Genomic DNA, 71853 nt, shown 5'->3' on the forward strand with positions numbered 1-71853 from the left:
CTTCACATTTCCACCTGCCTCCCTCTCATTCACACACATGTATTCCGTCTTGTCTCTACTGACCTTCATTCCTCTCCTCTCCAGTGCAAACCTCCACCTCTCCAGATTCTCTTCCACCTGCTCTCTACTCTCACCACAGATTACAATGTCATCTGCAAACATCATGGTCCATGGAGCCTCCTGCCTGACCTCATCTGTCAACCTGTCCATCACCATTGCAAACAAGAAGGGGCTCAAATCTGATCCCTGATGTAACCCTACCTTCAACTTGAAACCATTTGTCACTCCAACTGCACACCTCACCACTGTCTCACTATCCTCATACATGTCCTGCACCACCCTAACATACTTTTCAGCTACACCTGACTTCCTCATACAGTACCACAGTTCCTCTCTTGGCACCCTATCATATGCCTTCTCTAGATCCACAAAGACACAATGTAGCTCCTTCTGACCTTCTCTGTACTTCTCTACCAACAATCTCAATGCAAAAATTGCATCTGTGGTACTCTTTCTGGCCATGAAACCAAACTGCTGCTCACTGATCTGAACCTCTTGCCTTAGCCTTGCTTCAGCAACTCTTTCCCTTACCTTAATGGTGTGGCTCATCAACTTTATACCTCTGTAGTTACTGCAGCTCTGCACATCACCCTTGTTCTTAAAAATGGGGACCAGTACATCTCCACTCATCAGGCATCCTCTAGTCTATATCAAGGTGCTGGAAAGGAGACTCTGACTGATAGTTGAACACCAGATTGAGTAGGAAAAAAGCGGATTCTGTTCCTGCGATGGAACAATGGATCAGCTTTTCACCCTCTCACAGATTGTTGAGGGGGCATGGCCAACCCAGTCTACATGTGTTTTGTTGACTTGGAGAAGGCTTATGACTGTGTTCCTCGATATATCTTGTGGGAGGTCTTCTGTCCTCTGGGAATCTATCTGGTCCTCTTGGAACATGGGGTGTCAGATTTACTACTCCGGGCCATCCAATCTCTGTACTCTCAGAGTGAGAGCTGTGTTTGCAAATTTGCCATTAAGTCAGATTCTTTCATTGTTAGTGTTGGACTCCAGCAGAGTTGTGCCTTGTCTCCACTCCTTGTTATGATGTTCATGGACAGGGTGCTGAGGCATAGTTGAGATCAGGGGGGAATTATGTATGGAGGCCAGAAGGTCGCGTCTCTGCTATTTGCAGATGATGTTATTTTTTTGGCTGGATCACTTGGATACCTCCAGCGCTAACTGGAGCGGTTTGCAGCTGAATGTGAAGCTGTTGGTATGTGAATCAGCACCTTCAGTTCTAAAGTCCATGGTCATAGCCCTGAAAAGAATGGTGTGCCCACTCCAGGTAAGGGGAAAGGACTTGCTGCAGGTGGAAGAGTTTAAATATCTTGGGGTCTTGTTCACTAGTGATGGGAACAGGGATCATGAAGATGCTGCAGCAGCTCGGCTCATCTTCAATCTGCCCAAGTTTAGCCACGTCACCCCACTGCTGCGCTCCCTTCACTGGCTTCCTGTAGCTGCACGCATCAGATTTAAAACCCTAATTCTTGCCTACAAAGCCAGAAATGGACCAGCCCCTACATACTTGATGGCAATGGTGAAATCTCGAACTGTACCACGAGCCTTTGGGATGAACTGGAATGTTGACTGTGAGTCAAATCTTCCAACATCAGTGCCTGACTCACAGATGCTCTTTTAACTGAAGAGAAACAAACTTCCACAGACAAATTCTCAGACATATGTCTGATTTCTCTAGTTTTTCCTACCTCTTCTTGGATGTTTGTTCTTCTAAATTTGGTTGACTCCTGTGTTTTGATTTCTTGGTTTCTTGGTCTTGCAATACCCATGAGTCATTGATAAAGTTCTGTGGGCATTTGGATCCCATTTGAGGAAACTCTGCTTTGCCACAGTGTTCTTAAAACAAATCATTAAACAACAATAAAGTAGTTTAGTATAGGATAACTTTTCCTTTGATTTCTTTAAATGTGAAGAATCTTGCAGATGGAGGAATTGATATTGTTTCACTCAATAAATTGGAAAACATTGCAGAGTAGTTTGTGGACTCTGACCAGGCCAAAACCATCAGTAAGACCAATTGTCTTTTAGGCTTGGGCCACCACTCATTGTTTCTTTTGGTGGTATGTAATATTTAATTTTAGCAGAGTATGTTGACCACGGGGATAGGCTCCAGCACCCCCTGCGACCCTGAGGGAGAAGCGGCTTAGAAAATGGATGGATGTTGTTTTAAGAGTTCTGATTCAACCAAATGTTGCCTGCATATTGTTCTACATAACTGTTCCTGCTGCTTTCTGGTCATCCCTCAGCCTCTTTTATTGACTGTTGGCTTCTCTCTTACATTACTTAACTTTAATCTGAAAGCATGTGATGGAAAATCCAGGTCCAGAATATAAATATATCCATCCATCCATCATCATTGACCGCTAGTCCAGACAGGTTCGCGGTACCAGTTGCGAGAGCAGAGAATCCCAGATGACCCGGTCCCTCGCAACTTCCTCCAGCTAATTCCCGGGGACCCCAAACCACGCCCAGGCCAACTTGGAGACATAATCCCTCCAGCGGGTTCTAGGACGACCCTGGGGTCTTGTCCTGGTAGGCCGTGCCTGGACCAAACCCACCGGGAGGAGTCCAGGGGGCATCTGGATCAGCATCTGGATCACCTCAGCTGGCTCCTCTCAATGCAGAGGAGTAGAGGCTCTACTCTTAGCTCCTTCCGGATGACCGAGCTCCTCATTCTATTGCATAGCTTGTAGCCCGCCACCCAACGAAGAAAGCTCATTTCCGTCGCTTGTACTCGTGATTTTGTTCTTTCGGTCATTACCCACAGCTCAAGACCATAGGTGAGGGTTGGGATGTAGATCGCCTTTTGGCTCAACTCCCTCTTTACCACTACAGTCCGGTACAGTGACCGCTTTACTGCTGCCGCCTGTCACAACCTACGGCCGATCTTACGATCCATCTTCCTGTCACTCGTGAACAAGACCCCAAGATACTGAAACTCCTCCACCTGGGGCAGGTCCTTTCCCCTTACCTGGAGTGGGCATGCCATCCTTTTCCGGGCTAAGACCATGGACTCAGGATTTGGAGGTGCTGATCCGCATACCAACCACTTCACACTCAGCTGCAAACCGCTCCAGCGAGCGCTGGAGTCATCCATGTGCTTCTGCCAAAAGAACAACATCATCTGCAAATAGCAGAGACGCCACCCTCCGGCCTCCACACATAATTCCCCCCTGACCCCAGCTACGCCCTGACACTCTGTCCATGAATATCACGAACAAGAGTGGAGACAGAGCACAACCCTGGTGGAGTCCAACGCTAACACTGAAAGAGTCTGACTTAATGGCGAGTATATGGAGACAGCTCTCACTCCGGGAGTACAGAGATTGGATAGCCTGGAGTAGTAGCCCCGGCACCCCATACTCCCAGAGGACCTCCCACAAGATATCTCGAGAAACACGGTCATAAGCCTTCTCCAAGTCCACAAAACACATGTAGACTGGGTTGGGAAACTCCCATGCCTCCTCAACAATCTGTGAGAGGGTGAAAAGCTGATCCATTGTTCCACGGCCGGGACGGAATCCACATTGTTCCTCCTCAATCTTTCAACTATCAGTTGTAGTCTCCTTTCCAGCACCTTTGCACAGACTTTCCCAGGGAGGCTGAGCAGTGTGATACCCCTATAATTGGCAAACACCCTCCAGTGCCCCTTTTTTAAAAATAGGGACCACCACCCCTTTTTTGCCTGTCGGTACCTATCTGCTGAATCGGGAGTTCTTCGGGCCAATCAGTCCCTAAAGGCCTCTTTCTTCAGCTTCACGGCCTCCCTCACCACCGGTGTCCACCAGGAGGTTCTTGGGTTACTGTCCGAACAGGCACCCACAAGCTTTTGGCCACAGCTATGCCTGGAAGCTTCCACAATGGAGGTTTTGAACAGGGTCCATTCAGACTCCATGTCCCCTACCTCCTCCGGGACGTGAGAAAAGCTCTCCCGGTGGTGGGAGTTGAAATCATTCCGAACAGGGGCCTCTGAAAGTCTTTCCCAGCACACCCTCACTATTCGCTTGGGACTACCGGATCTGACCATCAGTCTTCCCTGCCATCTGATCCAACTCACCACTAGATGGTGATCAGTTGACAGCTCAGCACCTCTCTTCACCCTAGTCTCCAGAACATATGGTCCCAAGTCAGATGAAACGACAACAAAGTCGATCATTGACCTTTGATCCAAGGAGCTCTGGTACCATGCACATTTATGAACATACTTGTGTTCGAACTTGGTGTTCATTATGGACAATCCACGCCTGGCACAGAAGTCCAATAACAATTTACCATTCGGGTTTAGATCGGGCAGGCCGTTCTTCCCAATCACGCCTCTCCAGGTCTCCCAGTCTTTGCCAATGTGAGCATTGAAGTCTCCCAGTAGGACTATGGAGTCTGTAGGTGGGACCCTTTCCAGAACCCCGCCCACTCGCTCCAAGAAGGCTGAATACTCTGACCTGTTGTTTGGTGCATAAGCACAGACAACAGTCAAAGTTATCCTCTCTGTGACTTTAATTCGCATTGAGGCGACCTTCTCGTCCACCGGGACAAACTCCAACTGCATGGTCACCAGCACCGCCCGGCACCTCTCACCCTGTGCAACCCCTGAGTAGGAGAGAGACCAACCCCTATCCAGGAGTTTGATTCCAGAACTGACACTGTGGGTTGAGGTGAGCCCAACTATATCTAGTTGGTACCTCTCAACCTCCTGCACAAGTTCCGGCTCCTTCCCCCCCAGTGAGGTTACATTCCATGTACCAAGAGCTAGTTTCTGCTGCAGGGGCCTAGGCGACCTAGGGCCTCCCCGCAATCTCCTCCTGCCAATATGGCACTGCACCGCTCTCCCATGCTGGACCTTGCGGGTGGTGGGCACACATGGCCTCCCCACGTTCCCTATTTGGGCTGAGCACGGCCCTATTACGTGGGCTGCCTGGCCACCAGGCGATCGCCGTGGAACGCTACCCCCAGGCCTGGCTCCGGGTACATGATTTTTTGTGCACGATATGCATGGAGAAACTTTGGATCGTGTTAGTCTGGGTCTTCACTCCAGACCTGTTCGCCCTGGGAGACCCTACCTAGGAGCATATTGCTCCCAACGACTTAGCTCTGAAAATCCCTAGACCACACAAGCCCTTCCACCATGACAAGGCCCCGATCCAGGAAGGGATATAAATATATATATATATATATATGTGACCCTCCCTATTGGGTGTTCGTCTGCCCTGGTCAGTGATGGACACCGGATTGGGATGATGCAGTTTTTATTAGCCAGTAATGAGTATGGCAACCACAGTATAAGTTTCTGTTCATACCTCGGTCAGCGTACAACACGGCAGCATGCAACCATTCTACTGCCTGAGACTACAGTAGTCTAGATACATCTCCACAATAAATCAATGACAAGACATATAATTCGTGAAAATAATACAATTACCTTTACAAATTGCTACGATCGTATAGTGGTAGAAGTGCTTGTGTTTCTATATTATATTCAGTTTTTTTAAAAGATTTATACAAGTCTACATTTTACATTCACATCAGGGTCAATTGTCACAGTATCAATATGAACTATATTTTACAGCTACATCATCCCTTTTTAAATTAGAGCAACAAAAAGGTAAAATATGAAATAGTGCCATCTGGCGGCGAACACAAAATATGGCACCCAACCCACATGGTGAACTAAAAATAAGCTAGTTAAACCAGCTAGCATTGCTGTGCTCATTCATAGCATGAAAATACATAACACGAATAGAACATACCTGTAATGAGTATGGCAACCACAGTATAAGTTTCTGTTCATACCTCGGTCAGCGTACAACTAAGGAAACAGGCTATTGTTAGCACAGTTCAGTTCAGGTTTAGCTTCGAATTTATAACTCTTTAAATAAAGCATCTTGGAAGAGCCCAACTAAGTATACTGGTCGCTGTGACATGTTTTTCACCACAATAGGGACAAAAGTCGAGCACTACAACGCTTTACATAGCTTTTGCAGTTTTGCTGAGCTGAACATACAAGGCTGTACTCACCACGGCAGCATGCAACCATTCTACTGCCGAAACTGCACCGAATCACCTATATATACAGAAACTGTAATACGCTGACCAACCAGCAGGTGGTGCCAAAACCCATTTAGCAGGAATTTCATAACATAACATTAATACAACTATTGTACACCGTTACATACACCCCCCTGAAATTCTGCTAAAATGGGAAGGCAGTATGTAGTACAAGGAAGAAATAAGACATGAAATGGAAAAGAAAAAAAAAACGTGTCTAGAGCACTGGTGCGGAAACGTCAACAATAAATTATCTTCTCTAAGAAGTGTGTGAGCATGGGATGGTACCAGGTCCCACACTCATCACAGACAAAAAGAGATGCCATTTACACCTCACACAGACTCGCACTACTTTGCTCACCAGGCCATACCGGGAAAAAGAATAAACAAAAATTTAATTTACAAGGCCATAAGGTTCCAGTCCATAAACAAAGTACAGAAACTAACCCAAGCAAAAGAGCTAGATGACTAGGGCACGTCTAAAAAAACCAAGAACAGAGCCCATAACTGGTGAAGCATTATCCACAATTCTCTGGTCTGACATTTCACAGATAAGCCTTTGTGTTGGTCTGATGGTTCTCCCAAATCTAGAGGAAACTGAAATTGCTCGGCTGCTCTGAGGCTGTGTGCAAACCACTCCACCTGATCTATCTCTGACAGTGCCCATAGGCTCACTACATGCGACAGAGTGCGTAACACCTAAATGTGTGCTGTGAACTGGGCCCTGAGATGTGCCATTGTCTGACTGTGTACCGTTCTGATTTGCAGAGTCTTTATGACTATCAGTCGACACTTCCCCTGGCAGCAAGTCGTGTCCCAAGTCATCAAATGAGCCATCAACACAACCATCTGGAGTGTTGTCATTGTCCAGTTGGTCATTTTCAGGTGACTGCATGAGCCAAACCATGGTGCGGGCATGAGAGTCTTCTTTACTGCGCACTAGAACAGTGTCTGAAACACCGTCATCTGACTGTGAAACAACAGAGGAAAATTGGCTCCCATTCTGCTCATCTGGGATCAAAAAGTCAACAGGCAGCAACAAGTTCCTATGCACAACTTTCTCTCTGCCCGTATAGATGTCTTTGATTCGGTAGACATTGATTTTGGACCTTACTGACACAACATCAAACGGAGTCGAATCCCACTTGTCGGAGATCTTCTTCTTCCCTTTTTCGCCCCGATTAGCCAACAACACTCGGTCACCCACAGCCAAAGGTGAGCCCTTAATTTTGCGGTTGTAAAGTTTGGCATGGCGATCCTGTTCACCGAGAGCATGCTTCCGAGCGATTTGCGCAGCTTCTGACAAATCCCTCCTCAGATGCTGAACAAACTCATGGTGGCTCACAACACGATCATTTTCAAGAACATGTTGGAACATGACATCGATAGGTAGACGAGGAACTCGCCCAAACATCAGAAAAAAAGGAGCAAACCCTGTCGTCTCATGGACCGTGCAATTATAACAGAACGTCAATGTTTGCAGCATCTGGGGCCATTTGGACTTGCATTTGGCAGGAAGCGCTCTTATCATGCTTCCAAGAGTCCTGTTGAAGCGCTCAGTGATCCCATTGCCCATGGGGTGGTATGGAGTCGTGTGGGATTTATGCACACCTGCCATCTCAAGCAGATCCTTAATGAGCCTGCTCTCAAAATTGGCTCCTTGATCTGAATGGATTCTTTTGGGGAATCCATAAACACAGAAAAAGTCGTTCCACAAGCGACGAGCAACTTGCTTGGCTGACTGGTTTCTACAAGGGAAAGCATGTGACATTTTCGAAAAATGATCAGTGACGACAAGAACATCGATGGTTTTTTTGTCACTCAACTCTGCAGTCCAAAAGTCGATGCATACCAGTTCCATTGGTTCTGAGGTATGAATGTTTTCCAGAGGGGCACGAGCATCTGGTTCAGGGGTCTTTCCGAATATGCATCTTTTACAGTGCTTCACATAATACATGACATCTGTATTCATGCCTGTCCAGAAGAACCTTTCACTGACGAGAGAGAGTGTTCTTGCACAACCCTGATGACCAGCTGCATCATGCACACCATGGAGAACTTGCTTTTTCAGGGAACCTGGGATGACAAATTGGAAGACGTTTCTGTTTAGACGATGATGCCTCTTTACTCTGTACAGTATGCCATTCCTGATCTTCAGTTTCTTCCAGTGCCTAAGAAGTCTAAGTACACAAGCAGATTCTGTCCCTCTCTCACGTGCAGTAGGTTTCCTGCGTCTCTGCACATAATATAGCACTCTGCTGACTGTAGCATCTTGCTCTTGCAAGTTCAGCAATTGACTGTGTGGGATGACTATGGACGGATCTTCCTGGGGTAGCTGGAGTGACGCAGGACTAATACAGGACAGTTGGGAAACACCACCATTGCAATGAGCGTCCAGAACCGCTGATACCTCTTCAGCACTAATAGAGCCACCAGAAGGGTGGAGGGGATCTTGCACCAAGGCTGGATCACCCTCCGTTGTAGCTTGGCTCTCAACAACTAAGCAGTTGGTAGTGAGGCGGAAAGCATCTCGTACAGTACCTCTGCCAACTCCATTGACCTCCTCCAAAAGAGATGTGTAGGGCTCTTTCCAGAGACGATGGCATATGCAGGACTGGACAAATGGCTCACGGCTTAAAGCATCAGCAACAGTATTTTTGGTCCCTGGAACATACTTCAAGTCAAAATCATAAGCTGCGAGTTTGGCCACCCATCTTTGTTCACATGCGTCTAACTTGGGCTTTGTTAGAACATAAGTTAAAGGGTTGTTGTCAGACCATGCAATGAAATGCTTCCCTTTTAACCAGTGGCTGAATTTTTCACAAATAGCCCACTTCAAAGCTAAAAATTCTAGCTTGTGAGCTGGGTAGTTCAATTGGGACCTGGACAACGTTTTGCTGGCAAAAGCCACAGGTCTTGCAACTGTTTCACCAGGCGGAACCTGAGAAAGAACCGCACCAATCCCATCAAAGGATGCATCAACAGCCAGAATGAAAGGCTCGTTGAAATCGGGGTGGGCTAAGGTGACACTGTGCATGAGATCATGCTTCAGGGTGTCAAAAGCAATTTGACACTCTGAAGTCCAGTCACCCGGTGAAAGCTTTGCAGGAGCAACAGTCTTCCTCATGCGAAGTTTCTTCCCTCTATGGGCTATGCCCTGAATTTTCTGGTCTGAAGTCAGTTTGAAAAGGGGTTTGGCCTTGGCTGAGCAATCTTCAATGAAATGTTGGTAGTAAAGGACCATGCCCAAGAAGGACCTAATTTTCTTCTTTGATGGTGTAACACTGTCACTTTCCATCAGATCAGATTTCTGTACACGACCAATGGCTTCCACCTTCCCAGGATCTGTCTGAACGCCTGACTCACAAATGACATGGCCAAGAAATCTTACAGATTTCTTCAGAAAGTTGCACTTTTTTGGTGCCAACTTGAGGTTGTGGTTCTTGAGGCGAGAGAAGACCATCTCCAAACGCTCCAAAGCCAGGTGTTCCGTAGGTGCAAAAACCATCAGGTCATCCAAATAGCATAGAACACTGGTAAAATTCTTATCTCCAAAAATAGCTAACATCATTCTCATGAATGTCGCTGGGCTGTTCGACAGGCCCTGAGGCATCCGATTGTATTCATGGAGGCCAAAGGGTGAGGAGAAAGCTGTGTACTTCTTGTGCTTTTCATATAGTGGCACATTATAAAAACCAGAGGTCAAGTCCATAGTGGAAAAGAAAACATTGCCTCCAAGAGCAGCGAGGGCATCTGCCTGGTGAGGCAGCGGATGTGCGTCTTTTACTGTCCTTGCGTTAAGCCACCTGAAGTCAGTACAAATGCGCAGATCACCGTTTTCTTCCAAACAAGGACTAAAGGTGACGCGTACTCACTGTGAGATTTTCTAATGATGCCCTTCTCTTCCATCTCATTGAGAGCTGTTCTTAATTTCTCATACTGGCTTGGCGGCACTCTGCGATAGGGAAGGCGAAATGGCTTGTCATCTACGAGATGTATCTTATGCACAAAGTCAGTGGCTTCCCCACAGTCCATCTTGTGCCGTGAAAAGATTGACTCATACCTTTCAACGAGTCGCAGAAGTCGATCTTTCCATAGGTCAGACACTTCACAGGCATCCAGGTCCAACTCCTGCAGCCCAAGCGTCTCCAAGACCATTTTTACCTCTTCACCAGACCTTGCTAAAGGAGTGTCACGAAGAGACTGAGAGCGAGCCTGAATGCTAACAGGCTTAGACAGATCCTCCACAGCGATACAAGGAAATACATCCGCAAGTTTTGTATTTCTCTTCAGCGTCACAACTTTACTAGTAGGGTTGATAATTTTCATGGGTAGCCATCGGTCTCCCCACATGGGTGTGATGACCCTGCCAACCAAAACATTCTTTGGCCTACACCTCGATTGGGTTGGTTCAACAATCACAGTGCTGCCCACTGATATGGTTGTCGACTCCGGCAGTTTGCCCCAAACGAGATGTTCACATTGTGGCTGCAATGAGATGCACTGCTTTAAACTTAATGTCCCAATTTTGTCAGGTACAGTCTCACCTCTCCACCTTTCAGCATTAGAAATGAGAGAAAGGAATTGATGAACATTGTCATCTCCAGCACCACTGGGTTCTGACATTATCCGCCAGTAGCTATCTGACTTCCGCATAAACTGAATGAGTGCCTTAATGGCATTGCTGCCCAGTATCATGTCATCAGTTTGACCAGGGACTACAAGCACTGGGATGAGCATCCTGCAATCATATACAGTCAAATCCACATTATACAGAGCTTTTGGAGCAACACTTTGTCCACCACATCCAATTATGATGATGTCATCAGCAGAATGTCTCTCCATATCAGGATTTTGCTTTAGAAGATGTGACTCAGCAGATTCACTCAATGTGCATGCCATGGAGCCACTGTCGATCATGGCTCTTAACAGGACACCTCCTGTTGCAGTGACTGTTGTATAGAACAAGCTGTCTGATTTCTGAATCCTGTGCAAACTTTGAAATATGACTGTTTTATCCAAGGGTGTAACAGAAGTAAAAGACCTGTAAACTGACTGAAAATCATCTGAAGCATCATTGGGAGGGTCAAAATCAGGATCTGCACCGTCCTCCCCTGGATGCAGATCTACTAGTTTTCTGACACATGGGAAGGAGTAGACTTTCTTCTCTCTGGACAGCTGTTCCTGGCGTGAGCAGGTGAATAACACTGAAAGCATAGCTTATGTTCTCGGCAATGAGAAAAGCCAGAATGTGTAGCTTCACCGCAGACTGTGCATGGCATGCTGTTTAAGCCAACAATTCTAGGCAGTTTTGATATATTCTTGTTGCTTATTTTGGACTGCACTGAATTTGACCTCTCCGACAGAATTCTCTCCAACATGCCAATGACACGTTCGAGAGCAGTGGATTCACTTGGTTTAGGTGGCTGGTGATCCTGGGTCTCCATTGGTGATGTTGTGGCTCGAGACAGTTCCACTTTGTTCACAGCTAATCTTTCATTAGGGGCTGCAACAGAAGCATTCAATTTCAAACACATCTCAGAATGGTATTCATCTAACACATCTTGAACCTCTTCGGCAGACCACTTGTCAATTGTCTTTGATCTGAAAGTCAAAGCAAGCTCTTTGGAGGGACAGTTTCTAATGAACATGCGTGTCACTTCTGTGCTCGGGCACTCAAATGACTTGCCCTGTTCTTTCAGCCGATCAACAGCAAGGTCTACAGCCTGATTGAGCCTGAGCCAGTAATCATATGCATCCTCATCAGCCTTGGGCAATGTGGAGTAAAAGTCTGCCAATGGGAGAGGTGAGCATGGGACAGAATCAAAGTGCTTGCGTAAAAGACCATAAATGGCCTCTGGATTCTTTATCATATCAATGCCGCAGTTTCTTGTCCCAAACTTGACAATGTCCTTCGCTCTCCCTCTAAGGTGTATGAGTATCTCTTCAGCTTGTTGCTCTGTCGCAATGTCCCCTTTCCTAATGTAGTTCCTCATAAGGTCTTCCCACTCACGCACTGTCACAGAATCTGAGCCATCACCCCTGAAGTTAGGTGGATCCTTTAATTTCCTGTGGGACACAAGCTGGACTTGCGACCTATCAAGACTTTGTGTATGAGTTACATTTGGAGTGCCATGTGCAGCAAATGTACCAGCAGCAACAGCATGTGGTGGGCTAAGGTGAGTAATGATGCTGTCTGCCAATTCCTGACCTATACGCTTAATTACATCACTCATTTGACTAAGCACATCACTGGACTGGAAGGCAGTGCTTGGGGTTGATGTGCTATGTACCTGAGGATTAGGTGCGGCAGCAGTGAGTAGGTGCTGAGAGGGATTCCTACTCTCACTGTCTAAAGGAACCCCAACTGGAATGAGATCATCCCCCACAGCATGTGTGGCACCCCCTGGAACAGGACTGCCAAACTGCAACAACATAGGGGTCCCCAAAACACCTCTGCCCCTTCCCACCCTTGTGCTTAAGGGAGTGTGTGAATGCTCACGAGTGAAACTCATCAGAACACCAAGTAAAAATACAGATTTAAAATGAGTGAGGGGAAAGAAAAAAAATGGGAAAAAAAATTTAAAAATTCAAATGCTAAATCAGTCCCTACGAAAACAGTGAATGTGTCAGTCCATCTACACTGTGCACCTGGCTCCACACAGACAGAGGGCAGCAGAACAGGTCCCGGTTCAGCATGAAGATCATCAAAGACGGGTTCACGGCACCAATGTGACCCTCCCTATTGGGTGTTCGTCTGCCCTGGTCAGTGATGGACACCGGATTGGGATGATGCAGTTTTTATTAGCCTGTAATGAGTATGGCAACCACAGTATAAGTTTCTGTTCATACCTCGGTCAGCGTACAACACGGCAGCATGCAACCATTCTACTGCCTGAGACTACAGTAGTCTAGATACATCTCCACAATAAATCAATGACAAGACATATAATTTGTGAAAATAATACAATTACCTTTACAAATTGCTACGATCGTATAGTGGTAGAAGTGCTTGTGTTTCTATATTATATTCAGTTTTTTTAAAAGATTTATACAAGTCTACATTTTACATTCACATCAGGGTCAATTGTCACAGTATCAATATGAACTATATTTTACAGCTACATCATCCCTTTTTAAATTAGAGCAACAAAAAGGTAAAATATGAAATAGTGCCATCTGGCGGCGAACACAAAATATGGCACCCAACCCACATGGTGAACTAAAAATAAGCTAGTTAAACCAGCTAGCATTGCTGTGCTCATTCATAGCATGAAAATACATAACACGAATAGAACATACCTGTAATGAGTATGGCAACCACAGTATAAGTTTCTGTTCATACCTCGGTCAGCGTACAACTAAGGAAACAGGCTATTGTTAGCACAGTTCAGTTCAGGTTTAGCTTCGAATTTATAACTCTTTAAATAAAGCATCTTGGAAGAGCCCAACTAAGTATACTGGTCTCTGTGACATGTATTTCACCACAATAGGGACAAAAGTCGAGCACTACAACGCTTTACATAGCTTTTGCAGTTTTGCTGAGCTGAACATACAAGGCTGTACTCACCACGGCAGCATGCAACCATTCTACTGCCGAAACTGCACCGAATCACCTATATATACAGAAACTGTAATACGCTGACCAACCAGCAGGTGGTGCCAAAACCCATTTAGCAGGAATTTCATAACATAACATTAATACAACTATTGTACACCGTTACATATATATATATATATATATATATTTTTTGTTAGAACAAAATTCTGCAGAGGTTTCTTTACTTTCTGGACCAGATTTTTCTACCTTTTGGAAATCTTGCAAGATGCAGTTATCCAGGGATGGCTAACTGTAGTTCCATGAACTTTCCACTTGCATATTATTGAAAATATTATCAATTTACAGTTGTTTAAAATCTTGCTATAGCTCCATAGCTTTTTCAATTTGCGTGTTCTTAAATAATGTTGTTCTACAGTACTTTAGGAAGCTCATTCAGCTTCACCACGAATCCCAGCTTACTTGTACTTTTAGGCTCCATGTGGATTTTAATTGGGCTGTGTAGGTTTTGTCTGGGCTTGGGCTTATAGTGGACTTTTTAAAGAGTCCCCAGTTGCAATATAGTCAAGAGCCCATGTTAGGTCACAGTCGTGGTCCAAATCTGTGACATATTTGTGGATTGACAGTTAGGCTACAATTGTAAGCCATAGTTAGGTCACAGTCATGGTCCCCATTTGACTTACATTTTTGGATCTCCAGTTAGATTTCAGTTCGGTTTAACTATGTCTTGCATGGGTCCTATTTGACATGTAATAAATACATTTATTTTTACATATAGTTTATTTCAAACAATAATAGACTTATGTTCCTGGTGATTGTCATGTAAGGAGGGGCCTGAAAATGTGTCTGGTTTAGGATCTGTTTTGCTTCGTTTTTTCCTTTTTTTCTCTATTTTTACGTTCTTTCTCTCTTCTTTCGCTTGTTCTCTTAATGTGTTCTTTTGGAAAAAGTTATTGCAAACCATTTATATAATTAAACCAAACCAGCCATTAGGAGCTGTACTTTTTGTACTTCTGGTGCCGGTCCCAAGCCCGGACAAATGGCTTGTGCCAAAACTATCATACGGATCACAAATATGATTGCCATACCAGATCAGTCGAGGCCCGGGTTAACAACGACCGCCTCCGGTCCTGTTGACTAGCAGGGTGCGGTCAACAGCAGTGGACTACTGTAGGTCGAAGACCATCAAAGAGGAGAGGAGGAAGGCGGGTTAGAATGCATCGAGAGAGAAGGAAAGGCAGGAGAGTGGAGGTTAGAGTAGGGACTCTGAACATAGGGACAATGACTGGTAAAGGCAGAGAGCATGCAGACATGATGGATAGAAGGAAGGTAGATATTCTGTGTGTTCAGAAGACCAGATGGAAAGGAAGTAGGCCAGGAACATTGGAGGTGGATTCAAACTGTTCTATCATGGTGTAGAGAGGAAGAGAAATGGAGTAGGGACAATCCTAAAGGAACAGCTTGGGAAAAGTGTTCTGGATGTAAAGAGAGTGTCAGACAGGATCATGAGCCTGAAGTTGGAGGTTGATGGTGTGATTTTGAATGTGGTCAGTTCATATGCACCACAGGTTGGTTGTCAGTTAGAGGAGAAAGAGGAATTTTGGAGTAAGATGAATGAAGTGGTAGATGGTGTCCCTAGAGAGGAGAGATTAGTGATTGGTGCAGACTTCAATGGACATGTTGGTGAAGGGAACAGAGGGGATGAAGAGGTGCTGGGTAAGTATGGTGTGAAAGACAGAAATGCGGAAGGTCAGATGGTTGTAGATTTTGCACAGGTGGATTATATCCTTAGCAGGAGATGGAGATTGTAAAGTGGTGCCAGGGGAAAGTGTAGCAAGGCAGCATAGGGTGGTTGTCTGTAGAATGAGATTAGAAACAAAGAAGAGGGAGAGAGTGAAGACAGAGATAAAAATTAGATGATGGAAGCTGAAGGAGGAGGATGGTTGCAGGCAGTTCAGGGAAAAATTGCAACAGGCCCTTGGTGGCAGTGAGGAGCTACGTGAGGACTGGGAAAATACAGCTAAGGTGGTGAGAGAAACAGGCAAGAATGTGTTGGGTGTTTCGTCTGGTCAGAGGAAAGAAGACAAGGAAAGTTGGTGGTGGAATGAGGAAGTCCAGGAGAGTATTCAGAAGAAGAAGGCAGCTAAGAAAAAGTGGGATAAACAGAGAGATGAAGGAAGTAGGCAGGAGTACTGTGAGGCTAGTCGCATAGCAAAAAGAATGGTGGCAAAAGCAAAGGCTCAGGCCTATGATGAGCTGTATGAGAGGCTGGACAGTAAAGAAGGAGTAAAGGACTTGTATTGTTTGGCTAAACAAAGAGATAGAGCTGGAAAGGATGTACAGCAGGTTAGGCTCATAAAGGATAGAGAGGGAAATGTACTAGTGAGTGAACAGAGAGTGTTGAGTAGATGGAAGGAGTACTTTGAAGAACTAATGAATGAGGAAAACGAGAGAGAGAGGGGGACAACAGGGGGAGAGATAGTGGATCAGGAAGGTCAGAGAATTAGTAAGGTGGAAGTGAGGGCAGCTTTAAAAAGGATGAAGAATGGAAAGGCAGTTGGTCCAGATGACATACCTGTGGAGGTATGGAGATGTTTAGGAGAGAAGGCAGTGGACTTTTAAACCAGGTTGTTTAACAAAATCCAGGAGAGTGAGAGGATGCCTGATGAGTGGAGAAGCAGTGTATTGGTCCCCATTTTTAAGAACAAGGGTGATGTGCAGAGCTGCAGTAACTACAGAGTTATAAAGTTGATGGAAAGTGGAAGTCGAAAGTGGAAAGGTGAAGATGCAAGGAGTAGAGGTCATAAAGGTGCATGACTTCAAATATCTTGGGTCAACCATTCAGAGCAATGGACAGTGCAAAAAAGAGGTGAGGAAGAGGGTGCAGGCAGAGTATGTATGATGTATGGTTTGGAGACTGTGGCTCTGTCTAAAAGACAGGAGGCTGAGCTGGAGGTGGCGGAGTTGAAGATGCTGAGATTTTCGTTGGGAGTGACAAGGATGGACAAGATTTGAAATGAGCAGATCAGACGGACAGTGAAGGTGGAGCAGTTTGGAGATGAAGCCAGAGAGGCCAGGTTGAGATGGTTTGGACATGTGTTGAGGAGGAATAGTGGATATATTGGGCAAAGAATGTTGGAGATGGAGCTGCCGGGTAGAAGGAGAAGAGGTAGACCTCAGAGAAGGTTTATGGATGTAGTGAAGGTGGACATGGAGATGGTTGGTGTGAAAGTAGAGGAGGCAATGGATAGGGCAAGATGGAGGCAGATGATTCGCTGTGGCGACCCCTAAAGGGAGCAGCCGAAAGAAGATTTATATAATTAAACCAACAGGGGGACTGAAGTTTTCAGCCTTGCCCTTCATTCACAGAGACTTTCCTGAATCTTGTGATGAGATTCTGTATTGTAAAGCATGAAATAGATGAAATAGCTAAAATCCTTGTAAAGCCTCCAAATGTTCTTTTTAAACTGCTTACATCACCTTTTTAAGATGTATTTTAGAAAATTTCACAACAGTCCTAATATTAAATGGCTCCTGTCCAAACATTTTAAAATTAGCCTTGCTCATCAGTATAAATAGAGAGAGAGATGGTACAATCTCAGAAAAAAAGGTACGACACTGTCACTGGGGCAGTACCCTTTTTGTCATTGTGGTGGTAGCCTCAGAGGTACATCTCAGTACCTTTAGTCAGGGAACATAACTGTACCAGAATTCATCAAAATGATATTTTTCTAAGTTCTACTGACTCCACACACCCCAACTTGTGTCCTGGCTTTTTATTTTATTGTTCTGTTTTAAAACATTATAGTATAAAAAGTAAGAAATATCTACTTTTCCACTAGGAAAAACTTTTTAGGCACACAATTGGACCTTAAAACCGCTGTTGCACCTTCAAGGGTACACTTACATTGTTTGCACATTGATGAAAGATCATGTACCTGCATGGTACCTTTATTTCTAACAGTGTATATCAAAATCATTATCAGGACTACACAGTGCGGCAACGATGTTTATCTCGTTCTTATTTAAAATGTAGATCAGTCATGTTAACTGTTTTAAAATAAATGGCACAGTTAGAAAAAGGACAATCATTATTTACTCTTATTTACGTAAACAGTTTTAGGTTAACATCAGATGCTTGTAGCTGACCTTGAGAACATCCATTTCTTTAAGTCATTACAAGAAAGTTCATTTTGTTTTTTGCTTTATTTATTGAAAGTCATTGTTCTCCGACTAGACCTGTAGATTTCTCATCATCCTGTTGCATTTAAAGGTCCTGTTTGTCTCTATTACATCTGCATGGCACTACATTCAGTTATTTTCCACAGTCACAACTGTATGTTTATACAAAACATGAGGGCTTCTTATTCACCAGGATAAATGAAGTGCAAAAAATCAGGAGCATGATAAGCTCCAAGTTACATTTTCAGTGAGGTCAGCATTTAGCCTTCTGTACAGCCATATTTTAAAACTGTATGCTGATTACAGCATGCCAGATGTAGCATATATCATTTGTGTACCAGCACCAGCAAAGTAGATTCAGCATATGAATATATGATCATCTCTATTTGGTGCTATGAATTGATGCCAGGTATAATAGCTGAAAGTTAAACATGCTTTGGAAACAAATTTAACCTTGAAGATGAATATACAAATATTTTACAAGTTAAAACATACTTCATTGATGCTCTGAACCATGGGTAGAAAATGGCATATATTAGTGGATTGAAGGATGAGGTCATGTATATCAGCCAGCTAAAAACAGTCCACACCATTGATGAAGATGTCAAGTTATTATCTGTCAGAGAACCTATATAATAAGGTATATAACAAGCAAGATAAACAAATATTGTAATGCTTAATGTCTTTGCTGCTTTGGTTTCAGAAACATTTGAGGATTGAGCTCCATGTTTGTTTGAGGCACCGGTCATCACAGCTTTAACAGCTTTAGCTTGACGTTGTGCCACTTTAAAAATGATTGAATATAAAACCAGTATGACAGAGCAGGGCACTAGAAACCAAACTACAAGGTCAACAAACACCCAGTAATATTTAACATAGATCACACACTCTCCATAGCATGAAGTGAATATTTGAGAAGAAAGTAAATGGTCATTAGAGTATAAACACATTAAAATGTACAACAGAAAAAATGACCAGCCTATTATGATCAACAACACAGTTTTACAAACTGTGATTTTCATGGAATAAAGCAGAGGGTCAGTGACAGCAATGTACCGATCAACTGCAATGAGAACCAGGCTACAGAGTGACCCTGATGCTGACATAAAACTGACCACTAAAGACACAGTGCATGCCATTTTTCCAAGATACCAACAGGAATCTATTAATTGCATGATATTCACAGGCATAACAAACATTCCCACGAGAAGATCTGCCACAGCCAGAGAGAGGATGAGCAGGTTGGTGGGAGTGTGGAGCTGCTTGAAGTGAGAGATGGAGATGATCACCAGCAGGTTCAGAAACACAGTGAACACAGAAACACATGAGAGAAAAAAGAACAGAAATATATAAGCAGGACCTGTTCGCACCTCCTTCCTGCAAGAAGAGTTTATGTAAGGAAAGCAGTACTGAACTGTGATGTTTTGACTATAGCGTTTGCTCTCCATCTCAGTCAGACACAAGTCTGCCAACTGAAACTGATCCAGTCGTGTTGATCAGTGGTACTGAACTGGGAGTTGCGTCTTTTGGTCATGTCTCTTTATACTTTACTATGAATCCTCACGCTGACACATGAGTGGCTGACTTGTCTCTGACGTCAGGCTCTCAGGTATTCAGTGTTACATTGCATCATTACTTACAGCAGCAAACATACAAAAATATATAATAAAAATAACAACAACATCAAAAAAGTCTAGGAATGTCTTGGAATACCCTCAACCCGTTAATTAAGTTCTGTGTGCACTTGCATCTCTCTTGAGGTAACTCTGCTTTCTCACAATGTTCTTAAAACAAATCATTAAACAAATAGATCAAATAGCTCAGCATAGGATAGCTTTTCCTTTGACTTCTTTAAATGTGAGGAATCTTGCAGATAGACGAGTCAATATTGTTCCACTCAGGATTGACGGCTTCAAAAAATTAAAACCATTGCAGGCTACTTTGTGGTTAATGAGATATCAAATGCTCAAATGCTAAAGGGTTTAGATCTGGACTCTGACCAGGCCAAAACCATCAGTTAGACTAATTGTACTTTGGGCTTGGGCCACCACTCATGTTTCCTTTTGTGATACGTAACATTTCATTTCAGCAGAGGATGTTGTATTAAAATGGCTCTGATTCATGCAAATGTTGACTGCACATTGTTCTGCGTAACTGTTCCTGCTGCTTTCCTCAGCCTCTTTGATTGACTGTTGGCTTCTCCTTTACATTCCTTATCTTTAATCTGCAAGCATGTTGTGGAAAATCCAGGTCCAGAAAATACCTCCAGGATTTTTTTCCCCAATAACTCTTTTGATTAAACTTAATTAGAGAAGCCAAATATTTGGAAAAAAAGTCCTGGAGAGGTTTTTTTATATATATATATATATATATATATATATATATATATATATATATATATATATATATATATATTCTGGACCTGAATTTTCTACCTTTTGGAAATCTTGTAAGGTGCAGCTGTCCAGGGATGGTTAATTGTAGTTTCATGAACTTTCCACTTGCATATTATCAAAACAGATGCTGTAAGATCTATGCTATAGCTCTGTTAGATTTTGAGTGTTGTCACATAATGTTGTTCCCCAGTTCTTTAACAAGCTCCTTCACCTTCACCATGAATCCCAGCTAACATTTACACTTCGGCTCCATGTGGGTTTGAACTGGGCTGTGTAGGTTTTGTCTGGAATTGGGCTTATAGTGGACTGTTTAAAGAGTCTCCAGTTGCATTATAGGTAAGAGCCACAGTTAGGTCACACTCATGGTCCACAGCTGTGACACATGTGTGGATCCCCAGTAAGGCTACAATTGTAAGCCCAATTTCGGTCATAATCATGATCCGCATTTGTGATACAGCTGTGGGTCCCACTTAAGCTGCTCATTTCTATCTATATGTACATCATGCATGGGTCCTTATGTTCCTTGTGATTGTCCCATAAGGGGGGGGTACAAATGTATCTTCTTTTGAATCTGTGTGGCATATGCCTGACCCCCGGGCCCTGACAGTGAACAAAGCCACTCAGTGTATAGGGACTCCCTCAGCTGCCGGTCGCGAGTGTTGGAGGCCGGCATGTCAGGGAACACTGAGCCAGCTGCGGACACAGCCAGAATCCCACTGACTTCTCCGGCAGCCAGCCAGCCTCTCTGGTAGCTAGGTTTTGGGGGGGGGGGGGGTTGTGGTGTTAGATCAGCCCCCGCCACACTCTTGGCTCTCTCCCTGACATCCTCACTGAGGTTCGTCGCCGCAGGGTGTTTGGGCCTTGCCTTCTTGCCGACTCTAGTGGCTGTCATCGTCGGGACCCGGGGGGCGGATGCATGCCACAATCAGCTTCATTCTATTTTCTTTTTTCTCCATATTTACCTTCTTTTTCTCTTCTTTCGCTTGCTCTTGTAACGTGTTCTTTTGGAAAAAGGTTTCTTCTGCAAATCATTTATATAATGAAACCACCAAGGGGACTGAAGTTTTCAGGCTTGCCGTTTATTCACAGAGACTTCCTTGTTCTGTACTGAGGAGTGTGAAAGAGGTGAAATACCTTAAATCCTTGTAAATCCTCTGTATGTAACATTGTTTTTTAAACTGCTTACATCACCTGTTTAAGGTGTGTTTTAGAAAATTTCAGAACATTCCTAATATTAAATTGCTCCTGCCCAAACGTTTTTAAATTAGGTTTGTTCATCAGTATGAATAGAGAGAGATCATCAAGATCATTATCAGGACTACACAGCGCGGCAATGATGTTTATCTCCCTCTTGCTGAATATGCAGATCATTCATTCACAGTCAGCAAAATGACAATCAAACACCTATTTACATAAACAGTTTTAGGTTAACATCACATGCTTGTAGGTGGCTGTGAGAACATGAGTTTGTTTAAGGCATTACAACATTAAGTAAACATACAAAGTGCATTTTGTTTTTTATTTTGTTTATTGAAAGTCATCGTTCTCCGACTAGACCTGTGGATTTACCATCATCCTTCTGCATTTAAAGGTAGAGGGTGGCTGGCATCAACAATTAACAATGAAACATACACATATAACGTCATTTATTGCCCTATTGTCCTGTTGGCCTTTATTGCATCTTCATGGCACTACATTTAGTTATTTTCCTCAGTCACTCCTATATGATTATATAAAATGGCCAGGCTTCTTAAGCACAAGGATATATGAAGCATACAAAAATCATGACCATGATAAGCTCCAAGTTACATGTATTCAGTGAGGTCAGCATTTAGCCTTCTGTAAAGCCATATTTTAAAACTGTATGCTGATTACAGCATGCCAGATGTAGCATATATCATTTGTGTACAAGCACCATCAAAGTAGATTCAGTATGTGAATATATGATCATCTCTATTTGGTGCTATGAATTGATCCCAGGCATAATAGCTGAAAATTAAACATGCTTTGGAAACAAATTTAACCTTGAAGATGAATATCCAAATATTTTACAAGTTAAAACATACTTCACTGATGCTCTGAACCATGGGTAGAAAATGGCATATATTAGTGGATTGAAGGATGAGGTCATGTATATTAGCCAGATAAAAACAGTCCAGACCATTGATGAAGATGTCAAGTTACTATCTGTCAGAGAACCTATGTAATAAGGTATATAACAAGCAAGATAAACAAATACTGTAATGCTTAATGTCTTTGCTGCTTTGGTTTCAGAAACATTTGAGGATTGAGCTCCATGTTTGTTTGAGGCACCGGTCATCACAACTTTAACAGCTTTAGCTTGACGTTGTGCCACTTTAAAAATGATTGAATATAAAACCAGTATGACAGAGCAGGGTGCTAGAAAACAAACTACAAGGTCAACAAACACCCAGTAATATTTAACATACATCACACACTCTCTGGAGCATGTAGTGAATATTTGAGAAGAAAGTAAACGGTCATTAGAGTATAAACACAATAAAATGTACAACAGAAAAAATGACCAGCCTATTATGATCAACAAGACAGTTTTACAAACTGTGATTTTCATGGAATAAAGCAGAGGGTCAGTGACAGCAATGTACCGATCAACTGCAATGAGAACCAGGCTACAGAGTGACCCTGATATTGACATAAAACTGACCACTAAAGACACAGTGCATGCCATTTCTCCAAGATACCAACAGGAATCTATTAATTGCATGATATTCACAGGCATAACAAACATTCCCACGAGAAGATCTGCCACAGCCAGAGAGAGGATGAGCAGATTGGTGGGAGTGTGGAGCTGCTTGAAGTGAGAGATGGAGATGATCAACAGCAGGTTCAGAAACACAGTGAACACAGAAACACATGAGAGAACAAAGAACAGAAATATATAAGCAGAGCCTGTTCGCACCTCCTTCCTGCAAGAAGAGTTTATGTAAGGAAAGCAGTACTGAACTGTGATGTTTTGACTATAGTGTTTGCTCTCCATCTCAGTCAGACACCAGTCTGCCAACTGAAACTGATCCAGTCGTGTTGTTCAGTGGTACTGAACTGGGAGTTGCGTCTTTTGGTCATGTCTCTTTATACTTTACAATGAATCCTCACGCTGACACATGAGTGGCTGACTTGTCTCTGACGTCAGGCTCTCAGGTATTCAGTGATACATTACATCATTACTTACAGCAGTAAACATACAAAAATCTATAATAATAATAACAACATCAAAAAAGTGTGAGTAATCGAGCTGTTTACTCCAGTGTACTATGGGTAATTTCCTGGTTAGTCATTTAGTCATACAATGTAGAAAAAGAGGAATATAACCACAGAGTTCATAACCACTTTATATGAGCATGCAATGTTTTCTGACTTAATATAAGTAAATATGAACAACAAAGTAGGTATTCATGCATTTCCTCCTCAAATTCAGTTTCTTGGTTGATGAATTAAATTCTCTGCTAATATCTCTCTGTAAGTCACTCCATTCACGATGTTGTATAATTCCCCTATATCAGAGGTGCCCAGTCCTGACACTGGACACCTACCTTCCAGGAGAGTTCAGATCCAACATAGCTAGATCCCTAGTGACTTGAGTACCTGCACTTGGAGCTAAACTCTACAGGGTGGTAGATCTCCAGGCCCAGCATTGAGCACCCCTGCCCTAAGGCATTTGCTGCTATGCATCCTGACATGCTGCAACATTCATATTTCACAGTGGGTCTGGTGTTCTTGGGCTCATACATTTAACCTTGAGTTGAATTATAGCCAAACACATTTGTTTCATCTGAACACATTGGATTCTTTCAAAAGAGTTCAGATTCGTCCAAATTATTGTGTGGAAATTGTAGATGTTTATTTCTGTCCTACTTTTTTTTTTAGGAGAGTTGGGTTTAGGAACTGAAATATTGTGTTATAGTTCATATCGTTAGAAAAGCCAAGCAGTTGGAACAAAATCATAGAGAATCATTTTCACTTTCTGGTCTAAAATTTTCCTCTGGAAATCTTAATGGAAAACTTTCAATGAATGTCTATTTCTTATTCCATGGACATTCTACTTGTATATTTCTGAAACAAATGATGTCAATGTTTAAGATCTTTACTGTGGCTCTGTTGCTTTTTCTTTTCAAGTGTTTGTAGCCCTGGGCTAAAACACTGCTCTTATTTTGATATTTTCAAATATTTTTCACTTCTAATTCAATGTGAATATGTGTAATCTGTGTGAATTGGTGGAAATGAATGTGCACGCATGCGTAGATGAACGGCTATCTCATATAATATGCCGCGTTTGAGTAGAATGTACCGGAATTCCATGTGCTTGCACAACCTAGTTTTAATGTCAGCGTTTAAGGAAATGCTGTTGGACAGAGAGAGTGCCTATCATTGTTCTCCTCCTATTAGAATGGCCCGGAGGCGGGGTCGGGTATGAGGGGGGGAGAGAAACACTCAGTCGCGGGAGAGACGAAAAGGGAGAGCCGTGATGTGATGAGGCGGGCAAGGGCTACTGCAGCTGGCAGAGCTCAGTAACGTTTATGATAAAACTCAGTTTTATCCTCTTTTAGCGACAGTGAACTGCAACCCACCATGTCTGCAGGACCATGTAAAGTCACCAGTTACAGTGCAGAATTACGTGAGTGATGTATGGTATAAATTACTACTGCTCAGAAGTGGGAGAATTTAGCGTTAGCCGTTAGCTACTATGCTATGCTGCAGTGCTCGTATCCTGGACTGAGCACCGTTAGCTTTCTCCGCTAGCTTAAGCACTTTTACTGGTTCAGAGAGGAGTTGTGTGTGTACTGGACTGCGCAGTGGTGAAGGCTGGATAGAAAGAATACTTTAAAACTACACGTTAAAATACAAGTTGATTTCTGTTTTGCCATACTCCTCAGTTAAAAGAGAGCTGTTGTACAATTTAAAAACATATTTAATTTTATAATACATTTTCTACCTTTTTCATACTCGTCTGGCTCCATTCACTGGGTATATTGTTGCTGCTTATTACACCAAGTTAGAGTTGGGTGGTTAAGTTTCCTTGGCCATACAGTTAACTACAGTACAACTTAACAGGTGAGAACCATACCCACGAACTCAGGGTAAGTAATTATCTACTCCCTCTGCAGCAAAAGAGGGCTGCATGTTCTTCAAAAGTGCTGTCGTTAAGTACTATAGGAGGTGCCTTCATCATTGCCATATTTCCCATTTAAATGTCCACGTAGGCTTCATTTAGGTTTTATCTGGGCTGTGTGGGTTTCAACAGGGCATAGATTTGTGGTGGACTTTTTAACAGGTCCTTGTTTGCATCTAAGCCATAGGCCCCAGTGTTGTCACAGCCATGCTATTTGTGTTACATTTGTGGGCTTTGCTTCAGATACAGTTATAAGCACCAGTTGGGTTACTGTTGTGGGCCCCATTTCAGATATAGTTGTGGACTCCATTTATACGGCAGTTGTGAACCCCAGTTGGGGTCCTTTTTTCAGCTGCTCATTACATTACATTTAGCAGACGCTTTTATCCAATAATGAGGTACATAGAACAAATATAGTCAGGCCTTAAAGGAGGCGAAAGGGTAATAGCGGGGTAGAGAAGGGAAGGAGGGCAAGAAGGAGATGAGGTTGGTAGTGGTTAGATTGCAAGAGGCGATTAGAGTAAGTGCTCCCTGAAGAGCTCTGTCTTCAGGAGTTTCTTAAAAATAGCGAGGGACGCCCCTGCTCTGACAGTGGAAGGTAGCTTGTTGCACCATTGGGGAATCAAGTATGAGAACAGTCTCGATTGCTTTGTGTGAATGTTTGGCAAAGCTAAGCGATGTTCATTGGAGATTAGCAGTGGCCGGGCGGTGCTGTAAGCCTTTAGGAGCGAGTGCAGCTAGGAAGGAGCCTGCTCTGTTAACACCTTGTAGGCAATCGTAAGAGTTTTAAATTTGATACAAGCAGCAACCGGTAACCAGTGGAGCTCAATGAGCAGTGGGGTGACATGCGCCCGTTTTGGTTGGTTAAAGTCCAGATGCGCTGCAGCGTTCTGAACCATCTTCAGTGGTTTTACAACACAGGCCGGGAGGCCCGTTAGTATGGCATTGCTGTAGTCGAGGCGTGAGATGACCACTGCTTGTACCAAGAGTTGGGTGGCTTGTTGTGTTAGAAACGGCCGTATCTGTCTGACGTTGTACAGCGCAAAGCGGCAGGACCGAGGCAACATGGTGCATAAAGGAGAGTTGGTCATCTACCATAACCCCCAGGCTCTTAAAAACCTTCGTCGGGGAGAGTGAGAGTGAGTCGATGGTTATGGTGAAGTTGTGTTGAATGGATTGTTTAGCTGGTATAACCAGAAGTTCAGACATGGACAGGTTTAGTTGAAGGTGAGGTTCCTTCATCCATGCGGATATGTCCGAGAGGCACTGCGATATCCGCACAGAGATCGACGGGTCATCAGGCGGGAATGACAGATAGAGCTGGTTGTCGTCAGCATAGCAATGGTATGAGAAGCAATTTGAGCGGATAACCCGGCCTAGAGAGGTGGTGTAAATAGAAAAGAGAAGGGGTCCCAGTACCGATCCCTGGGGAACCCCAGTGGATAGCGAGTGGGCTGAGGAGAGCTCTCCATGCCACGACACCTTGAATGAGCGCCCAGTGAGGTACGATCTGAACCATAGTAGCGCATTGTCTGAGATAACCATGTTTGATAGAGTAGATAGGAGAAATTCATGATGGACTGTGTCAAAAGCGGCTGAGAGGTCCAGCAGAATGAGTACTGAGGACTGTCCTGCAGCTCTGGCAGTTTTTAGTGCCTCAATCACAGATAAAAGAGCCGTTTCAGTGGAGTGCCCTTTTTTAAAACCTGATTGATTTGGGTCCAGGAGGTCATTCTGGGAGAGGAAACCAGAGACCTGACTGTAGACTGCTCTTTCTATAGTTTTGGAAAGAAAGGGTAGTAGTGAGACTGTTCTGTACTTATCAACCTGGGCAGGGTTGCGAGAAGGCTTTTTAAGCAATGGTGTGACTTGGGCTTGTTTAAAGACAGTTGGAAACACACCAGTAGTTATGGAGGCATTGATGGTGTGTGTGATAGCTGGGATGATAGCAGGTGCAATGGTTTGTAGTAGGTCGGTAGGAATCGGATCAAGTGGACATGTAGTAGGACGGCTACATGTTACAAGAGTCAGTGCCTCGCTCTCAGTGAGAGGAGTAAACGAGGAGAAGATGTAGTAGGACCGCTACACGCTTTGATCAGTGAACTGGCTGCTTATGGCCGACACTTTTCCAGTGAAAAAAGAGGCAAGGGTTTTGGCTGTAAGGCAGGTAGCCGGAGGTGGAGGTGGAGGATTGAGCAACGTATTGAACGTGCAAATAGTTTCCGGGAGTCAGTGAGAGAGTTGATTTTGCTGTGATAAAATTCAGCTTTTGCAGTAGTGAGGCAGGTTGAGAACAACACCAGGAGCAGTTGGTAGTTCTTTAGGACTGCATGTGTACGTTTTTCCCCCCATTTTCTTTCAGCAGCCCGGAGCCTGGAGCGCAGTTCCCTGGCTGTATCATTTTTAAGCCATGGCTGTGGTTTATTTGAGCGCATGACTCTAGTAGTTGGGGGACAGAGGTTGTCCAGACATGGGCTTAGCGTAGAGCAGAGTGCATCAGTGGCATCATTTACATTGAGTGATGAAAATGAGCCTGGTGGAGGCATATTACCAGTGACCAGTGAGGAGTACTGGTCGGCCGAGAGGTCTCTAAGATTGTGGCGGAACGAGACCATAGTTGGAGCAGCTTTTGTTTTTTTCTCAATACACACATTGAGTTGTATGAAATAGTGATCCGAGAGGTGCAGAGGGGTGACAAAAATTAAATCCAGATTTTTACCAGCTTTATATATTGGAGGGCTTGGAACCTGCTCCAGATCGAAAGAGTGCATGAGGGATATGAAGTCTGTGGAGCACGGACTGTCAAGGTGGATGTTCATATCACCTAGAATAAGCATGGGACAATCTTGATCTGGGATAGAAGAAAGCGGCATATCAAGTTCATTTGTAAACTCGCCCATTTGCCCAGGAGGATGATAGATGACAATAATGCCAAGTTTAGCTGGAGTATTAACCAGCGTGGCATGATACTCAAAAGAGGTGTAAGTATTTGTTGGTAGAAGTGGCGTGTGTTTCAAGCCATTTGCAATCAATAGGCCAGTCCCGCCTCCTCTACCTGAGGGACGATTCCTGTTTGTGTGAGTCCTGAATGACTTTATTTGACATATCTTGCATTCATTTACAAATTTTTTTTTTTTTTTTTAATAATAGATTCTGGATCCGGGTACTGTGTGGCCTATAAATATGTTTGCATTACACATTGCTTGGTCTAATTTTGTTTCCACATTTCTATATCACATGGATCAGTAGAGGCTGGGACTAACTATTGACCAAGTTTAATGCCTGTTATGCAAAATGATTTGGTTTGATTTGTTTCACGGCATAAAAATAATTATTAAGAAGAATAATGATGAATTCTGAGCAAACACAAAATAAGATTAAATATTATTTATTTGTTTACCCTTCCTAGATTGGGGACTTGTTGTGGCGGAAGGTCTTTTCAGGAGCAGTATCTTCCTGTGAGGGGAAGTATGTTCCCTGGATTAAGGAGTTCCTCAAAGTGCTCCTTCCACCAACCGACAATATCCTCATTTGAAGTCAGAGTTTCTCCTTCCCTGCTGAATGACTCGTGAGTTTGGTCCCAGAGCTGACATTGTGGGTGGAGGTGAGCCCAACTATATCTATTTGGTACCTCTCAACAACTTACACGAGGTCCGGCTCTTCTCCCCCAGTGAGGTTACATTTCACATACCAAAATCCAGTTTCTGTTGCAGAGGCCTAGGCTACCAACAGCCTCTCTGTCATCTCCCACTGCCTATACTGCACTGCACCACTCCCCCATGCTGGACCTTGCAGATGGTGGGCCCACATGGTCTCCCCACATTGCCTCTTCGGGCTGAGCCAGGCCGGGTTACGTGGGCTGCCTGGCCACCAGGTGCTTAATGAAGGATGCTACTCCCCGGCCTGGCTCCAGAGGTAGCTCCCGGTGACGCTCTCCTGGGCAGGGTACGCGATTGTCCGTGACCATTTCTCATGGAAAGTTTTTGGATCAAGGCAGTCTGAGTTTTCACTCCAGGCCTGTTCGCCCTGGGAGACCCTACCAGGAAGTCAGGGCCAGAGGCTTCTGGCGTGTCAAGCTCCATTTCCCTGGTGGAGATCACTGAAGTAGTTGGCAAGCTCTTCAGTGGCAAGGCACTGTGGGTGGATGTGATTCATCCAGAGATGCTAAAAGCTTTGGATATTGTGGGGCTTTCATGGCTGACACACTTCTGCAATATTGCATGGACCTTGGGAACAGTACCCTTGGACTGGCAGACCGGAGTGGTGGTCCTTATTTTTAACAAAGGGGACTGGAGGGTGTATGCCAACTACCGGGGTATCACATTGCTCAGCCTCCCTGGGAAAGTCTATATCAAGATGCTGGAAAGGAGACTCTGACCGATAATTGAACATCAAATTGAGGAGGAAAAAAGCGGCTTCTGTTCCTGCCGTGGAACAATGGAACAGCTTTTCACCCTCTCACACTCCGGGCCATTCAGTCTCTATACTCTCGGGATGACAGCTGTGTTTGTATACTCAGCATTAAGTCAGACTCTTTCAGGGCTAGTGTTGGACTCCACCAGGGTTGCGCCTTGTGTCCACTCCTGGTTGTGATATTCTTGGACAGTGTGTCCAGGCATAGCTGAGGCCAGGATGGCAGAGGTTCCCATCTCTACTATTTGCAGGTGATGTTGTGCTTTAGGCTGGAGTTGTGAGTAATGACAGAAAGAATGAGATCGCAAATTCAAGCAGAGGAAATGAGCTTTCTTCACAGGGTGGTGGCTATGCTCTACTTGATAGGGTGAGGAGCTCGGTCATCCGAGAGGAACTCGGAGTAAAGCCACTACTTCTCTGTATTCAGAGAAGCCACCTGAGGTGGTTTGGGTATCTGATCCAGATGCCACCTAGACTTTCATTTTGCAGTCATTTTGAGACCATAGTACTAAGAGATTTTTATCATTATTATTTATCAACAAACATGCTTGCATGAAGTGTGTGAAGAAATATACACTTAATAGGACCAGGCATATCACAATTACACAGGCCTAATTTTTTACTTCAAATGAGTTCTGAGTTCTTCTGCATGTGGGGGTCTTTTGGCTTGTGAGGGTTATATGCAAGTTTTCAAGTTTTCAACGATTTCCAAAAACAATTTGAAATCCTTGTAAATCCTCCATATGTTGTTTTTAAACTGCTTAAATCACCTTTTTAAGATGTAATTTAGAAAATTTCACAACATTCACAATATTAAATTGCTGCTGTCCAAACATTTTAAAAATCGGTTTGTTCATCAGTATAAATAGAGAGAGAGATGGTACACTCTCATTAAAAAAGGTACAACACTAGGGCAGTACCCTTTTTGTCACTGTGGTGGTAGCAGGTTCCCCACCCTGGAGCCAGGCCTGGGGCAGGGGCTCGCCAGCGAGTGTCTGGTGGCTGGGCATTTACTCATAGTGCCCGGCCGGGCCCAGCCCGAAAGAGATACAGGAGTCCCCCCCTCCCATCGACCCACCACCGATGGGAGGGGCAGTAGTAGGGGTTCGGTGCTTTGTGGATCAGGCAGTGTCCGAAGGCATGGGCCTTGGCGTACTGATCCTCGGTTGCTGAAACTGGCTTTTGGAACTTGGAATTTTACCTCACTGGTGGGGAAGGAGTCTGAGTTGGTGCGCGAGGTTGAAAGATACTGGCTAGATATAATCAGGCTCACCTCAACACAGAGCTTGGGCTCTGGCTCCAATCTCATCAGGAGAGGATGGACTTTATTCTTTTCTGGAGTTGCCCATGGTGAGAGGTGGCGAGCAGGTGTGGGCTCATAGCCCCTCACCTCGGCGCCTGTATGTTTGGGTTTTCTCCAGTGGACGAGAGGGTAGCTTCCCTATGCCTTTGGGTTGGGGAACGGGTCCTGACTGTTGGCTGTGCTTATGCACCGAACAGCAGTTCAGAGTACCCAGCCTTCTTAGAGTCCTTGGGAAGGGTGTTTGAAAGTACACCTCCTGGAGACTCTATTGTCCTACTGGGGGACTTCAATGCTCACGTGGGCAATGACAGTGAGACCTGGAGGGGTGTGATTGGGAGGAATGGCCTCTCTGATCTGAACCCGAGTGCTGTTCAGTTTTTGGACTTCTGTGTAAACCACAGTTGTCCATCACGAACACCATGTTTGAATACAAGGATGTCCATGAGTGCACATGCGGGTTTTGCCCTGGTCGTGGAACACTGGACCAACTCTTCACCCTCTCCAGAATCAGGGCACCACGCAGGGTGCATGGGAGTTTGCCCACCAGTCCACATGTGCTTTGTGGATTTGGAAAAGGCATTCAACTGTGTTCCCCGGAGTATTCTGTGGTAGGTGCTTGAGTACAGGCTACATGGCTCTTTGCTATCAGCCATTCAGGTCCTATACAAGCAAAGCAGGAGATTGGTTCGCATGGCCAGCAGTAAGACTTGTTCCCAGTGAGAGTTGGACTCCGTCAAGGCTGCCCTTTTTTCACTGATTAGCTTGTGGAAGTGGCTGGGGAAAGGGAGGTCTGGGCCTCATTGCTTAGGATGCTGTGCAACCTGAACCCCAGAGAAGCAGAAGTGGATGGATGGATGGATGGATGGATGGATGGATGGATGGATGGATGGATGGATGGATGGGCGGGCATAACTGCACCATAATCCATCAAAATTATATTATCTAAGTTGTACTGACTCCACACACCCCGTCTTGTGTCCTGGCTTTTTATTTTATTGTTCTGTTTTAAAACATTAGATTATAAAAAGTAAGAAATATCTACTTTTCCACTAGGAAAAACTTATTTAAGGCACACAATTGGACGTTAAAACCGCTGTTGCACCTTCAAGGGTACAGTTACATTGTTTGCACGTTGAAGAAAGATCATGTACCTGCATGGTATCTTTTATTTCTAACAGTGTATATCAAGGTCATTATCAGGACTACACAGTGCGGCAATGATGTTTATCTCGTTCTTATTTAAAATGTAGATCAGTCATGTTAGCTGTTTTAAAATAAATGGCAGTTAGAAAAATCATTATTTACTCTTATTTACGTAAACAGATTTAGTTTAACATCAGATGCTTGTAGCTGACCTTGAACATCAATTTGTTTAAGGCATTACAAGAAAGTTCATTTTGTTTATTTTATTTATTGAAAGCCATCGTTCTCCGAGTAGACCTGTAGATCATCATCCTACTGCATTTAAAGGTACAGGGTGGCTGGCATTGACAGTTTACAATGAAACATGTACATGTAACATCATTTATTATGTGCTGTTTGCCTCTATAACATCTTCATGCCACTACATTCAGTTATTTTCCACAGTCACAACTATATGATTAAACGAAATGGCCAGGCTTCTTCTTCACCAGGATATATGGAGTGCACAAAAATCAAGACCATGATAATGTGCAAGTTATATGTATTCAGTGAGGTCAGCATTTAGCCTTCTTTAAAGCCATATTTTAAAACTGTATGCTGATTACAGCATGCCAGATGTAGCATACATAATTTGTGTACCAGCACCAGCAAAGTAGATTTAGCATATGGATATATGATCATCTCTATTTGGTGCTATGAATTGATGCCAGGCATAATAGCTGAAAATTAAACATGCTTTGTAAACAAATTCAACCTTGAAGATGGATACACAAATATTTTACAAGTTAAAACATACTTCACTGATGCTCTGAACCATGGGTAGAAAATGGCATATATTAGTGGATTCACAGAGGAGGTAATGTTTATTAGCCAGATAAAAACAGTCCACACCATTGATGAAGATGTCAAGCTACTATCTGTCAGAGAACCTATGTAATAAGGTATATAACAAGCAAGATAAACAAATATTGTAATGCTTAATGTCTTTGCTGCTTTGGTTTCAGAAACATTTGAGGATTGAGCTTCATGATTATTTGAGGTCATTACACTGGTCATTACAGCTTTAACAGCTTTAGCTTGACGTTGTGCCACTTTAAAAATGATTGAATATAAAACCAGTATGACAGAGCAGGGGGCTAGAAAACAAACTACAAGGTCAACAAGCACCCAGGAATATTTAACATAGATCACACACTCTCCATAGCATGAAGTGAATATTTCAGATGAAAGTAAATGGTCATTAGAGTATAAACACGTTAAAATATAAAACAGAACAAATGACCAGCCTATTATGATCAACAACACAGTTTTACAAACTGTGATTTTCATGGAATAAAGTAGAGGGTCAGTGACAGCAATGTACCGATCAACTGCAATGAGAACCAGGCTACAGAGTGACCCTGATGCTGACATAAAACTGACCACTAAAGACACAGTGCATGCCATTTCTCCAAGATACCAACAGGAATCTATTAATTGCATGATATTCACAGGCATAACAAACATTCCCACGAGAAGATCCGCCACAGCCAGAGAGAGGATGAGCAGGTTGGTGGGGGTGTGGAGCTGCTTGAAGTGAGAGATGGAGATGATCACCAGCAGGTTCAGAAACACAGTGAACACAGAAACACATGAGAGAAAAAAGAACAGAAATATATAAGCAGGGCCTGTTCGCACCTCCTTCCTGCAAGATGAGTTTATGTAAGGAAAGCAGTACTGAACTGTGATGTTTTGACTATAGTGTTTGCTCTCCATCTCAGTCAGACACCAGTCTGCCAACTGAAACTGATGCAGTCGTGTTGTTCAGTGGTACTGAACTGGGAGTTGCGTCTTTTGGTCATGTCTCTTTATACTTTACTATGAATCCTCACGCTGACACATGAGTGGCTGACTTGTTTCTGACGTCAGGCTCTCAGGTATTACATCATTACTTACAGCAGCAAACATACAAAAATATATAATAATAATATCAAAAAAGTCTAGGAATGTCTTGGAATACCCTCAACCCATTAATTAAGTTCTGTGTGCACTTGCATCTCACTTGAAGCCACTCTGCTTTGTCACAATGTTCTTAAAACAAATCATTAAACAAATAGATCAAATAGCTCAGCATAGGATAGCTTTTCCTTTGACTTCTTTAAATGTGAGAAATCTTGCAGATAGAGGAGTCAACATTGTTCCACTCAGGTTTACGGCTTCAAAAAATTAAAACCATTGCAGGCTAGTTTGTGGTTAAGGAGATATCAAATGCTCAAATGCTAAAGGGTTTAGATCTGGAGTCTGACCAGGACAAAACCATCAGTTAGACTAATTGTACTTTGGGCTTGGGCCACCACTCATGTTTCCTTTTGTGGTATGTATCATTTCATTTCAGCAGAGGATGTTGTATTAAAATGGCTCTGATTCATCCAAATATTGACTGCACATTGTTCTGCGTAACTGTTCCTGCTGCTTTCTTGTCATCCCTCAGCCTCTTTGATTGATTGTTGGCTTCTCTTTTACATTCCTTATCTTTAATCTGAAAGCATGTTGTTGAAAATCCAGGTCCAGAAAATACCTCCAGGATTTTTTCCCCAATGACTCTTTTGATTAAACTTATTTGGCTTCTGTAATTAGTTGGAAAAAAAGTTCTGGAGAGGTTTTGATTTTTTTATGTGTGTGTGTGTGTGTGTGTGTGTGTGTGTGTGTATATATATACATATATATATATATATATATATATATATATATATATATATATATATATATATATATATGTATGTGTATATATTTATTTATTATTTTATTTTTTTTATTTTTCTGGACCTGAATTTTCTACCTTTTGGAAATCTTGTAAGGTGCAGCTGGCCAGGGATGGCTAATTGAAGTTTCCACTTGCATATTATCGAAACAGATGCTGTAAGATCTATGCTATAGCTCTGTTAGATTTTGAGTGTTGTCACACAATGTTGTTCCCCAGTTCTTTAGGAAGCTAACATATACACTTTGGCTCCATGTGGGTTTTAACTGGGCTGTGTAGGTTTTGTCTGGAATTGGGCTTATAGAGGACTTTTTAAAGAGTCTCCAGTTGCATTATAGGTAAGAGCCACAGTTAGGTCACACTCATAGTCCACAGCTGTGACACATTTGTGGATCCCCAGTAAGGCTACAATTGTAAGCCCAATTTCGGTCATAATCATGATCCGCAGTTGTGATACAGCTGTGGGTCCCACTTAAGCTGCTCATTTCTATCTATTTGTACATCATGCATGGGTCCTTATGTTCCTTGTGATTGTCACATGTTCTTTTGGAAAACGTTTCTGCAAATCATTTATATAATGAAACCATCAGGGGGACTGAAGTTTTCAGGCTTGCTGTTTATTCACAGAGACTTCCTGTTCTGTACTGAGGAGTGTGAAATAGGTGAAATACCTTAAATCCTTGTAAATCCTCTGTATGTAACATTCTTTTTTTAAACTGCTTACATCACCTGTTTAAGGTGTGTTTTAGAAAATTTCAGAACATTCCTAATATTAAATTGCTCCTGTCCAAACATATTTAAATTAGGTTTGTTCATCAGTATGAAGAGAGAGAGATAGTATATCAAGATCATTATCAGGACTACACAGCACGGCAATGATGTTTATCTCCCTCTTACTGAAAATGCAGATCATTCATTCACAGTCAGCAAAATGACAATCATTATTTACACCTATTTACATAAACAGTTTTAGGTTAACATCACATGCTTGTAGGTGGCTGTGAGAACAAGAGTTTTTTTAAAGGCATTGCAACATTAAGTAAACATACAAAGTGCATTTTGTTTTTTATTTTATTTATGGAAAGTCATCGTTCTCAGACTAGACATGGAGATTTACCATCATCCTTCTGCATTTAAAGGGAAAGGGTGGCTGGCATGGACATTTAAGAATGAAACATGTACATGTGACATGTATCATTTATTATGTCCTGTTGGTCTCTATTGCATCTTCATGGCACTACATTGTTATTTTCCGCCGTCACTACTATATGATTATAAAAAATGGCCAGGCTTCTTAAGCACAAGGATATATGAAGCATACAAAAATCATGCCCATGATAAACTTCAAGTTATATGTATTCAGTGAGGTCAGCATTTAGCCTTCTGTAAAGCCATATTTTACAACTGTATGCTGATTACAGCATGCCAGATGTAGCATACATAATTTGTGTACCAGCACCAGCAAAGTAGATTCAGTATATAAATATATAATCATCTCTATTTGGTGCTGTGAATTGATCACAGACATAATAGCTGAAAGTTAAACATGCTTTGGAAACAAATTTAACCTTGAAGATGGATATACAAATATTTTACAAGTTAAAACATACTTCACTGATGCTCTGAACCATGGGTAGAAAATGGCATATATTAGTGGATTCACAGAGGAGGTCATGTATATTAGCCAGATAAAAACAGTCCACACCATTGATGAAGATGTCAAGTTACTATCTGTCAGAGAACCTGTGTAATAAGGTATATAACAAGCAAGATAAACAAATACTGTAATGCTTAATGTCTTTGCTGCTTTGGTTTCAGAAACATTTGAGGATTGAGCTCCATGTTTGTTTGAGGCATCGGTCATTACAGCTCTAACGGCTTTAGCTTGATGTTGTGCCACTTTAAAAATGATTGAATATAAAACCAGTATGACAGAGCAGGGGGCTAGAAAACAAACTACAAGGTCAACAAGGACCCAGGAATATTTAACATAGATCACACACTCTCCATAGCATGTAGTGAATATTTGAGAAGAAAGTAAATGGTCATTAGAGTATAAACACATTAAAATGTACAACAGAAAAAATGACCAACCTATTATGATCAACAACACAGTTTTACAAACTGTGATTTTCATGGAATAAAGCAGAGGGTCAGTTACAGCAATGTACCGATCAACTGCAATGAGAACCAGGCTACAGAGTGACCCTGATCCAGACAAAAAATTGACCACTAAAGACACAGTGCATGCCATTTCTCCAAGATACCAACAGGAATCTATTAATTGCATGATATTCACAGGCATAACAAACAGTCCCACAAGAAGATCCGCCACAGCCAGAGAGAGGATGAGCAGGTTGGTGGGAGTGTGGAGCTGCTTGAAGTGAGAGATGGAGATGATCACCAGCAGGTTCAGAAACACAGTGAACACAGAAACACATGAAAGAACAAAGAACAGAAATATATAAGCAGGGCCTGTTCGCACCTCCGGGAGGCGGGAGGCGGGAGGCGGGAGCCGTGAGCCGTGAGCCGTGATGTGATGAGGCGGGCAAGGGCTACTGCAGCTGGCAGAGCTCAGTAACGTTTATGATAAAACTTTCAGTTTTATCCTCTTTTAGCGACAGTGAACTGCAACCCACCATGTCTGCAGGACCATGTAAAGTCCCCAGTTACAGTGCAGAATTACATGAGTGATATATTGTGTAAATTACTACTGCTCAGAAGTGGGAGAATTTAGCGTTAGCCGTTAGCTACTATGGTATGCTGCAGTGCTCGTATCCTGGACTGAGCACCGTTAGCTTTATCCGCTAGCTTAAGCACTTTTACTGGTTCAGAGAGGAGTTGTGTGTGTACTGGACTACGCAGTGGTGAAGACTGTGTACGAGGAACATTTACGCTGCCTGATAGCACCTCGAGCTACAGGAGATGCTCGAGGTTCCGCGGGTTAGCCATCGCTGGGAGCACCTGCCTGCATCACGAGAGAGGAGAGTGAGAGAGAGACCTGTGGATGGCTGTGAGCACACTTTGGTAACGTTCATGAGAGTTGGACACATGACATTAAAACTGGAACTGTAAGCAGACTTGTAAGCAGACAATTACGGATCCACTTTATGCTGCCACAAGTTTGAACAGGTCTGCAACGTTTATTATTTTGTTCTTTTGAGTTTGCCGGCTTGGGTAAGGGGTATTTTTATTATAATGAATGACGCGTCATCTCAGAAATTGTGTTATGTGGTTTAAAAAGAAAGTAATTGATCAGTGCATATAAAAAGGTGGTCCCAACTGTAATTGTAAATACTTTAAAACTACACGTTAAAATACAAGTTGATTTCTGTTTTGCCATACTCCTCGGTTAAAAGAGAGCTGTACAATTTAAAAACACGTTTATTTTTATAATACATTTTCTACCTTTTTCATACTCCTTGTCTGGCTCCATTCACTGGGCATATTGTTGCTGCTTATTACACCAAGTTAGAGTTGGGTGGTTAAGTTTCCTTGGCCATACAGTTAACTACAGTACAACTTAACAGGTGAGAACCATACCCACGAACTCGGAGTAAGTAATTATCCACCCCCTCTGCAGCAAAAGAGGGCTACATGTTCTTCAAAAGTGCTGTCCTTAAGTACTATAGGAGGTGCCTTCATCGTTGCCATATTTCCCATTTAAATGTCCACCTAGGCTTCATTTAGGTTTTATCTGGGCTGTGTGGGTTTCAACTGGGCATAGATTTGTGGTGGACTTTTTAACAGGTCCTTGTTTGCATCTTAGCCATAGGCCCCAGTGTTGTCACAGCCATGCTATTTGTGTTACATTTGTGGGCTTTGCTTCAGATACAGTTATAAGCACCAGTTGGGTTACTGTTGTGGGCCCCATTTCAGATATAGTTGTGGACGGCAGTTGGTGTCCTTTTTTCAGCTGCTCATTCCTGTTTGTGTGAGTGCTGAATGACTTTAATTGACATATCTTACATTCATTTTCAAATGTATTTTTTTTCCCCAAAAATAATAGATTCTGAATCCTGGTACTGTGTGGCCTATAAATATGTTTGCATTAGGACATTGCTTGGTCTAATTTTGTTTCCACATCTCTATATCACATGGATCAGTAGAGGCTGGGAATACTAACTATTGACCAAGTTCAATGCCTGTCATGCAAAATGACTTGGTTTGATTTGTTGCACGGCATAAAAATAATTATTAAGAAGAATAATGATGAATTCTGAGCAAACACACAAAATAATATTAAATGTTATTTATTTGTTTACCCTTCCTGGATTGGGGACTTGTTGTGGCGCAAGGTCTTTTTTGGTCCAGGTATCTTCAGAGCTAAGTCATCAGGAGCAACATGTTCCTGGTACGGTCTCCCAGGGCGAACAGGCCTGGAGTGAAAACCCAGACTGCCTTGATCCGAAAACTTTCCATGACAAATGGTCACGGACAATCGCGTACCCTGCCCAGGAGAGCATCACCGGGAGCCAGCTCTGGAGCCAGGCCGGGGAGTAGCATCCTTCATCAAGCACCTGGTGGCCAGGCAGCCCACGTAACCCGGCCTGGCTCAGCCCAAAGTGGCAATGTGGGGAGACCATGTGGGCCCACCATCCACAAGGTCCAGCATGGGGGAGCGGTGCAGTGCAGTATAGGCAGTGGGAGATGACAGAGAGGCCCTTGGCAGCCTAGGCCTCTGCAACAGAAACTGGATTTTGGTATGTGAAATGTAACCTCACTGGGGGAGAAGAGCCGGAGCTCGTGTGAGTTGTTGAGAGGTACCAAATAGATATAGTTGGGCTCACCTCCACCCTGTCAGCTCTGGGACCAAACTCACGAGTCATTCAGCAGGGAAGGAGAAACTCTGACTTCAAATGAGGATATTGTCGGTTGGTGGAAGGAGCACTTTGAGGAACTCCTTAATCCAGGGAACATACCTCCCTCACAGGAGTCAGGGCCAGAGGCTTCTGGCGTGTCAAGCTCCATTTCCCTGGTGGAGATCACTGAAGTAGTTGGCAAGCTCTTCAGTGGCAAGGCACTGTGGGTGGATGTGATTCATCCAGAGATGCTAAAGGCTTTGGATATTGTGGGGCTGACATCACTCACACACTTCTGCAATATTGCATGGACCTTGGGAACTGTACCCTTGGACTGGCAGACCGGAGTGGTGGTCCTTATTTTTAAGAAAGGGGACTGGAGGGTGTGTGCCAGCTACCAGGGTATCACATTGCTCAGCCTCCCTGGGAAAGTCTATATCAAGGTGCTGGAAAGGAGACTCTGACCGATAGTTGAACGTCAAATTGAGGAGGAAAAAAGCGGCTTCTGTTCCTGCCGTGGAACAATGGAACAGCTTTTCACCCTCTCACACTCCGGGCCATTCAATCTCTATACTATCGGGATGACAGCTGTGTTTGTATACTCAGCATTAAGTCAGACTCTTTCAGTGTTAGTGTTGGACTCCACCAGGGTTGCGCCTTGTGTCCACTCCTGGTTGTGATATTCTTGGACAGTGTGTCCAGGCGTAACTGAGGCCAGGAGGGCATTTAGTATGGTGGCCAGAGGTTCCCATCTCTGCTATTTGCAGGTGATGTTGTACTTTAGGCTGGATCACTTGGGTAACTCCAGCGCTCACTGGAGTAGATTGCTGCTGAAGCAGAGTGTGAAGCTGCTGCTATGTGTATGAGCACAGGGATCGTGAGATTGGCCGCGAGCTGGGACAGGAGGCAGCAGTAATTAGGTCACTGTACTGGACCGTAGTGGTGAAGAGGGGGCTAAGCCATAAGGCGAAGCTCTCGGTTTACTGGTTGGTCTACATCCCAACACTCACCTATGACCAAGAGTTGTGAGTAATGACAGAAAGAATGAGATCGCAAATACAAGCAGAGGAAATGAGCTTTCTTCACAGGGTGGTGGCTATGCTCTACTTGATAGGGTGAGGAGCTCGGTCATCCGGGAGGAACTCTTGAGTAGAGCCACTACTTCTCTGTATTCAAAGGAGCCAGCTGAGGTGGTTTGGGCATCTGATCCGGATGCCACCTGGACGTTCATTTTGCAGTCATTTTGTACTATTCTGTACTACATAGTACTAAGAGATTTTTGTCATTATTATTTATCAACAAACATGCTTGCATGAAGTGTGAAGAAAAATACACTTAATAGAACCAGGCATATCACAATTACACAGGTCTAATTTTTTACTTCAAATGAGTTCTGAGTTCTCCTGCATGTGGGGTTCTTGTGGTTTGTGAGAGATATATGCAAGTTTTCAAGGACAGAGAGCCAGATGTAGATATTATTATGAGTGCAGCATGAAATGTGCCTTGATGTGAATGCAATATGTGTGAAATGGCAGCAGCTTATTATTTGAATTGTGCATAGCCCCACAGTTTTACTGCTCACTGGTTAGGCATAGGAGTTTAAATGTTTTTTTTTTTTTTTTTTTTTTTTAGTTCGTCCATCTACACGACCAATAAACTTTGATCAGGCTCATGCACCAGCATCATAACATGCAGGTACAACCCCAATTACCAATGAAGTTGGGACATTGTATAAAACAGAAAGACAGAAGATGATTATTTGCAAATCCTTTTCAACCCATATTCAATTGAATACACTACAAAGACAAAATATTTAATGTTCAAATTGATAAACTTTGTTTTTTGCAAATATTCACTCATTTTGAATTTGACGCCTGCAACACCTTCCAAAGACGTCGAGACAGCGGCATGTTTACCACTGTGTTACACCACCTTTCCTTTTAACAACACTCAATAAGCGTTTGGGAACTGAGGACAGTGATTGTTGAAGCTTTGTAGGTGGAGTTGTTTCCCATTCTTACTTGATGTGCAACTTCAGTTGCTCAACAGTCCAGGGTCTCTGTTGTCATACAACCCCAATTCCAATGAAGTTGGGATGTTGAGTAAAACATAAATAAAAACAGAATACGATGATTTGCAAATTTCAATTTATATTCAATTGAATACAAAATAAAGACAAGATATTTAATGTTCAAACAGATAAACTTAGTTTTTTGCAAATATTCACTGATTTTGAATTTTATGCCTGCAACATGTTCCAAAGAAGTTGGGACAGGGGCAGCAAAAGACTGGGAAAGTTGAGGAATGCTCAAAAAAACACCTGTTTGGAACATTCCATAGATGAGCAGGTTAACTGGAAACAAACAGGTGAGTGTCATGATTGGGTATAAATGGATCATCCCTGAAAGGCTCAGTCATTCAAGCAAGGATGGGGCGAGGTGCACCACTTTGTGAACAACATTGTTGAGAACAATGTTTCTCAATGTGCAATTGCAAGGAATTTAGGGGTCTCATCATCTACAGTCCATCATAACATCAAAAGATTCAGAAAACTGGGAGAAATCTCTGCAGGTAAGCAGCAAGGCAGAAAACCAACATTGAATGCCCGTGACCTTCGATCCCTCAAGCGGCACTGCATTAAAAACCGACATCATTCTGTAACGGATATTCCCACATGGGCTCAGGAACACTTCAGAAAACCACTTTCAGTGAACTCAGCTCGTCTCTCCATCTACAAGTGCAAGTTAAAACTCTGCCATGAAAAGCAAAAGACGTATATCAACAACACCCAGAAACGCTGCTGCCTCCTCTGGGCCCAAGCTCATCTGAGATGGACTGATGCAAAGTGGAAAAGTGTCTGACGTGTCCACATTTCAAATTGGTTTTGGGAATCATGAACATTGTGTCCTCTGGGCCAAAGAGGAAAAGGACTGTCTGGATTGTTATCAGCACAAAGTTCAAAAGCCAGCATCTCCGATGGTATGGGGGTGTGTTAGTGCCCTTGGCATGGGTAACTTGCAGATCTGTGAAGGCATCATTAATGCTGAAAGGTACATACAGGTTTTGGAGCAACATATGCTGCCGTCCAAGCAACGCCTTTTTCAGGGACGTCCCTGCTCATTTCTGCAATACAACGCCAAGCCACATTCTGCATGTGTTATGACAGCATGGCTTCGTAGTAAAAGAGTGCGTGTACTAGACTCGCCTGCCTGCAGTTCACACCTGTCTCCCATTGAAATAAACAATTTGAAATGTTGAAAAATGATTTCTAAAAACAATTTGAAATCCTTGTAAATCCACCATATGTTGTTTTTAAACTGCTTACATCTGCTTTTTCAGATATGTTTTAGAAAATTTCACAACATTCCTAATATTAAATTGCTACTGTCCAAACATTTTAAAAATAGATGTGTAGTATATATAGATTCATCAGTATAAATAGAGAGAGAGATGGTACACACTCAGAAAAAAAGGTACAACACTGTCACTAGGGCAGTACCGTTTTTGTCTCTGTGGTGGTAGCCTCAGTCAGTGTCCGAAGGCATGGGCCTTGCCGTACTGATCCTCGGTTACTGAAACTGGCTTTTGGAACTTGGAATGTTACCTCACTGGCAGGGAAGGAGCCTGAGTTGGTGCGCGAGATTGAGAGATACTGGCTAGATATAATCAGGCTCACCTCAACACAGAGCTTGGGCTCTGGCTCCAATCTCCTTGGGAGGGGATGGACTTTATTCTTTTCTGGAGTTGCCCATGGTGAGAGGCGGTGGGCAGGTGTGGGCTTTCTCATAACCCCTCGACTCGGCGCCTGTATGTTTGGGTTTTCTCTGGTGGACGAGAGGGTAGCTTCCCTATGCCTTTGGGTTGGGGAACAGGTCCTGACTGTTGTCTGTGCTTATGCACCGAACAGCAGTTCAGAGTACCCAGCTTTCTTAGAGTCACTGAGAAAGGTGTTTGAAAGTACACCTCCTGGAGACTCTATTGTCCTACTGGGGGACTTCAACGCTCACATGGGCAATGACAGTGAGACCTGGAGGGGTGTGATTGGGAGGAATGGCCTCTCTGATCTGAACCAGAGTGCTGTTCAGTGTTTGGACTTCTGTGCAAACCACAGTTGTCCATCACGAACACCATGTTTGAACACAAGGATGTCCATAAGTGCACATGGCACCAGGACACCCTAGGCTGCAGTTCAATGATTGACTTTGTAGTCGTGTCATTGGACTTGCGGCCATGTGTTTTGGACACTCGGGTAAAGAGAGGAGCTGAGCTGTCAACTGATCACCATCTTGTGGTGAGTTGGATCAGGTGCTGGGGGAAGATGCCGGTTAGACCAGGCAAACCCAAATGTATACTGAAGGTTTGCTGGGAATGTCTGGCAGAAAAACCAGTCAGATTGATCTTCAACTCACACTTCCATCAGAACTTTGACCAGATATCGGGGGAGGTGAGGGACATTGACTCAGAATGGGCCATGTTCCGCTCCTCCATTGTTGAAGCGGCTGACTGTAGCCGTGGCCGCAAGGTAGTTGGTGCCTATCGGGGCGGTAATACTCAAACCCGGTGGTGGACACCCCAGGTGAGAGATGCAGTCAACCTGAAGAAGGAGTCCTACCGGGCATGGTTGGCATGTGGGACACCAGAGCTGGCAGGTATCGACAGGCCAAGCAATCTGTGGCTTTACTTATCGCCATGGCAAAAACCTGTGTGTGGGAGGAGTTTGGTGAGGCCTTGGAAAGTGACTTTAAGACGAAAAGATTCTGGCAAATCATCAGGTGACTCAGAAGGGGAAAGCAGTGTGCCACTAGCATTGTATATAGTGGAGATGGTGTGCTGCTGACTTCGACTGAAGACGTCATTGGGCGGTGGAAGGAACACTTTGAGGACCTTCTCAATCCCACCGACACGTTCTCCAGTGAGGAGGCAGAGTCTGGGGACACGGGAATAGGCTTGTCCATTACTGAGGCCGAAGTAGCTAAGGTAGTTAAAAAGCGCCTTGGTGGCAAGGTACCAGGGGTGGATGAGATCCGTCCTGAGTTCCTCAAGGCTCTGGATGTTGTGGGGCTGTCTTGGCTGAAATGCCTTTTCAACATTGCATGGACATGGGGGGCGGTGCCACTGGATTGGCAGACAGGGGTGGTGGTGCCTCTTTTTAAAAAGGGGGACCGGAGGGTGTGTTTCAACTACAGGGGAATCACACTTATCAGCCTCCCTGGTAAGGTCTATGCAGGGGTACTGGAGAAGAGAGTCTGGCTTATAGTCGAACCTCGGATTCAGGAGGAGCAGTGCGCGTTCTGCCCTGGTCGTGGAACACTGGACCAACTCTTCACCCTCTCCAGAATCAGGGCACCACGCAGGGTGCATGGGAGTTTGCCCACCAGTCCACATGTGCTTTGTGGATTTGGAGAAGGAATTTGACTGTGTTCCCCGGGGTATTCTGTGGGAGGTGCTTGAGTACAGGGTACATGGCTCTTTGCTATGAGCCATTCAGGCCCTATACAAACAAAGCAGGAGTTTGGTTCGCATGGCCAGCAGTAAGTCAGACTCATTCCCAGTGAGAGTTGGACTCCGTCAGGGCTGCCCTTTTTTCACTGATTAGCTAGTGGAAGTGGCTGGGGAAAGGGAGGTCTGGGCCTCATTGTTTAAGATGCTGCCCGCGCAACCCGAACCCCAGAAAAGCAGAAGATGATGGATGGATGGATGTATGGATGGGCATAACTGAACCATAATCCATCAAAATGATATTATCTAAGTTGTACTGACTCCACACAGCCCGTCTTGTGTCCTGGCTTTTTATTTTATTGTTCTGTTTTAAAACATTAGATTATAAAAAGTAAGAAATATCTACTTTTCCACTAGGAAAAACTTATTTAAGGCACACAATTGGACCTTAAAACCGCTGTTGCACCTTCAAGGGTACACTTACATTGTTTGCACATTGAAGAAAGATCATGTACCTGCATGGTACCTTTATTTCTAACAGTGTATATCAAGATCACCATCAGGACCACACAGTGCGGCAGTGATGTTTATCTCGTTCTTATTTAAAATGTAGATCAGTCATGTTAACTGTTTTAAAATAAATGGCACAGTTAGAAAAAGGACAATCATTATTTACTCTTATTTACATAAACAGTTTTGGGTTAACATCAGATGCTTGTAGCTGACCTAGAGAACATCCATTTGTTTAAGGCAATAATACAAAGTTCATTTTGTTTTTTATTTTATTTATTGAATGTCATCGTTCTCCGACTAGACCTGTAGATTTCTCATCATCCTACTGCATTTAAAGGTAGAGCGTGGCTGGCATCGACAATTTACAATGAAAAATATACATGTAACATCATTTATTATGTGCTGTTTGCCTCTATAACATCTTCATGGCACTACACTCAGTTATTTTCCACAGTCACAACTATATGATTAAACAAAATGGACAGGCTTCTTATTCACCAGGATATATGAAGTGCACAAAAATCATGACCATGATAATGTGCAAATTATATATATTTATATTTATTATTATATGTATTCAGTGAGGTCATTATTTAGCCTTCTTTAAAGCCATATTTTACAACTGTATGCTGATTAGATGTAGCATATATCATTTGTGTACCAGCACCAGCAAAGTAGATTCAGTATATGGATATATGATCATCTCTATTTGGTGCTATAAATTGATGTCAGGCATAATAGCTGAAAATTAAACATGCTTTGGAAACAAATTTAACCTTGAAGACGGATATACAAATATTTTACAAGTTAATACATACTTCACTGATGCTCTGAACCATGGGTAGAAAATGGCATATATTAGTGGATTCACAGAGGAGGTAATGTTTATTAGCCAGATAAATCCAGTCGACATCATTGATGAAGAGGTCGAGTTATTATCTGTCAGAGAACCTATATAATAAGGTATATAACAAGCAAGATAAACAAATACTGTAATGCTTAATGTCTTTGCTGCTTTGGTTTCAGAAACATTTGAGGATTGAGCTTCATGTTTGTTTGAGGCACTGGTCATCAGAGCTCTAACAGCTTTAGCTTGACGTTGTGCCACTTTAAAAATTATTGAATATAAAACCAGTATGACAGAGCAGGGTGCTAGAAAACAAACTATGTCAACAAACACCCAGTAATATTTAACATAGATCACACACTCTCCATAGCATGAAGTGAATATCTCAGATGAAAGTAAACGGTCATGAGAGTATAAACATGTTAAAATGTACAACAGAACAAATGACCAACCTATTATGATCAACAACACAGTTTTACAAACTGTGATTTTCATGGAATAAAGCAGAGGGTCAGTTACAGCAATGTACCGATCAACTGCAATGAGAACCAGGCTACAGAGTGACCCTGATGCAGACATAAAACTGACCGCTAAAGACACAGTGCATGCCATTTCTCCAAGATACCAACATGAATCTATTAATTGCATGATATTCACAGGCATAACAAACATTCCCACGAGAAGATCTGCCACAGCCAGAGAGAGGATGAGCAGGTTGGTGGGAGTGTGGAGCTGCTTGAAGTGAGAGATGGAGATGATCACCAGCAGGTTCAGAAACACAGTGCACACAGAGACACATGAGAGAAAAATTAACAGAAATATATAAGCAGGGCCTGTTCGCACTTCCTTCCTGCAAGAAGAGTTCATGTAAGGAAAGCAGTACTGAACTGTGATGTTTTGACTATAGTGTTTGCTCTCCATCTCAGTCAGACACCAGTCTGCCAACTGAAACTGATCCAGTCGTTTGTTCAGTTGTACTGAACTGGGAGTTGCGTCTTTTGGTCATGTCTCTTTATACTTTACTATGAATCCTCACGCTGACACATGAGTGGCTGACTTGTCTCTGACGTCAGGCTCTCAGGTATTCAGTGTTACATTACATCATTACTTACAGCAGCAAACATGCAAAAATATATAATAATAACAACATTAAAACATTCTAGGTGTGAGCAATGGAGCTGTTTACTGCAGTGTACTATGGGTAATTTCCTGGTTAGTCATTTAGTCATACAGTGTAGAAAAAGAGGAATATAATTACAGAGTGCATAACCACTTGATGATCATCATCATCAAATACCTTTGGTGCTTGAAGCCCCAATAATGATTAGCACTGTTATTGTGGTTGAATATGCACTTTTAAAAACTAATTAGGTATTATTAACACTAATCATAAATGAAGTAAAAGGTTGGTATAAGAAAGATCTATGACTGTACATAAAAGTGGACATTGTGATGGTGATGAAAAGGGAGTTTTAAATATAAGTGTAAGTGTACACCAATGTATGTGAAAAACAGAGCACAAGGTGTATTGGAGCAGTGGAAAAATGTTTTCTAGAGGGATGAATCATCCTGGCAATCTGATGGGTGAGTCTGTCTAGAGAATGCCACCTACCTGAAGGTATAGTGTTAGCAGTAAAGTTTGGTGGAGGAGGGATAATGGACTGAGACTGTTTTTTCAGGGTTTGGGCACCGTAGTAATAGTGAAGGATAACATTAATGCCATAGCATAAATATCAGACAATTACACGCTTTCAACTTTGTGTCAGCAGTTTGGGAAGGCTCTTTCCTGTTCCAGCATGACTGGTGGGCTTGGGCAACCACTCATGTTTCCTTTGGTGTCATGTAACATTTAATTTCAGCAGAGGGTGTGGTATTAAAAGAGTTCTGATTCATCCAAATGTTTTTGACTGTATGGCATATACAATTATGGTCTTAGTGTTGTCACATGTCAAACACGTGATTCCTTGTCTTACCTATAGATGTGAATATCACTTGCATTTGAGCAGTTATCTATTTCTCTTTTAGGCTTCATCAAATGCTCCTTGTGAAGTCTTGCCAAGGTTTTTCCCTGTCTACTATGAGCAGGCATATGCCTATTATCTCTAGTTTTTCCTACTTTTCCTTGGATATTTGCTCTTCTGGGTTTGGTTGAGCCCTGTGCTTTGATTTCTTGGTCTCAATGTTTATCGTAGCTGCCTCTGGACTGTTTATTGGGCAGTTGCTTGGAATACCCTCAGGTCATTAAGTAAGTTCTTTGTGCACTTGGATCTCACTTGAGGTCACTCTGCTTTAGCACAATGTTCTTAAAACAAATCATTAAACAAATAGATCAAATAGCTCAGCATAGGATAGCTTTTCCTTTGGCTTCTCTCTTACATTCCTTATCTTTAATCTGCAAGCATGTTGTGTAAAATCCAGGTCCAGAAAATACCTTCAGGATTTTTTTTCTAATGACACTTTTGATTTGATTTAATTAGAGAAGCAAAGCAGCTGAAAAAAAAGTCCTGTAGATGTTTGTATGTTTACTTTCTGGACCTGAATTTTCTAGCTTTTGGAAATCTTGTAAGGTGCAGCTGTCCAGGGGTGGCTAATTGTAGTTTCATGAACTTTCCACTAGCATATTATCGAAACAGATGCTGTAAGATCTATGCTATAGCTCTGTTAGATTTTGAGTGTTCTCACATAATGTTGTTCCCCAGTTCTTTAGGAAGCTCCTTCAACTTCACCATGAATCCCAGCTAACGTATACTTGAGCTCCATGTGGGTTTTAACTGGGCTGTGTAGGTTTTGTCTGGGCTTGGGCTTATAGTGGACTTTTTAAAGAGTCTCCAATTGCATTATAGGTAAGAGACACAGTTAGGTCACATTCATGGTCCACAGCTGTGACACATTTGTGGAGCCACAGTTTAGCTACAATTGTAAGCCCCATTTCAGTCACAGTCATGGTCCCCAGTTGGGATACAGCTGTGGGTCCCACTTAAGCTGCTCATTTCTGTCTATATGTAAGTCTTCTATGGATCCTTATGTTGCTATTGATGGTCATGTAAGGGAGGGTCTACAAATGTATCTGCTTTAGGATCTGTGTGGCATATGCCCACCCCCCGGGCCATGACAGTGAAAAAAGCCGCTCAGCATGTAAGGACTCCCTCAGCAAATGGTTGTGAGTCTTGCAGGCCAGCATGTCAGGGAAGGTTGCGCCAGCTGTGGACACAGCCAGGGTCCCACTGACTTCTTCAGTGGCCAGAGGGACCTCCGCAACTTCTCCAGTGGCTGGGATAGGGGGGGGCTCTCCCTGCCATCCTCACTGAGGTTCGTCACCCCATTGGTATTCGGGACTCGCCTTCTTGCCGACTCTCACGGCTGTCAGTGTCGGGGCCCAGGGGGCAGGCACATGCCACAATTAGCTTGATTCTTTTTTTCTCTTTTCTCCACACTTATCTTCTTTCTCTCTCCATTTACTTGTTGTCTTAACATGTTCTTTTGGAAAAAGTTTCTGCAGATCATTTATGTAATTAAACCATCAGGAGGACTGAAGTTTTCAGGAGAGAGAGATACAACCCAAATTCCAATGAAGTTGGGATGTTGTGAAAAACAAATAAAAACAGAATACGGTGATTTGCAAATCCTTTTTAATCTATATTCAATGGAATTCACTACAAAGACAAGATATTTAATGTTCAAATGGATAAACTTTATTGTTTTTTGCAAATATTCACTCATTTTGAATTTGATGCCTGCAACACATTCCAAAGAAGGTGGGCCAGCGGCAAGAAAAGACTGGGAAAGTTGAGGAATGCTCAAAAACACCTATTTGAAACATTCCACAGGTGAACATGTTAATGGGAAACAGGTGAGCGTCATGATTGGGTATAAAGGGAGCATCCCTGAAAGGCTCAGTCGTTCACAAGCAAGGATGGGGCGAGGTTCACCACTTTGTGAACAATGTTGAGAACAATGTTTCTCATCATGATCTCATCATATCATCAAAAGATTCAGAGAATCTGGAGAAATCTCTGCAAGTAAGCAGCAAGCCATAAAACCAACACTGAATGCCCGTGACCTTCGATCCCTCAGGCGGCACTGCATTAAAAACCCACATCATTCTGTAACGGATATTACCTCATGGGCTCAGGAACATTTCAGAAAACCACTGCCAGTGAACTCAGTTCGTCGCTCCATCGACAAGTGCAAGTTAAAACTCTGCCATGAAAGAAAAAAACGTATATCAACAACACAGAGAAACACCGCCGGCTTCTCTCTTTGGCTCTCAACGAAGGCGGTCGCACTTTCTCCCTCTCCTCTCCCTTATTTCTCCTGCTTTGCTTCTGTGTCTAGTCTACTGTCTGAGCTCTTTACTGAGAGATTCTCTCCATGATGTTCTTCAAACCTAAAAAATGGATTTGATCAAATGGTCTCTCAACACAATAGACACAATCTTCTCGACGAGAAGTTCTTCGGGGGAACCAGCCTGTCCTGCCGGAACGTTTGCAGCTGGCTACACGATGGACGCATGGGAGAGGTGGCATGTCGTGTGCCTGGCGGCTCTCTCCATGGAGGAAATTGAGGACGTCTACCTATTCGGAACCATGATCACAGGTGTTTTGCTGATTGGATTAGGCATTGCCCTGGTGTATTGAAAAATTTGCAGAATGGGGGCAGCTGTCCATGGCCCCTTGAAGCTGCCCGACATGATTGACGTGGTGGGCAGAGCTGTCAAAACTCAGACTTTGACTATAAGTTGTACCCTGGATAACAGTGTGGAGAATTTGGCAGCTTTGCAAAGGAAAATGGATCGTTGGAGTGACCATAATGGACTTGGTGAGCTACCGTAAAAACTACGGCTACTCGCTCGAAGCCTGCAACACCTTCAGTGATCTGCAGTGAAAGCAGTGATCTGCTTTCGGCTCCCCGTATCAGCGCGGGCCTTGGCCTTGGCTGGTAGATCACATCTCCCCCAGAGGAACACTGCTGCGAGACGCTCTTATTATCCTCCTCCACTTCCCTGGATTCCTGTTGATTGTTGACTCTGCCTGGGCCCGATCAAGGTTGTCTCCATGGCAATTTTGCTGTGTTATCGCCATACCACCCTGCGAACTGAGATACCTGGACTGGGACGCCAGGCAGGGCGCCTTCTTCAGGCCCTTATCCCTCCCTCCCCTCCCCCCTCCTACCCCTCCCGGTTCCCAACGCATTCGCTGCTTTTACCCCCCCGGTATGGTATGACGGGTCTGCGCCGGATTAATGGCTGCAGATCCGGATGGCCGCTTACTGTGCTGGGTTTGTCTGCACCCCGCCGCCCCCATCCCCGTTGCAAGTCATGGACTTGTGTGTGTGGAACTGTGTGCTAATGCTGAGGTGTTTTTTTCTCTCTGTTCCCAGACTGAGTTTCCTTAGGAACTCAGTCGGGGGAGGGGGGGTGGTTGTCTCCTCCCTCACCCAATGTATTCCGTTTCTCTGTAGTTTTTCCATTATTCCTGTCTTCCTGTCCTGTCTCCCCCTTGTCATATTGTATGTGCTTGGACGGGTTGATCAAAATTTCGCTGGTTACTTTGGTGACTATGTGACAATAAAGGCTTCATTCTCTGGGCCCGAGCTCATCTGAGATGGACTGATGCAAAGTGGAAAAGTGTCCAGTGGTCTGACGAGTCCACATTTCAAATTGGTTTTGGAGATCGTGGACGTCGTGTCCTCCAGGCAAAAGAGGAAAAGGACAGTCTGGATTGTTATCAGGGCAAAGTTCAAAAGCCAGCATCTCTGATGGTATGGGGTGTGTTAGTGCCCATGGCATGGGTAACTTGCACATCTGTGAAGGCCCCATTAATGCTGAAAGGTACATACAGGTTTTGGAGCAACATATGCTGCCATCCAAGCAACGTCTTTTTCAGGGACATCCTGCTTATTTCAGCAAGACAATGCCAAGCCACATTCTGCACATTATAACAGCATGGCGTTGTAGTAAAAGAGTGCGGGTACTAGACTGGCCTGCCTGCAGTCCAGACCTGTCTCCCATTGAAAATGTTTGGCACATTATGAAGCCCAAAATACGACAACGGAGACCCCAGACTACTGAGCAACTGAAGTTGTACATCAAGCAAGAATGGGAAAGAATTCCACCTACAAAGCTTCAACAAATAGTGTCCTCAGTTCCCAAACGCTTACTGAGTGTTGTTAAAAGGAAAGGTGATGTAACACAGAGGTAAACATGCCCCTGTCCCTACTTGTTTGGAACATGTTGCAGGCATCAAATTCAAAATGAGTGAATATTTGCAAAAAACAACAAAGTTTATCCGTTTGAACATTAAATATTGTGTATTTGTAGTGTATTCAATTGAATATAGGTTAAAAAGGATTTGCAAATCATCGTATTGTGTTTTATTTATGTTTTACACAACATCCCAACTTCATTGGAATCGGGGTTGTAGCTAAAGATCACCATCAGGACTACACAGTGGCAATGATGTTTATCTCCCTCTTACTGAAAATGCAGATCATTCGTTCACAATCAGCAAAATGACAATCATTATTTACATCTATTTACGTAAACAGTTTTAGGTTAACATAAGATACTTGTAGCTTACCTTGAGAACATGAGTTTGTTTAAAGGCATTACTACAGTAAGTAAACATACAAAGTAAAATTTCTTTTTTATTTTATTCATTGAAAGTCATCGTTCTCCGACTAGATGTGTAGATTTATTATCCTCCTACTGCAATTACAGGTAGAGGGTGGCTGGCATGGACATTTAAGAATGAAACATGTACATGTAACATCATTTATTATGTCCTGTTTGCCTCTATTGCATCTTCATGGCACTACATTCAGTTATTTTCCACAGTCACAACTATATGATTAAACAAAATGGCCAGGCTTCTTATTCACCAGGATATATGAAGTGCACAAAGATCAAGACCATGATAATGTGCAAGTTATATGTATTCAGTGAGGTCAGCATTTAGCCTTCTTTAAAGCCATATTTTAAAACTGTATGCTGATTACAGCATGCCAGATGTAGCATATATCATTTGTGTACCAGCACCAGCAAACTAGATTCAGCATATGGATATATGATCATCTCTATTTGGTGCTATGAATTGATCCCAGGCATAATAGCTGAAAATTAAACATGCTTTGGAAACAAATTTAACCTTGAAGATGGATATCCAAATATTTTACAAGTTAAAACATACTTCACTGATGCTCTGAACCATGGGTAGAAAATGGCATATATTAGTGGATTGAAGGATGAGGTCATGTATATTAGCCAGCTAAAAACAGTCCAGACCATTGATGAAGAGGTCAGGTTATTATCTGTCAGAGAACCTATACAATAAGGTATATAAGAAGCAAGATAAACAAATACTGTAATGCTTAATGTCTTTGCTGCTTTGGTTTCAGAAACATTTGAGGATTGAGCTCCATGTTTGTTTGAGGCACCGGTCATCACAGCTTTAACAGCTTTAGCTTGACGTTGTGCCACTTTAAAAATGATTGAATACAAAACCAGTATGACAGAGCAGGGCACTAGAAAACAAACTACAAGGTCAACAAGGACCCAGGAATATTTAACATACATCACACACTCTCCGTAGCATGAACTGAATATTTGAGAAGAAAGTAAATGGTCATTAGAGTATAAATAGATTAATGTGTACAACAGAAAAAATGACCAACCTATTATGATCAACAACACAGTTTTACAAACTGTGATTTTCATGGAATAAAGCAGAGGGTCAGTGACAGCAATGTACCGATCAACTGCAATGAGAACCAGGCTACAGAGTGATCCTGATCCAGACATAAAACTGACCACTAAAGACACAGTGCATGCCATTTCTCCAAGATACCAACATGAATCTATTAACTGTATGATTTTCCCAGGCATAACAATCAGTCCCACGAGAAGATCCACCACAGAGAGAGAGAGGATGAGCAGGTTGGTGGGAGTGTGGAGCTGCTTGAAGTGAGAGATGGAGATGATCACCAGCAGGTTCAGAAACACAGTGAACACAGAAACACATGAGAGAACAAAAAACAGAAATATATAAGCAGGACCTGTTCGCACCTCCTTCCTGCAAGAAGAGTTGTTATCAGGAAAGCAGTACTGAACTGCGATGTTTTGACTATAGTGTTTGCTCTCCATCTCAGTCAGACACCAGTCTGCCAACTGAAACTGATCCAGTCGTTTGTTCAGTTGTACTGAACTGGGAGTTGCGTCTTTTGGTCATGTCTCTTTATACTTTACTATGAATCCTCACGCTGACACATGAGTGGCTGACTTGTCTCTGACGTCAGGCTCTCAGGTATTCAGTGTTACATTACATCATTACTTACAGCAGCAAACATGCAAAAATATATAATAATAATAACATTAAAACAGTCTAGGTGTGAGCAATGGAGCTGTTTAATGCAGTGTACTATGGGTAATTTCCTGGTTAGTCATTTAGTCATACAGTGTAGAAAAAGAGGAATATAATTACAGAGTGCATAACCACTTTATATGAGCATGCAATGTTTTCTGACTTAGCATAAATAAATAGGAACAACAAAATAGGTATTCATAAGCATAAACAAAGATGAGTTTAAACCAGGAATTTAAGACATTAGGACTTTATTACTAATGCAGTTTTTTCCAATTTCAACTTTGTGGTTCAATTTTGATCAGTTTGTTCCTCCTCAAATTCAGTTTCTTGGTTGATGAATTAAATTCTCTGCTAATATCTCTCTGTAAGTCACTCCATTCACGATGTTGTATAATTCCCCCATACCAGAGGCGCCCAGTCCTGGCCCTGCACACCTACCTTCCTGGAGAGTTCAGATCCAGCATAGCTAGATCCCTAGTGACTTGAGTATCTGCAGTTGTAGCTAAACTCTACAGGGTGGTAGATCTCCAGGCCCAGCATTGAGCACCCCTGCCCCAAGGCATTTGCTGCTATGCATCCTAACATGCTGCAACTTTCATATTTCACTGTGGGTCTGGTGTTCTTGGGCTCATACATTTAACCTTGAGTTGAATTATAGTCAAACACATTTGTTTCATCTGAACACATTGAATTTTTTCAAAAGAGTTCAGATTCGTCCAAATTATTGTGTGGAAATTGTAGATGTTTATTTCTGTCCTACTTTTTTTTTTAGGAGAGTTGGGTTTAGGAACTGAATTATTGTGTCATAGGTCATATTGTTAGAAAAGAAATATTGTTGTTCATGGCCAAGCTCCCTCTTACCTAAATGAACTGCTAATACCACAGATACATTTACGAGCCCTTCGCTCTGTTTATCTCCACCATCTTCTTCCATCCAGAACAAAACTCATTACCATGGGTGACCGTGCCTTTTGTTCCTCAGCTCCAGGCCTTTGGAATGCCCTGCCTGACCATCTGACGAAGCCTCACACAACTTATTGTTTTAAAAAGGGACTAAAGACATATGTTTTTAGGACATATGGACAATAAAGTATCATATTTTATTAGTATTATATGATTATTATCTTTCAATCAATGTTTTATACTGTGAGCCCTTTGAGATTTACTATAAATGAAAAGTGCATTATAAATCCAATGTATTATTATTATTATTATTATTAAAAGCCAAGCAGATGGAACTAATTCATAGGAGAATTTTCACTTGCTGGACTAAAATTTTCCTCTGGAAATTTTGATGGAAAACTTTCAATGAATGTCTATTTCTTATTCTATGAACATTGCACTTGCATATTTATGAAACAAATGTATTGATGTCAATGTTTAAGATCTTTGCTTTGGCTCTGTTGCTTTTTCTTTTCAAGTGTTCTTCAAAAGTGCTGTCCTTAAGTACTATAGGAGGTGCCTTCATCATTGCCATGTTTCCCATTTAAATGTCCACGTAGGCTTCATTTAGGTTTTATCTGGGCGGTGTGGGTTTCAACTGGGCATAGATTTGTGGTGGACTTTTCAACAGGTCCTTGTTTGCATTATAGCCAGAGGCCCCAGTGTTGTAGCCCTACTACACTGGGGTCTTTTTTGGTCTAGGTATCTTCAGAGCTAAGTCATCAGGAGCAATATGTTCCTGGTAGGGTCTCCCAGGGCGAACAGGTCTGGAGTGAAAACCCAGACTGTCTTTATCCGAAAACCTTCCATGACAAATGGTCATGGACAATCGCGTACCCTGCCCAGGAGAGCGTCACCGGGAGCTACCTCTGGAGCCAGGCCGGGGAGTAGCGTCCCTCATCAAGGACCTGGTGGCCAGACAGCCCACGTAACCCGGCCGGGCTCAGCCCAAAGAGGCAATGTGGAAAGACCATGTGGGCCCACCACCTGCAAGGTCCAGCATGGGGGAGCGGTGCAGTGCTGTATAGGCAGTGGGAGATTACAGAGAGGTCCTTGATAGCCTAGGCCTTTGCAACAGAAACTGGATTTTTAATAATGCAGGTAACATTTGTCATGTTTGTGGTCATTTTGAGACCATACTACTAAGAGGTTTTTGTCATTATTATTCATCAACAAACATGCTTGCATGAAGTGTGTGAAGAAATATACACTAAACAGAACCAGGCATATCACAATTACACAGGCCTAATTTTTTACTTCAAATGAGTTCTGTGTTCTCCTGTTTAAAAGTTTTTTTTTAATTCCTCCATCTACACGACCAATGAACTTTGTGATTAGGCTCATGCACCAGCATCATATCATGCAAGTAGAATCATCCAAAAGGCTTAGTACATCAGGTGCATTGTGTTTATCATGGCTTCATCATGTTTATCAAAGCGAGCTTCATAAAGACATGGATTGATGATTTTATGAAGATATTTGAAGTCATCCACCTTTACGACCTCTACTCCTTACATCTTCACTTTTCCACCTGCCTCCCTCTCATTCACACACATGTATTCCATCTTGTCTCTACTGACCTTCATTCCTCTCCTCTACAGTGCAAACCTCCACCTCTCCAGATTCTCTTCCACCTGCTCTCTACTCTCATCACAGATTACAATGTCATCTGCAAACATCATGGTCCATGGAGCCTCCTGCCTGACCTCATCTGTCAACCTGTCCATCACCATTGCAAACAAGAAGGAGCTCAAAGCTGATCCCTGTTGTAACCCTACCTTCACCTTGAAACCATTTGTCACTCCAACTGCACACCTCACCACTGTCTCACTATCCTCATACATGTCCTGCACCACCCTAACATACTTTTCAGCTACACCTGAGTTCCTCATACACTACCACAGTTCCTCTCTTGGCACCCTATCATAAGCCTTCTCTTGATCCACAAAGACACAATGTACTGTAGCTCCTTCTGACCTTCTCTGTACTTCTCTACCAACACTCTCAATGCAAAAATTGCATCTGTGGTACTCTTTCTGGGCATGAAACCAAACTGCTGCTCACTGATCTGAACCTTTCGCCTTAGCCTTGCTTCAACAACTCTTTCCCATACCTTCATGGTGTGGCTCATCAACTTTATACCTCTGTAGTTACTGCAGCTCTGCACATCACCCTAGTTCTTAAAAATGGGGACCAGTACACTGCTTCTCCACTCATCAGGCATCCTCTCACTCTCCAGGATTTTGTTAAACAACCTGGTTAAAAAGTCCACTGCCTTCTCTCCTAAACATCTCCATACCTCCACAGGTATGTCATCTGGACCAACTGCCTTTCCATTCTTCATCCTTTTTAAAGCTGCCCTCACTTCCACCTTATTAATTCTCTGCACTTCCTGATCCACTATCTCTCCCCCGTTGTCCTCCTCTCTATCTCGTTTTCCTCATTCATTAGTTCTTCAAAGTACTCCTTCCATCTACTCAACACTCTCTGTTCACTCACTAGTACATTTCCCTCTCTATCCTTTATCAGCCTAACCTGCTGTACGTCCTTTCCAGCTCTATCTCTTTGTTTAGCCAAATGATACAAGTCCTTTACTCCTTCTTTACTGTCCAGCCTCTCTTACAGCTCATCATAGGCCTGAACCTTTGCTTTTGCCACCATTCTTTTCACTATGCGACTAGCCTCATGGTACTCCTGCCTACTTCCTTCATCTCTCTGGTTATCCCACTTTTTCTTAGCTGCCTTCTTCTTCTGAATACTTTCCTGGACTTCCTCGTTCCACCACCAACTTTCCTTGTCTTCTTTCCTCTGACCAGACAAAACACCCAACACATTCTTGCCAGTTTCTCTCACCACCTTAGCTGTAGTTTCCCAGTCCTCAAGTAGCTCCTCACTGCCCCCAAGGGCCTGTTGCAATTTTTCCCTGAACTGCCTCCAACCATCCTCCTCCTTCAGCTTCTTTGGCTCTGTCTTCACTCTCTTCCTCTTCTTTGTTTCTAATCTCATTCTACAGACAACTACCCTATGCTGCCTTGCTACACTTTCCCCTGGTACCACTTTACAATCTCCAATCTAGTCTAGGTGGCATCTCCTGCTAAGGATATAATCCACGTGTGTGCACTTCACTCTTGTATGTCACCCTGTGTTCTTCCCTCTTCTGAAAATACGTGTTCACCAGAGCCATTTCCATTCTCTTTGCAAAATCTACAACCATCTGACCTTCCGCATTTCTGTCTTTCACACCATACATACCCAGCACCTCTTCATCCCCTCTATTCCCTTCACCAAAATGTCCATTGAAGTCTGCACCAATCACCAATATCTCCTCTCTAGGGACACCATCTACAACTTCATTCATCTTACTCCAAAATTCCTCTTTCTCCTCTAACTGACAACCAACCTGTGGTTCATAATGAACTGACCACATTCAAAATTACACCATCAACCTCCAACTTCAGGCTCATGGTCCTGTCTGACACTCTCTTTACATCCAGAACACTTCAGAAGCTATTCCTTTAGGATTATCCCTACTCCATTTCTCTTCCTCTCTACACTATGATAGAACAGTTTGAATCCACCTCCAATGTTCCTGCCCTTGCTTCCTTTCCATCTGGTCTCCTGGACACAGAATACCTACCTTCCTTCTTTATATCATGTCTGCAAGCTCTCTGTCATTGTTCCTATGATCAGAGTCCTTACTCTAACCTCCACACTCCTGCATTTCCTTCTCTCTCGCTGCCTTCTAACCCACCTTCCTCCTCTCCTCTTTGATGGTCTTCGACCTACAGTAGTCCAATTTCCACCGGCACCCTGCTGGTCAACAGCACCGGAGGCGGTCGTTGTTAACCCGGCAGTTAACAGCACCGGAGGCGGTCGTTGTTAGCCTCGACCGATCCGGTATGTCAATCATATTTGTGATCCTCATGATAGTTTTGGCACAAGTTTTACGCTGGATGCCCTTCCTGACGCAACCCTCACCATTTATCTAGGCTTGGGACCGGCACCAGAAGTACACAAAGTACACCCCTAATGGCTACTTTGCCACAATGCTCTTAAAACAAATCATTAAACAACAATAAAGTAGTTTAGTATAGGATAGCATTTCCTTTGATTCCTTTAAATGTGAGGAATCTTGCAGATGGAGGAATCGATATTGTTTCACTTAGCATTGACAGCTTCAATAAATTGGACAGCATTGCAGAGTAGTTTGTGGACTCTGACCAGGCCAAACCCATCAGTAAGACCAATTGTCTTTTAGGCTTGGGCCACCACTCATTGTTTCCTTTGGTGCTATGTAATATTTAATTTTAGCAGAGTATGTTGTTTTAAAACTGTCTGTGTCTTTCTGTATGCCCTGTGATGGACTGGCGACCTGTCCAGAGTGTATCCTGCCTTCCGCCCGTTGACCGCTGGGATAGGCTCCAGCACCCCCCTGCGACCCTGAGGGAGAAGTGGCTAGAAAATGGATGGATGTTGAGTTCTGATTCAACTAAATGTAGCCTGCATATTGTTCTACATAACTGTTCCTGCTGCTTTCTGGTCATCCCTCAGCCTCTTTGAATGACTGTTGGCTTCTCTCTTACATTCCTTATCTTTAATCCGAAAGCATGATGGAAAGTCTAGGTCCAGAATATATATATATATATATATATATATATATATACACACTGCTCAAAAAAATAAAGGGAACACTCAAATAACACATCCTAGAACTGAATGAATGAAATATTCTCATTGAATACTTTGTTCTGTACAAAGTTGAATGTGCTGACAACAAAATCACCTAAAAATCATCAATGGAAATCAAATTTATTAACCAATGGAGGCCTGGATTTGGAGTCACACACAAAATTAAAGTGGAAAAACACACGACAGGCTGATCCAACTTAGATGTGATGTCCTTAAAACAAGTCAAAATGAGGCTCAGTATTGTGTGTGGTGGCTTACACGTGCCTGTATGACCTCCCTACAACGCCTGGGCATGCTCCTGATGAGGTGGCGGATGGTCTCCTGAGGGATCTCCTCCCAGACCTGGACTACAGCATCCGCCACCTCCTGGACAGTCTGTGGTGCAACGTGGCGTTGGTGGATGGAGCGAGACATGAGGTCCCAGATGTGCTCAATCGGATTCAGGTCTGGGGAACGGACGGGCCAGTCCATAGCTTCAATGCCTTCATCTTGCAGGAACTGCTGACACACTCCAGCCACATGAGGTCTAGCATTGTCCTGCATTAGGAGGAACCCAGGGCCAACCGCACCAGCATATGGTCTCACAAGGGGTCTGAGGATCTCATCTCGGTACCTAATGGCAGTCAGGCTACCTCTGGCGAGCACATGGAGGGCTGAGCAGCCTTCCAAAGAAATGCCACCCCACACCATTACTGACTCACTGCCAGACCGGTCATGCTGAAGGATGTTGCAGGCAGTAGATCGCTCTCCACGGCGTCTCCAGACTCTGTCATGTCTGTCACGTGCTCAGTGTGAACCTGCTTTCATCTGTGAAGATCACAGGGCGCCAGTGGCGAATTTGCCAATCCTGGTGTTCTCTGGCAAATGCCAAGCGTCCTGCACGGTGTTGGGCTGTGAGCACAACCCCCATCTGTGGACGTCGGGCCCTCATACCATCCTCATGGAGTCGGTTTCTAACCGTTTGTGCAGACACATGCACATTTGTGGCCTGCTGGAGGTCATTTTGCAGGGCTCTGGCAGTGCTCCTCCTGTTCCTCCTTGCACAAAAGCGGAGGTAGCGGTCCTGCTGCTGGGTTGTTGCCCTCCTACGGCCTCCTCCACATCTCCTGGTGTACTGGCCTGTCTCCTGGTAGTGCCTCCAGCCTCTGGACACTACGCTGACAGACACAGCAAACCTTCTTGCCACAGCTCACATTGATGTGCCATCCTGGATGAGCTGCACTACCTGAGCCACTTGTGTGGGTTGTAGAGTCCGTCTCCTGCTACCATGAGAGTGAAAGCACCACCAACATTCAAAAGTGAGCAAAACATCAGCCAGAAAGCAGAAAGGTACTGAGAAGTGGTCTGTGGTCCCACCTGCAGAACCACTCCTTTATTGAGTGTGTCTTGCTAATCGCCAGTAAGTTCCACCTGTTGTCTCTTTCATTTGCACAACAGCAGTGAAATTGATTGTCAGTGTTGCTTCCTAAGTGGACAGTTTGATTTCACAGAAGTTTGATTTACTTGGAGTTATATTGTGTTGTTTAAGTGTTCCCTTTATTTTTTTGAGCAGTGTATATATATATATATATATATATTTTTTTTTTTTTTTTTTTTTTTTTTTTTCCACTGCCACTTTTCATTTGACTTAACTAGAGGAGCCAAGTTGGAACAAAATACTGCAGAGTTTTCTTTACTTTCTGGACCAGATTTTTATACATTTTGGAAATTTTACAAGGTGCAAGATTGTATAGGTGTATATTGTGTAGGTGTATATTATTAATATAAAGTTGTTTAAAATCTTGCTATAGCTCTGTAGCTTTTTCCATTACTTCTTAAATGTTGTTCTTAAATAATGTTGTTCTACAGTACTTTAGGAAGCTCCTTCACCTTCACCATGAATCCCAGCTTACATGTACTTTTGGGCTCCATGTGGATTTTAACTGGGCTGTGTACGTTTTATCTGGGCTTGGGCTTATAGTGGACTTTTTAAAGAGTCCCCAGTTGCAATATAGTCAAGAGCCCATGTTACAGTTGTGGTCCCCATTTGAGTAATATTTGTGGATCCCCAGTTAGATTTCAGTTGTGGGTCTCATTATGTCTTGCATGTAATAATTACATTTATTTTTACATATAGTTTATTTCAAACAATAATAGACTTATGTTCCTGGTGATTGTCATGTAAGGAAGGGCCTGCAAATGTGTCTGTATGTTTTCTTCATTTCTGTATGTATCTTCATTTTTTCCCTTTTTTCTCCATTTTTACCTTCGTTCTCTTTTCTTTCGCTTGTTCTCTTATTGTTCTTTTGGAAAAAGTTATTGGAAACCATTTACATAATTAAACTTAAATGAACGATCATGTACCTGCATGGTCCCTTTATTTCTAACAGTGTATATCAAGATCATGATCAGGACCACACAGTGCAGCAGTGATGTTTATCTCACTCTTACTGAAAATGCAGATCATTTATAATAGCTCTTTTAAAATAAATGGCACAGTTAGAAAAAGGACAATCATTATTTACTCTTATTAACGTAAACAGTTTTAGGTCAACACCAGATGCTTGTAGCTGACCTAGAGAACATCCATTTGTTTAAGGCAATAATACGAAGTTCATTTTGTTTTTTATTTTATTTATTGAAAGTCATCGTTCTCCGACTAGACCTTTAGATTTCTCATCATCCTAGTGCATTTAAAGGTAGAGGGTGGCTGGCATCGACAATTATCAATGAAACATGTACATGTGACATGTATCATTTATTATGTCCTGTTTGCCTCTATTGCATCTTCATGGTAGTACATTGTTATTTTCCTCAGTCACAACTATATGATTATACAAAATGGCCAGGCTTCTTAATCACCAGGATATATGAAGTGCAAAAAATTCAGGAGCATGATAATGTGCAAGTTATATGTATTCAGTGAGGTCAGCATTTAGCCTTCTGTAAAGCCATATTTTACAACTGTATGCTGATTACAGCATGCCAGATGTAGCATATATCATTTGTGTACAAGCACCAGCAAACTAGATTCAGCATATGGATATATGATCATCTCTGTTTGGTGCTACGAATTGATCCCAGGCATAATAGTTGAAAATTAAACATGCTTTGGAAACAAATTTAGCCTTGAAGATGGATATGCAAATATTTTACAAGTTAAAACATACTTCACTGATGCTCTGAACCATGGGTAGAAAATGGCATATATTAGTGGATTAAAGGATGAGGTCATGTATATTAGCCAGCTAAAAACAGTCCACACCATTGATGAAGAGGTCAGGTTATTATCTGTCAGAGAACCTATATAATAAGGTATATAAGAAGCAAGATAAACAAATACTGTAATGCTTAATGTCTTTGCTGCTTTGGTTTCCGAAACATTTGAGGATTGAGCTCCATGTTTGTTTGAGGCACGGGTCATCACAGCTTTAACTGCTTTAGCTTGACGTTGTGCCACTTTACAAATGATTGAATATAAAACCAGTATGACAGAGCAGGGGGCTAGAAACCAAACTACAAGATCAACAATCACCCAGTAATATTTAACATAGATCACACACTCTCCATAGCATGTAGTGAATATCTCAGATGAAAGTAAATGGTCATGAGAGTATAAATAGATTAAAATGTACAACAGAAAAAATGACCAACCTATTATGATCAACAACACAGTTTTACAAACTGTGATTTTCATAGAATAAAGCAGAGGGTCAGTGACAGCAATGTACCGATCAACTGCAATGAGAACCAGGCTACAGAGTGACCCTGATATTGACATAAAACTGACCACTAAAGACACAGTGCATGCCATTTCTCCAAGATACCAACAGGAATCTAATAATTGCATGATATTCACAGGCATAACAAACATTCCCATGAAAAGATCCGCCACAGCCAGAGAGAGGATGAGCAGGTTGGTGGGAGTGTGGAGCTGCTTGAAGTGAGAGATGGAGATGATCACCAGCAGGTTCAGAAACACGGTGAACACAGAAACACATGAGAGAAAAAAGAACAGAAATATATAAGCAGGACCTGTTCGCACCTCCTTCCTGCAAGAAGAGTTCATATAAGGAAAGCAGTACTGAACTGTGATGTTTTGACTATAGTGTTTGCTCTCCATCTCAGTCAGACACCAGTCTGCCAACTGAAACTGATCCAGTCGTGTTGTTCAGTGGTACTGAACTGGGAGTTGTGTATTTTGGTCATGTCTCTTTATACATTACTATGAATCCTCACGCTGACACATGAGTGGCTGACTTGTCTCTGACGTCAGGCTCTCAGGTATTCAGTGTTACATTACATCATTACTTACAGCAGCAAACATGCAAAAATATATAATAATAATAACAACATTAAAACATTCTAGGTGTGAGCAATGGAGCTGTTTACTGCAGTGTACTATGGGTAATTTCCTGGTTAGTCATTTAGTCATACAGTGTAGAAAAAGAGGAATATAATTACAGAGTGCATAACCACTTTATATGAGCACGCAATGTTTTCTGACTTGGCATAAATAAATAGGAACAACAAAATAGGTATTCATAAGCATAAACAAAGATGAGTTTAAACCAGGAATTTAAGACATTAGGACTTTATTTCTAATACAGTTTTGCCCATTTCAACTTTGTGGTTCAATTTTGATGAGTTTTTTCCTCCTCAAATTCAGTTTCTTGGTTGATGAATTAAATTCTCTGCTAATATCTCTCTGTAAGTCACTCCATTCATGATGTTGTATAATTCCCCCATACCAGAGGCGCCCAGTCCTGGCCCTGGACACCTACCTCCCTGGAGAGTTCAGATCCAGCATAGCTAGATCCCTAGTGACTTGAGTACCTGCACTTGGAGATAAACTCTACAGGGTGGTAGATCTCCAGGCCCAGCATTGAGCACCCCTGCCCCAAGGCATTTGCTGCTATGCATCCTAACATGCTGCAACTTTCATATTTCACTGTGGGTCTGGTGTTCTTGGGCTCATACATTTAACCTTGAGTTGAATTATAGTCAAACACATTTGTTTCATCTGAACACATTGAATTTTTGCAAAAGAGTTCAGATTCGTCCAAGTTATTGTGTGGAAATTGTAGATGTTTATTTCTGTCCTACTTTTCACAGGTCATATTGTTAGAAAAGAAATATTGTTGTTCATGGCCAAGCTCCCTCTTACCTAAATGAACTGCTAATATCACAGATACATTTACGAGCCCTTCGCTCTGTTTATCTCCACCATCTTCTTCCATCCAGAACAAAACTCATTACCATGGGTGACCGTGCCTTTTGTTCCTCAGCTCCAGGCCTTTGGAACGCCCTGCCTGACCATCTGACGAAGCCTCAGACAACTGATTGTTTTAAAAAAGGACTAAAGACATATGTTTTTAGGACATATGGACAACAAAGTATCATATTTTATTAGTATTATTTGATTATTATCTTTCAATCAATGTTTTATACTGTGCGCCCTTTGAGATTTACTATAAATGAAAAGTGCATTATAAATCCAATGTATTATTATTATTATTATTATTATTATTATAAAAGCCAAGCAGATGGAACTAATTCATAGGAGAATTTTCACTTTCTGGACTAAAATTTTCATCTGGAAATTTTGATGGAAAACTTTCAATGAATGTCTATTTCTTATTCTATGAACATTGCACTTGCATATTTATGAAACAAATGTATTGATGTCAATGTTTAAGATCTTTGCTGTGGCTCTGTTGCTTTTTCTTTTCAAGTGTTCTTCAAAAGTGCTGTCCTTAAGTACTATAGGAGGTGCCTTCATCATTGCCATGTTTCCCATTTAAATGTCCACGTAGGCTTCATTTAGGTTTTATCTGGGCTGTGTGGGTTTCAACTGGGCATAGATTTGTGGTGGACTTTTCAACAGGTCCTTGTTTGCATTATAGCCAGAGGCCCCAGTGTTGTAGCCCTACTACACTGGGGTCTTTTTTGGTCTAGGTATCTTCAGAGCTAAGTCATCAGGAGCAATATGTTCCTGGTAGGGTCTCCCAGGACGAACAGGTCTGGAGTGAAAACCCAGACTGCCTTTATCCGAAAACCTTCCATGACAAATGGTCATGGACAATCGCGTACCCTGCCCAGGAGAGCGTCACCGGGAGCTACCTCTGGAGCCAGGCCGGGGAGTAGCGTCCCTCATCAAGGACCTGGTGGCCAGACAGCCCACGTAACCCGGCCGGGCTCAGCCCAAAGAGGCAATGTGGAGAGACCATGTGGGCCCACCACCTGCAAGGTCCAGCATGGGGCAGCGGTGCAGTGCTGTATAGGCAGTGGGAGATGACAGAGAGGTCCTTGGCAGCCTAGGCCTTTGCAACAGAAACTGGATTTTTAATAATGCAGGTAACATTTGTCATGTTTGTGGTCATTTTGAGACCATACTACTAAGAGGTTTTTGTCGTTATTATTTATCAACAAACATGCTTGCATGAAGTGTGTGAAGAAATATACACTAAACAGAACCAGGCATATCACAATTACACAGGCCTAATTTTTTACTTCAAATGAGTTCTGTGTTCTCCTGCATGTGGGGGTCTTTTGGCTTGTGAGAGTTATATGCAAGTTCTCAAGGACAGAGAGCCAGATGTACATATGATTATAAGTGAGGCATGAAATGTGCCTTGATGTGAATGCAATATGAAATGGCAGCAGCTTATCATGTGAATTGTGCATAGCCCCACCGTTTTACTGCTCACTGGTTAGGCAAAGGAGTTTAAAAGTTTTTTTTTAATTCCTCCATCTACATGACCAATAAACTTTGTGATTAGGCTCATGCACCAGCATCATAACATGCAAGTAGAATCATCCAAAAGGCTTAGTACATCAGGTGCATTGTGTTTATCATGGCTTCATCATGTTTATCAAAGCGAGCTTCATAAAGACATGGATTGATGATTTTATGAAGATATTTGAAGTCATCCACATTTATGACCTCTATTCTTCAAAAAAGAAAAGTGACCATCTTCACTTTTCCACCTGCCTCCCTCTCATTCACACACATGTATTCCATCTTGTCTCTACTGACCTTCATTCCTCTCCTCTACAGTGCAAACCTCCACCTCTCCAGATTATCTTCCACCTGCTCTCTACTCTCACCACAGATTACAATGTCATCTGCAAACATCATGGTCCATGGAGCCTCCTGTCTGACCTCATCTGTCAACCTGTCCATCACCATTGCAAACAAGAAGGAGCTCAAAGCTGATCCCTGATGTAACCCTACCTTCACCTTGAAACCATTTGTCACTCCAACTGCACACCTCACCACTGTCTCACTATCCTCATACATGTCCTGCACCACCCTAACATACTTTTCAGCTACACCTGAGTTCCTCATACAGTACCACAGTTCCTGTCTTGGCATCCTATCATAAGCCTTCTCTTGATCCACAAAGACACAATGTAGCTCCTTCTGACCTTCTCTGTACTTCTCTACCAACACTCTCAATGCAAAAATTGCATCTGTGGTACTCTTTCTGGGCATGAAACCAAACTGCTACTCACTGATCTGAACCTTTCACCTTAGCCTTGCTTCAACAACTCTTTCCCATACCTTCATGGTGTGGCTCATCAACTTTATACCTCTTTAACTACAGCTCTGCACATCACCCTAATTCTTAAAAATGGGGACCAGTACACTGCTTCTCCACTCATCAGGCATCCTCTCACTCTCCAGGATTTTGTTAAACAACCTGGTTAAAAAGTCCACTGCCTTCTCTCCTAAACATCTCCATACCTCCACAGGTATGTCATCTGGACCAACTGCCTTTCCATTCTTCATCCTTTTTAAAGCTGCCCTCACTTCCACCTTACTAATTCTCTGCACTTCCTGATCCACTATCTCTCCCCCGTTGTCCTCCTCTCTCTCTCGTTTTCCTCATTCATTAGTTCTTCAAAGTAGTCCTTCCATCTACTCAACACTCTCTGTTCACTCACTAGTACATTTCCCTCTCTATCCTTTATCAGCCTAACCTGCTGTACATCCTTTCCAGCTCTATCTCTTTGTTTAGTCAAACGATACAAGTCCTTTACTCCTTCTTTACTGTCCAGCCTCTCATACAGCTCATCATAGGCCTGAGCCTTTGCTTTTGCCACCATTCTTTTCACTATGCGACTAGCCTCATGGTACTCCTGCCTACTTCCTTCATCTCTCTGGTTATCCCACTTTTTCTTAGCTGCCTTCTTCTTCTGAATACTTTCCTGGACTTCCTCATTCCACCACCAACTTCCCTTGTCTTCTTTCCTCTGACCAGACAAAACACCCAACACATACTTGCCAGTTTCTCTCACCACCTTAGCTGTAGTTTCCCAGTCCTCAAGTAGCTCCTCACTGCCCCCAAGGGCCTGTTGCAATTTTTCCCTGAACTGCCTCCAACCATCCTCCTCCTTCAGCTTCCACCATCTAAACTTTGGCTCTGTCTTCACTCTCTTCCTCTTCTTTGTTTCTAATCTCATTCTACAGACAACCACCCTATGCTGCCTTGCTACACTTTCCCCTGGTACCACTTTACAATCTCCAATCTCCTTTAGGTGGCATCTCCTGCTAAGGATATAATCCACCTGTGTGCACCTCCCTCCACTCTTGTATGTCACCCTGTGTTCTTCCCTCTTCTGAAAATACGTGTTCACCAGAGCCATTTCCATTCTCAACCATCTGACCTTCCACATTTCTGTCTTTCACACCATACATACCCAGCACCTCTTCATCCCCTCTGTTCCCTTCACCAACATGTCCATTGAAGTCTGCACCAATCACCAATCTCTCCTCTCTAGGGACACCATCTACCACTTCATCCATCTTACTCCAAAATTCCTCTTTCCCCTCTAATTGACAACCAACTTGTGGTTCATATGAACTGACCACATTCAAAATTACACCATCAACCTCCAACTTCAGGCTCATGGTCCTGTCTGACACTCTCTTTACATCCAGAACACTTCAGAAGCTGTTCCTTTAGGATTATCCCTACTCCATTTCTCTTCCTCTCTACACTATGATAGAACAGTTTGAATCCACCTCCAATGTTCCTGCCCTTGCTTCCTTTCCATCTGGTCTCCTGGACACAGAATATCTACCTTCCTTCTTTATATCATGTCTGCAAGCTCTCTGCCTTTACCAGTCATTGTCCCTATGTTCAGAGTCCCTACTCTAACCTCCACACTCCTGCATTTCCTTCTCTCTCGCTGTCTTCTAACCCACCTTCCTCCTCTCCTCTTTGATGGTCTTCGACCTACAGTAGTCCAATTTCCACCGGCACCCTGCTGGTCAACAGCACCGGAGGCGGTCGTTGTTAACCCGGCAGTTAACAGCACCGGAGGTGGTCGTTGTTAGCCTCGACCGATCCGGTATGGCAATCATATTTGTGATTCTCATGATAGTTTTGGCACAAGTTTTACGCCGGATGCCCTTCCTGACGCAACCCTCACCATTTATCTAGGCTTGGGACCGGCACCAGAAGTACACAAAGTACACCCCTAATGGCTGCTTTGCCACAATGCTCTTAAAACAAATCATTAAACAACGATAAAGTAGTTTAGTATAGGATAGCATTTCCTTTGATTCCTTTAAATGTGAGGAATCTTGCAGATGGAGGAATCGATATTGTTTCACTTAGCATTGAAAGCTTCAATAAATTGGACAGCATTGCAGAGTAGTTTGTGGACTCTGACCAGACCAAACCCATCAGTAAGACCAATTGTCTTTTAGCCTTGGGCCACCAGTCATTGTTTCCTTTGATGGTATGTAATATTTAATTTTAGCAGAGTATGTTGTTTTAAAACTGTCTGTGTCTTTCTGTCTACCCTGCGATGGACTGGCGACCTGTCCAGAGTGTATCCTGTCTTCCGCTCGTTGACCGCTGGGATAGGCTCCAGCACCCCCCTGCGACCCTGAGGGAGAAGTGGCTAGAAAATGGATGGATGTTGTTTTAAAAGAGTTCTGATTCAACTAAATGTAGCCTGCATATTGTTCTACATAACTGTTCCTGCTGCTTTCTGGTCATCCCTCAGCCTCTTTGAATGACTGTTGGCTTCTCTCTTACATTCCTTATCTTTAATCCGAAAGCATGATGGAAAGTCTAGGTCCAGAATATATATATATATATATACACTGCTCAAAAAAATACAGGGAACACTCATATAACACATCCTAGAACTGAATGAATGAAATATTCTCATTGAATACTTTGTTCTGTACAAAGTTGAATGTGCTGACAACAAAATCACCTAAAAATCATCAATGGAAATCAAATTTATTAACCAATGGAGGCCTGGATTTGGAGTCACACACAAAATTAAAGTGGAAAAACACACGACAGGCTGATCCAACTTAGATGTGATGTCCTTAAAACAAGTCAAAATGAGGCTCAGTATTGTGTGTGGTGGCTTACACGTGCCTGTATGACCTCCCTACAACGCCTGGGCATGCTCCTGATGAGGTGGCGGATGGTCTCCTGAGGGATCTCCTCCCAGACCTGGACTACAGCATCCGCCACCTCCTGGACAGTCTGTGGTGCAACGTGGCGTTGGTGGATGGAGCGAGACATGAGGTCCCAGATGTGCTCAATCGGATTCAGGTCTGGGGATTGTATAGGTGTATATTGTGTTGGTGTATATTATTAATATAAAGTTGTTTAAAATCTTGCTATAGCTCTGTAGCTTTTTCCATTTGTTCTTAAATGTTGTTTTTAAATAATGTTGTTCTACAGTACTTTAGGAAGCTCCTTCACCTTCACCATGAATCCCAGCTTACATGTACTTTTGGGCTCCATGTGGATTTTAACTGGGCTGTGTACGTTTTATCTGGGCTTGGGCTTATAGTGGACTTTTTAAAGAGTCCCCAGTTGCAATATAGTCAAGAGCCCATGTTACAGTTGTGGTCCCCATTTGAGTAATATTTGTGGATCCCCAGTTAGATTTCAGTTGTGGGTCTCATTATGTCTTGCATGTAATAATTACATTTATTTTTACATATAGTTTATTTCAAACAATAATAGACTTATGTTCCTGGTGATTGTCATGTACGGAAGGGCCTGCAAATGTGTCTGTATGTTTTGCTTCATTTTTTCCCTTTTTTCTCCATTTTTACCTTCTTTCTCTTTTCTTTCGCTTGTTCTCTTATTGTTCTTTTGGAAAAAGTTATTGAAAACCATTTACATAATTAAACTTAAATGAACGATCATGTACCTGCATGGTCCCTTTATTTCTAACAGTGTATATCAAGATCATGATCAGGACCACACAGTGCAGCAGTGATGTTTATCTC

At 42.9% G+C, this 71853-nt stretch overlaps 6 protein-coding genes and 1 long non-coding RNA gene across 7 annotated transcripts; all 7 read right to left on the reverse strand.

Moving 5' to 3' along the window:
* Nucleotides 1-12897: 12897 nt before the first annotated feature.
* Nucleotides 12898-13716, reverse strand: LOC119266054. The gene is made up of 3 exons (XR_005131836.1): nucleotides 13691-13716; nucleotides 13423-13481; nucleotides 12898-12929 (listed from the first exon to the last, which is right to left on the reverse strand). It is a non-coding gene; the product is annotated as an uncharacterized LOC119266054 (long non-coding RNA).
* Nucleotides 13717-18285: 4569 nt separating this feature from the next.
* On the reverse strand, nucleotides 18286-19308 carry LOC108433194 (trace amine-associated receptor 6-like). Its single transcript, XM_017707633.1, has one exon. It carries the CDS (start codon nucleotides 19306-19308, stop codon nucleotides 18286-18288), a length of 1023 nt encoding a protein of 340 aa, XP_017563122.1.
* Nucleotides 19309-22252: 2944 nt separating this feature from the next.
* LOC119266005 (trace amine-associated receptor 6-like) lies at nucleotides 22253-23275 on the reverse strand. The gene is made up of 2 exons (XM_037547434.1): nucleotides 22807-23275; nucleotides 22253-22611 (listed from the first exon to the last, which is right to left on the reverse strand). Exons 1-2 carry the CDS (start codon nucleotides 23273-23275, stop codon nucleotides 22253-22255), a joined length of 828 nt encoding a protein of 275 aa, XP_037403331.1.
* A 9715-nt stretch (nucleotides 23276-32990) lies between these two features.
* LOC108433195 (trace amine-associated receptor 13c-like) lies at nucleotides 32991-34019 on the reverse strand. Its single transcript, XM_017707634.2, has one exon. It carries the CDS (start codon nucleotides 34017-34019, stop codon nucleotides 32991-32993), a length of 1029 nt encoding a protein of 342 aa, XP_017563123.2.
* A 12487-nt stretch (nucleotides 34020-46506) lies between these two features.
* LOC119266006 (trace amine-associated receptor 6-like) lies at nucleotides 46507-47526 on the reverse strand. Its single transcript, XM_037547435.1, has one exon. It carries the CDS (start codon nucleotides 47524-47526, stop codon nucleotides 46507-46509), a length of 1020 nt encoding a protein of 339 aa, XP_037403332.1.
* A 6196-nt stretch (nucleotides 47527-53722) lies between these two features.
* Nucleotides 53723-54745, reverse strand: LOC108433196 (trace amine-associated receptor 6-like). Its single transcript, XM_017707635.1, has one exon. The coding sequence runs from the start codon at nucleotides 54743-54745 to the stop codon at nucleotides 53723-53725; it is 1023 nt and encodes a 340-aa protein (XP_017563124.1).
* Nucleotides 54746-63675: 8930 nt separating this feature from the next.
* LOC119266007 (trace amine-associated receptor 13c-like) lies at nucleotides 63676-65506 on the reverse strand. The gene is made up of 3 exons (XM_037547437.1): nucleotides 65412-65506; nucleotides 63993-64627; nucleotides 63676-63878 (listed from the first exon to the last, which is right to left on the reverse strand). The coding sequence occupies exons 1-3, from the start codon at nucleotides 65504-65506 to the stop codon at nucleotides 63676-63678; spliced, it is 933 nt and encodes a 310-aa protein (XP_037403334.1).
* Nucleotides 65507-71853: the final 6347 nt, after the last annotated feature.

The sequence above is a fragment of the Pygocentrus nattereri genome, chromosome 18, assembly GCF_015220715.1.
Source record: "Pygocentrus nattereri isolate fPygNat1 chromosome 18, fPygNat1.pri, whole genome shotgun sequence".
Taxonomy (NCBI): domain Eukaryota; kingdom Metazoa; phylum Chordata; class Actinopteri; order Characiformes; family Serrasalmidae; genus Pygocentrus; species Pygocentrus nattereri.

Coding starts and splice junctions, on each gene's coding strand:
- LOC119266005 (XM_037547434.1), bottom strand. CDS start 23,275: ATGGAGAGCAAACACTATAGTCAAAACATCACAGTTCAGTACTGCTTT. Junction 22,612..22,806: donor TGTCTTGTTGATCATAATAG/GCTGGTCATTTT, acceptor TCATTTTTAAAG/TGGCACAACGTCAAGCTAAA.
- LOC108433195 (XM_017707634.2), bottom strand. CDS start 34,019: ATGGAGAGCAAACACTATAGTCAAAACATCACAGTTCAGTACTGCTTT.
- LOC108433196 (XM_017707635.1), bottom strand. CDS start 54,745: ATGGAGAGCAAACACTATAGTCAAAACATCGCAGTTCAGTACTGCTTT.
- LOC108433194 (XM_017707633.1), bottom strand. CDS start 19,308: ATGGAGAGCAAACGCTATAGTCAAAACATCACAGTTCAGTACTGCTTT.
- LOC119266006 (XM_037547435.1), bottom strand. CDS start 47,526: ATGGAGAGCAAACACTATAGTCAAAACATCACAGTTCAGTACTGCTTT.
- LOC119266007 (XM_037547437.1), bottom strand. CDS start 65,506: ATGTTAGGATGCATAGCAGCAAATGCCTTGGGGCAGGGGTGCTCAATG. Junction 64,628..65,411: donor GAGTTTATCTCCAAGTGCAG/GTACTCAAGTCA, acceptor CTCTTCTTGCAG/GAAGGAGGTGCGAACAGGTC. Junction 63,879..63,992: donor AGTTAAAGCTGTGATGACCC/GTGCCTCAAACA, acceptor CTTATTATATAG/GTTCTCTGACAGATAATAAC.